The 69,762-nt window shown below is 55.8% G+C and overlaps 1 protein-coding gene across 2 annotated transcripts; it reads right to left on the reverse strand.

The window, feature by feature from the left end:
• Nucleotides 1–13,619: 13,619 nt before the first annotated feature.
• LDLRAP1 (low density lipoprotein receptor adaptor protein 1) lies at nt 13,620–37,553 on the reverse strand. 2 transcript variants are annotated; one of them, XM_036445673.2, is made up of 9 exons: nt 37,338–37,552; nt 28,018–28,160; nt 27,093–27,205; nt 25,021–25,135; nt 19,442–19,514; nt 19,053–19,139; nt 18,382–18,512; nt 17,011–17,045; nt 13,620–15,474 (listed from the first exon to the last, which is right to left on the reverse strand). In XM_036445673.2, the coding sequence occupies exons 1-9, from the start codon at nt 37,423–37,425 to the stop codon at nt 15,330–15,332; spliced, it is 930 nt and encodes a 309-aa protein (XP_036301566.1). In that variant the 5' UTR covers nt 37,426–37,552; the 3' UTR covers nt 13,620–15,329. The 2 variants fall into 2 exon arrangements, with proteins under 2 accessions (XP_036301566.1, XP_036301569.1); XM_036445676.2 differs by lacking the exon at nt 19,053–19,139 and having other exon boundaries at nt 37,338–37,553.
• Between the last annotated feature and the right edge of the window lie 32,209 nt (nt 37,554–69,762).

Genomic DNA, 69,762 nt, shown 5'->3' on the forward strand with positions numbered 1-69,762 from the left:
CAAGGATGGAGGTCAGCACTGATTTAGAGCCGGATCATGACTGAATTTCTGACCAGAGTCAAGATTTAGTAGGCGGATAGGTTTAGAGCTTCATCTATGGTAAGGACCTACCTGGAACCAGGGTCAAAGAATCATCTAGAAAAAGAGGCTCCATGTTAGAACAAGGCCAGGATTCGCCTGGAGCAGGGCGAGGACTCAGCCTGGGACTATGATCAGGCTTAGCGTGCAGCCAAGGCCAGGATCAGCCTCAGCCTGGAGCGGAGAGAAGGTTAAGACATGGGCTGGGGCTCAGGGATGTGAATCCACAAAATGAAACTGTTTTTTTTTCATTTTGGAGCATCAACTTGCTGAAGGCTGGGCTGCCGGGACTGGCTCACACTGTGCTCAGCACAAAGCCGGACGCATCATGGGTCAATGGCTGACAAAAGAAGGAAGACCTTTCTCATTAGAGAGAAAAGGAAACCGTGGTCCAGGGAAGCCATGGCCCTGCCCGGAGCCTCACAATCAGGCACGAGCTGAGGCCAGGACTAGGCTGAGATGTGCACCTCCTATGGCCAGGCCCATGCTGGGCAGGGCCAGCTTCCACAGAGCCCTTCCGCCAGCTGCGCACAGCTGTCGGCCTCACAGGATGAGGCAATCGCCCGGAAGCCTGGCCCAGGAGTCAGACACCGGGACAGACAACACGAGGCTCTTCCGAGGGCAGGTTGGCAGCGGGGTCCCTGCAGGGCCACCTCCTCCGGCTGCCTGGCTCTGGGAGCTGCATTCCTGAGGCCTCACCTCGCCCTGTCACCCCAGTTCCTCCTGGCTGGGAGGTGGGGGTCCTGGGAGAGAGTCCTGGTCAGGGATGAACTCAGCAGGTCCCTGCCCCTGTGGATCTCGATTTCCCCCTCAGTGTAATCAGGTTCTGAGAGGACAGGGTGGGGCGAGGATGAGCTCCCAACTCTGCCCCGCAGGGCGGAGTTATCCCTAGCCCTCACCCAACCAATCAGGGTTAGCCGAGGCAGTGACATCACCACCGGCCAGAGTAAAACCCCTGGACTGGGAGAAGTTCGCTCTCTCTTCCGCCATGCTGCCGGCGTGGGTGGGAGGAGCCCATGCTAGCATGGTACAGGCTCTTTTGTTTATTGCATCGGACTCGGCTCCCTGGTGGTCCTTGGGGATCACGAAGTCTGGGCGTAACAGTTCCATCAGCTCTGCTAGTCCCACGTCTCCCTGCACCCCCCTTCCCGCCCCCCCCCCCCCCCCACGGCCTGGTGCCTGCTGCACTGACTTAGGACACCCAGCCTGCCAATCGGAGGGAAGAGACACCCGTAGCAGCCCCAGGGTGAGGTGGGCAGCACAGCCTGGCCCACAGGATCTCTGGATCCATCGGGAGGGATGTCACTCTACGCAAAGGAGCCTCCATGCTAAGGAGAGGGACCCCCTCCGACTCAGGAGCTTTTAGTCTGACGGGGAGACCTGGTCCAGCAGCAGGCCCTGTGCCAATGCTCGGGCTTTGGCCCGTTTCTCTCTCCTTTTCACATACCGTCTCCTCTCTCCAGATGTGGGCAGAGGGCTCACACCTCTGTTTCTCGGAACCGGCATCTCCCGGTGTCCACAGCAGGGCCCCACGTGAGGCCCCACGTGAGCTGCAGCCAGGCTCAGGACAGACGGACGTGTGCGGAGGCCTCGCAGAAAGCTCGGTCCTGTCACACAAGCTGTTTTTGGTGATAAACTCTCTGGCTCAGCTGTGGCTGCCAGGCCCCAGGATGGTGCCCCCCGGGTCCAGGGTCCGGGACCCCTCCCAAGCAGGGTGACAGTGGCGGTGTCTAGAATTAGCAAGTGCTGATTGGGCAGGCTCTGCCGCCTCTGCGAGGCCCAAAGGCCATGATTGGCCTCAACTTAGAGGCAATTGCTCCGAAAATCTGCTCTGAGCTGTCCAGCATCCATGGTACCCAGCCTGGCCCTGCCAGTACCCCACTAATCTGGGGCTATTCCTGAGGAAGGAACTCAGGTCTTTTTTTTAAATTTTATTTTATTTTATTGATTTTTTCACAGAGAGGAAGGGAGAGGGATAGAGAGCTAGAAACATCGATGAGAGAGAAGCATCGATCAACTGCCTCCTGCACACTCCCTACTGGGGCTGTGCCCGCAACCAAGGTACATGCGCCTTGACCGGAATTGAACCTGGGATGTGAATCCACAAAATGAAACTTCAGTCCGCAGACCCATGCTCTAATCAATGAGCCAAACCGGTTTCGGCGAAACTCAGATCTTGTTTCCCCGGCGGGGAAACCGATTTGAGAAAAGATGGCTGTGAGGAGGAAATTGAGATGACGCAGGCAAACATTAGCCCGGTGCCTCACCAAGGGGGCGATGCTGTTTTTCTTTTTTTTCTTTTTTTTTTCCTGATCAGCACTCCCTCCCTTTCTTGTTTGGGGGGGCCTCATGCCAGCCAGCTCCCTTCCACATCTGCCCCTTCCCTGATCCTGTCCTCTAATCGATTCTGCAAGCTCCTTGCTGTCCTGCCGATACATTCCCGTTCAGCTTACATGAGGGAGCGTCCGCTTCCATTGTTTCCCACCAGGAAACCTGACTGGTTTGGAAGCTGAGCGGAGGGGGTGGGTTTCAGGCCAAGGCGCATGTACCTTGGTTGCGGGCACAGCCCCAGTAGGGAGTGTGCAGGAGGCAGTTGATCGATGCTTCTCTCTCATCGATGTTTCTAGCTCTCTATCCCTCTCCCTTCCTCTCTGTGACGCCCACAAAGAAATGGGGAAACCAGGGTCTGGCCTAGAGAGGACGAAAGGACGAGAGAATCCAGCTCCTGCCTGAGGATGAGGCTCCAGCAGCCTGCAGTATGTAGCGGTGACACCGCTAATTAAATTAAATTAAATTAAATTAATTACACGATGGCCCGTGGCCATCTGGAAAAAAGTGCCACCGAAGGCAAAGCGCTGAGGCCTGAGCTGCCACTGCCCCTGCCCACTCGAACGGCAGGAAGATTCCGAAGACGGGCCGGCTGCCCCTGTGACCCCGGACAATTACAGGGGAAAGAATAGCAAGCTTTCATCACTAAATTCGTGGCTCAAGGCGTAGGCTGGAGCTTAGGAACGTTCTATAGCTGGGCTACACATCCTCTTATCTTTCCCCGCAGCGGGATTAAGTTTGTGGAAAACCAAAGGCGAAGTCCGATCCGCCGCTTTGCCAGATGCCCGTGGCAGATCTCTCCCTCTGCTCGCTGTGTGAAAGCTGACAGCTGGTCAAGTCTGGGCCTGGGCCCTCTCCTGTCGCTCTGCATGCCTGCAGCACGCGGGACGCATTCGGCTGCCAGAAAGAGAAAACTCTGCAAGAGGGGAGGTCCGGGGCAGGCGGTTCCTGGCGTGGCCCAGCTCCCCGCAGTCCCACTGCGGTCAGGGGGCTGGTGCCCTTCTCCCTTCCTCACCCGGCCTCCTCCGGCCGGCCTCATCCAGCCGATGGTGTGCATCCGATCTCCATGTGCTGTGACGCGCATGTTGGCAGCTTGAAATTGGCCACAGAGGGGCTATTTGCAGCGTGGAAATCAGTAAATGCTACACACCGGTGCCAGTTTTGTTTTGTGATTGGAGAGGTGGCGTGTCACCAACACACCACGGGCTTCACGCTAAGCCTGGCTCCCTAAGGGGCGGTGAGGGGGCGCCTGCTTCGTTGTGAATGCACACCCTGGGGAGAGGGAGTCTGAATGAAGAGGGAGGTCACGGGGGCGGGGGCTCGGGGGAGAAGCTCTCCCCTGACCGAGGAGCCAGGTCGCTCTCCAGCCGCAGGGGACTCAGGGGACCCTGGCACTGGATGGGGGCGGGGATGCCCTAAGCTGACTGGCTGAATCCCACAGGGGCCGGGCTGTGCGGCCAGCAGCCCTGAAGAGCAAGGACGCTGCTGGAGGCAGATCTCCCAACAAAACAAGTCTTTCAGAGAATGGGGTGATGTGCCCCCATACTCTCTTGGGGTGCCCACCCACACTGTGGTCTCACTGACCACTGCCAGAACCAGTCCCCGCCCAGACTGGGTAACCGACCACCCACTGGACACCCCCACTCAGACGACAGAGCAATCACCCTGATCGCTGGTGCACATCGCATTTCCTGTGTCAGCTCATCTACACACACAACAGCCCCCGAGGGGGCCAAGCTGCCCCCTCACAGAGGAGGAAGGTGAGGCTCAGAGTTGGCAGGACCCACTGAGCCCACGGTGGTGGTGCCAGATAGGGAACCGGCCACTGGGCCCCGGGTCCTCACACTGAACCTCACTCCACCTGCCCCACAGGCACCTCGGCTCATGGCCTTCCCTCCGAGCCCACGGAGCTCCTTTCTCCTCATCTAACCCCGCTCCGAGCTCAGGCCTCACCCAGGCACCTCTGCCCTCCAGGCCTTGCTCACCCCAGGCCAGGTCAGCGGGGCTGTGTCTGGCACTGTGCCCTCTGCCTCCTCCGTCACAGCCTCTGGCACTGGGTGTTGCAACTATCTGGCTTCTTGTCAGTTCCCCTTGAGGGCAGGAAACAGGTCCTGTTCACCGCCACATGCCCAGGGTCCTCAGCCCAGGCCCGGCTGGCACAGAGGGGGCACCTGCTAAAGAATGGGTGGTAAGAGCCCTGCCTGGGCCCCGGCGATCCTGGCACTGCAGACCCCTTCCCCCAAACTTCCAGGCAAATGTCCTGGCAGCCCCTCCACCCCCCGCCTCTCCAGCTGGGTCTACTTCACACGCTCAGCACGGATTTCCTTACCTCCGTGCCTCAGCCGCCTCCCCGCTTTACTCTTTTATTAAGATTCTAATTAAATAATTCTAATTAAATGTAATGAGCTGAATCGACAAACTTATTGCAATAAAGCAGCATTCAAGACATTCTCTCCTGGTGTTTCTCGGGAAGTGAAAGTGAGAATGCACCGGGCCTCGGCTTCCCCCCGGAGTGACTCAGCAGGGCTGGCGCTGAATGCCCCGCTCCGAGGGCAGCACCCTGGGCCAGCGCCGCTGGCGGGCACCCGGGCCCAGCTCAGGCCTCCCCTGACTGAGCCAGCCACCCCGCAGCTCCGTGCTTTCAGCAGGAGTCCTTCTGCTCTTTGAGATCAAGCACCAGCCTGGACCACCGCACCTGCGCCTCTGGCAGCCCTCCGGCCGCTGCCTCACGGCACCACCGCTTCCTCCCCGCAGGGAGGGCTGGGAGGTCTCCAGACCTGAAGTTGGGGTTTGCTAATGTGTAGGTGTTGTCCCCTGCCCTGAGGTCTGGCCCCTGCCCTTCTGTGTGACCTTAGACAAGTCCCACCCCCTCCCTGGGCCCCACCTTGGTTTCCACCAAATGTCAGGTTTGGCACAGTGCGAGGGGGCAGCTGTGAACGAGAGGGCGCTGGCGTGTGGAGTTAGGCCGGGCCTCAACCCCTGGCCTTGCCCTCGCCTGGCTGTGTGACCTGGGGCAAGTCACTTCATCTCTCTGAGCCTCACTCAGTGTCCTCCTTTGTAAAATGGGACCAACTTCACCTACTATGCAGAGCTGTGGTGAAAATCACCTTACAACGAAACTAAGGCACAGGCTATGTACTTGATAAATTATGTTTGTGATTATTCTAATCCATCTCCCATGGTAACCCGGGGGCTGAGAAATGACCAAAGTCCAGGGAGCGAAAGAGGAAAGTTGGATCTTTTAGAATTTTCCCAAACCTGACCCACCTGCCTTCCGCTCTTGATTAGATCAGACCCATCAGCCAGGGTTGCGGACACGGTGCCCTGTTGGCCCCAGGCATCAGCCCTGCCTGGAGCAGTCCCCACTTACAGCACACATACCCCCCCCCCCCACCCTCGAGCTTCTACCCGCGCTGGACTCTCACAGCCACCCTCCGGGCATGGTCCCATTTCACAGACAAGGAAACTAAGGCTCAGAGAGAGGGATGGTGGCTCACTCACGTCACATAACCAGACCGTGATGGAATCAGAACTTGAACCCAAACCTCTGACTCTGAGCCCAGTAAGCCACCACCGCCCCCCTCCCCTACAAATGCCGTGAGGCCAGAGACACGCTGCGGGTCCCGGTGACCCCAGCCACGAGGATAACCAGAGGGTGAGCCGAGGTTTTCTCCCCCAGCAGTCGTGTCTTTCAATCTCCTCAGACGAATTTACGCAAAAGCGTGGAAAATTTATCACAAGCAGAATCAGACTCCACTTTGGGGAAGGAGCCCAATAACGGCTGCCCATGAAGGTAGTCGGTCTAGGGGTTTGCACGTGCTACAAGCCTGCTCTGCATCTACCTGTGCTGCCACCTGATTGATTTCCTCAATTGTTCGTGCCCAGCAACGGCCTGGATTTCCCTGTTTCTATGCATTAGTGCACTTGTTGCTGCAGACCCTCCTAGTTTCACGTGCCCTCGGCTCTGAGTCTAAGTATATGTTGTTATCCTGCTTGGTTGGTTCCTGTGACTTGGCTGGCTCCAACTGCCCTGTCTGCCTCTAACTGCCCTGTCTGCCTCTGTCCCACCTGCCAGTGTCTTCCGCTGGAGCCTGCTGTGTGCTCGCGTGTCAAGCTAACCCTCCCAATGAGAGCCAGCAGCCCTGGAACACGCAGGACAGGGCAAACGTCCGAGGACCCAGGAGGACAGGGAGGGGCCACGGGCCAGGAGCAAAGCCGAAGATCTGGGCCCCGGTTCCTGGCTGTTCTGGGTTCACTCCGCCTCGGGCCCTGCTCTGGGCAGAGCAGACTGACTTGGGGTCGGGGTGACCCGGGTTGAAGTCCTGGCATTACGCTCCCTGGATGTGTGATGGGGCTGCTGACTGCACCTCTCTGGGCCTCGGACTCTTCACAGGGTCAATGAGGGGGCGGGGGGTGGAGGGTTGTATCCCAAAAATACTGGTGGGCATGGTGGATGCTGTCACCGGTGCATTCCTTCCCTGGGGCTGCCCTAACAAGGCACCACTAGCTGGGTGGCATTCATTCTCTCACTGTTGGGAGGCCAGAGAGCCAAATCCACGTGTCAGCGGGCCATGCTCTCTCCGCCACCTGCAGGGGGGACTTGCCTCACCTCTTCCAGGCGCTGACTGCCCCTGCCGTTCGTCAGTGGTGGCAGCATAACTCCAACCTGTGCTGGTCGCCCTCCCTGTGTCCCTCTGTGTCTGTCTGTCCCTATGTCCAGATTTCCCTGCTATAAGGACCTCAGTCTTAGTGCATAGGGCCCACCCTAATGACCTTGACCTCCTCTGGAAAGGCCGTATTTCCCAAAAAGGTCACATTCTGAGGCACTGGGTGTTGGGACTCCAGGTACCTTTTTTGGGAGGACACAGGTCAGCACACACCAGGCAGCACACTCCTTTGTACACATTTGATCCTTGGTGGCAGGTGGGAAATGCGTGTCTTCAATTTACAGATGGGAAAACGGAGGCTGGGATGGGGCAGGGAGCAGTCTAGGTCACACGGTGAATGAGACAGAGACGAGGTCTGAACTCTGGTCTCCCAAGCCTGGTGCTTCCCTCCCACCCTCCTTAAATTTAAAAGGAGAAAAGAGAGCCCAGAGCTATCCTTCCAGGGTCAGGAGTTTGACCCTGAATAGCCATTTGGGATCAATAACAATAACCACCATTGGCCGAACGTGTGCTCTCTCCTTCCTACTCACTGCCTCATGCTGCTGCTTTTGCCGTCAGACTGTCTGGTCCAAACCCAGGCTCTGCCCATTCCCAGCTGAGTGACTGTGGGCAAGTCAGCTCCCCTCCCTGGGCCTCAGTTTCCTCCTCTGTAAAATGGGGACAGTGCGCACTTCGGAGGTTTCGTGTGCAGATTAAATGAAGTGATTCACTGTGCCCTCAGCACAGTGCCTGGTACATAGTAAGTGCTCATCTAATCTTCCTAATAACACCGTGAGGTGGGTCCCTACTTACAGAGAGGAAACTGAGCAGTCGTTTGACCAAGGTTAGGAAGTGGTAAGTGACAGAGGTGGGATTTGAGCTTAACTCTGACTCCTAACTCTGGGCTCATTCCAGTGCCGAAATCTTGGCTTTTCCTGAGACACCCAGGTTTAGAAACCTGACTCTCGCTGAGGGCTGACAGGGCCCAGACTTCCTGATTGGGTGGTGAGGACCCTGGCCCATGTGGTTGGCTGGGAGGGATGGGGTCTCTGGGTTTAAAGCATGCATTGTGGGGATGAGGGACTGGGAGTTCTCCCTACTTCAGGGGCCGGCCCTCAACCTGAGTCTCCAAGAATTTACTCATTAACCCACGGGTCCCAGGAGCCATCAGTTTTGGTTCACTATAAAAACTAGAGCTGAGCTCTGTGGAATGTCAAGTGAGCAGGGGGCCCAGCAATGATGAGGCAAACGGAAAGACATTCCCCATTGCTGCCCGCTACAGATGGGCTGATATCACACACACACACACACACACACACACACACACACACACACGCCTGCTCAGCCCGGCTCATAGGTCTGCGTGCTCACGTTCAGGTATGCATACCTGTAGACACTCAGACCTACTAGCTAACACACATTTGCTCCACACAACCAGGAAACTGACACAATATGCCAGGGCACACTCTGCACCACACCCTCACAGCGGGCCAGCTCCCCACATCACACAAGGGCGCACAAAACCCGGATGCAGACCCACAGACACCCAGACTTGGGAGCAGCCCCACACCCAGGCCTGGGCCAGCACACGTCGGCTCCCTCCTCCCTTGTATAAGTACCCTATGCCATTTCCTCTTCAAGGACCCTATGCCTTCTCTTGCCCCCTGTCAAGCCTCAGGCCCCTTTCTCTTGGGCCCCTTTCTCTGGGGCCTGACCCCGGATGACTGCTATTGTCCCCGGAGGTCTATGCACCAACCCTCCCGTGCAGCCTCTGCCATCCCAACTTCCTCTGCACAGAGCTTCCCAAGGCTCCACGTCACTCGGAAACAAGTCGCAGGCCTTGGCCACGGCCCTGCTGGCCCACGGCAGGCCCTGCTCTCTGCCCTCCTGGCCCCGGCCTCTTCCCTGCAGCCCCACTGTTCTGTGCAGGTTCCACGCTCCCGCCCTCCTCAGGGGCTCTGCACTTGCCATTTCCTCTGTCCCAGTGCTCTGCTTCATCTCCCCACTTCCTTCCGTCTCCGCTCAGGTGGCCCTGACCACACACATACAGTAGCTCTGGCCACTCCCACCTTCTCTCCTCTGCGGTACTGAGCACCATGGAGATGACGTATGCACGGTTGGGGTGCTGTGTCTCCCCCACCCAGTGGCATGGCAACTCCACGAGGGTGGGATTTTGTCATTTGGTTTGCTGCCATGTTCCAAGCACCTAAGCCCGCCTGGCATACGGTGGGCGCTCCATCAGTGGGTGCAGACGCCCTGCCTGGCTCAGAGAGGGCGTCTGCACCCACTGTGCAGACACAGCTGGGTACAGACCTGGTCCCATCACTTCTTTACGGGGTCACTTAACCTCCGCGTCTCAGCTCTCACGTGGCTGTTGTGAGGATCTCAGAGAAAATGTGTGATAGCACCTATGGCAGCGGTTTGCTCTGGACTAAGCACCGGCTTCTCACCCCCTACCCACAGGGTGTGGCCGTGTCTCAGCACCCCCTCCCTTCTCTTCTGTGTGCTCCAGTGTCTCAGGCTGGACGCCTGCAAACCACCATCCCGCCTCCACTCGCCAGCAGCTTCCCATCAGCTCCTGCCAATGAGGTGGGGGCAGCAGGCGCCGGACCGCTGGCAATTCCAATGCCAATCTCTTCTGGTCCCTGGCCCTCACAGAGCCTCCCTCATGTCTCCAGCCCTTCACCAGTGCTGTGAGCAGATCTCCAGAAGGGCTTTATTTCCTGCTTCAAACAGCAGGGAGCGGGGGTGGTATTCTTGACTGAATCCTTACTGGACAAGGAAGTTTCTAAGGTGGCTTGTGGGGGGAGGGCGGGCCAGCGTGTATACCTGGTGGCATCCGGCCGGAAGCTGGTGGGACAGCTTCCTCCCCAACTCTGCCACCTTGGGCGGGCCTTCCTCTGGCCTTCCCCACTCGCTCCCCCCACCCACCCCATCCTGCTCACCCTCAGGGCTGCCCTGGCAGCAACAATAACTACATGGTGCCACCATAGTGAGCCGTGACCTCAGCACCCCGCAGCCTTTAGCTCATTAGCTCGTTAACTCATTCACTCCTCACAACGCCCCAGTTTGGGCAGAGCTGTCATCCTCCTATTTCACCCGAGTAAACCGAGACCCAGGCTATGAAGTCATTTGCTGGTGACGCACTTCCATGGCTGGTACATGGCAGAGCCAGTCTGGTTCCAGAGGCGGCGCTCACATTCATACTCCCCGTGCTCTCCCAGGCGTCTGTGCCAGCAGCTCGGGCTGCAGAGACGGGGCCCCGGAGGAGGGAGCATGAAGAGACGGTGATGAGTGGATGCTCATTTCGTGCTTGAGAATCCACTAAGGTCCTTCCTCCAGTTCCTCTCATCATAATCACCGCCACTTCCCCATAGCCCGCCCACCTCCAGCACATGGGGAACGGCCTCTCTCCCTCTGGGGGTGATGGAGGACGGGGCCTGGGTTCTGGAGAAAAGCAGAGCTCAAATCCCAGCTCTGCGGACCTGCCCTGCGGCCTGGGGGAGTCCTGGCCTCTGAGGTCCTCGGTCCCCAACTGCACACAGAAGGTGGGCTGAGGACCGTTACCGGCTCTTCTGGCATCCACTCCCCAAATCCTGTGAAGATTTTAAAAACCAAGAGCTTTGGTCAGGGCAGAGGAGTGGACCACACATTTTACCGTGCCAGGCTGGGCTGGTGGGCCAGGCCAGAGCTGAGGGCAGAGAACTAGTCAAAGCTCAGCGATGGGGGAGTTGGCCGTAGGATGGGTTTGCCTATGGAACAGATAACTGTGAATGGTCCATCCAGCTGCAGAGGCGCCGGTCCTGCCAGCTGACTAGGACTGCCCTGTCTCTCTGAGGAAGCCAGGCTGGTTGTCCCCCTTTTGATAAGTTGACTTGAGTCACTGATGGCCATTCCATGCTGGACACTGGAGCCACAGGGTGAATCAGACACGGCCGGGGCCTCTTGGAGCTCACAGGCTAGCAAAGGCAAACATCAGCCTTTCTGCCCTCCAAGGCCCAGAGGGACATACCTCCCGGCTTCACCCCTGGCTCCCAATGTCCCCCGGGTGTGGTGCACGCCTAGCCCACGCCCAGGAACTTTCCAGGGCACCATGACCCACAACCCCTGGGCTCTGAAGAAATCAAGCCAGACCCCTGCAGCCCACCCCACGCAGGGGTTCAGCAGACATAGTCAGAATTGTTGCTTGGCAACAAGATCTTGAGACAGAGCTTACATCTGTCCAGGCTAGAAGGCAAGGCACCAACCTGACCCAGCATCTGGGTACTGGGCCCTTGGCTGAGGCTATTCTGTGCACCCTCAGCTCCTAAGCAAGACCATTGTGATGTCCAAGTGTTTCGCATGCCCTGTCGAGGCAGCGCCACCCGGGACAGAGGAGATCACAGGCACTGAATCCCAGGCCGGCGTTAGCTCCGTGGGTTTCAGTTTCTCCGCCTCTAAAATGGGCTGGGACTGCCTGCTAGCAGAGTCGCTGCAGCCGCTCAAACAACTGACATGTGCAGGTGCTGCTTGCTCCCCTCCTTCCTGGCCCCTCTGAGAAGGCATCTGCCACCGGCAAGACACTGAGTCAGCTCAGGGCCCCCCTCCCAGCCTGTACCCCATAGGCCGGGCAGCGCCTACTGGGGAAAGACCGGGCGCTGATGTGATGGGTCACACCCTGCTGAGTCCTAACTTGGGCAAGTCCAGAGCAGCAGCCCCAAAGGGGTGAGGTGGGGAGGACCTGCTCTAGCCAGTCTATGGGGACAGCCCTGCCCCCGGCTCCGGCCTGGCCTAGGCCTGACAACCTCCCATGGAGACACCCGCTGGTCAGCATCTCCTGTCCGTCCGGCGGCAGAGGCTGTCCATGGCTGGGCTGCTGGCAGAGCAGGGTACGGCACAGGGTGGTGGTGCCGTGGAAAGAAGTTCTGGGGTCAGGACTGGGGCTGGAATCCCAGGCCCACTCCTTACGGGCTGCGTCAGTCATCCCATCTCCTACCTGAGACTAGCATCATCCGCCTCGGAGCACGGTCACCAGGACGCTGATGTGAGGTACAAAGAACCTAAAATGGAGTGAGCCCTGGAGAAAGGCTCACTTCTGAATAAGCAAACAGTCCACCTGCTATGACCCCTTACCCAGCAGGCGGCCAGGGACAGACCAGACCCCAAACCAGCTCCAACCCCAAGCCAGCACCGAGGGCACAGATTTCCCCAGAGTGCCCATCCGAGTTTGTGGGCAGACCCTGGAGAGATTTAATGGGGGCGGAATCTCCTCCTGGGAGAGAAGACCCCCAACATCCACCAGCAGAGCTGGTCACATCCAGTCTCAAAGGCAACTTTGTTCTCCCAGCTTTTCCCTCACACATGAAAGAGCAGACAGCGGGTGCCCGGGATTCATAATTTGAGACATCGGGACACTAAAGACATCGGCCAAATTTAAACCGAAAGATGAACTTGTTGGGTATCTTTCCAGATTATGGGGGAAGAAGAAAGGAGAGCCTGTAAGTCCTCTAAGATCCACTCAGAATTCACAGCGAATCCTCCCCACGGCTGACATCAGAGGGCTCTGCCTCTGGGTTCGGACGTTTGGAGAATCAGTTTGAGAGGAACAAAGGCAGAAAGTCCGAGGAGACCTCCCACTGGAGCCTGGAGGGCAGCCCTCCCGTGCAGGCTCTGTGTGGCTCTGGGAGGCCAGGGCATGGGGGGTCAAGGGTCACACATTTCCGAGTCTGGGCTGTGGCTCACAAGTGCTGGCAGTGTGACTGCCTTCCTCCCGGCCGCAGGGCCCTGGTGCTTACGGACAACAGGCTACCGTGATGAGATGAAGCAGAGCCCGGGCCACAGAGTGGAGCTCAGTTAAGAGGAACTGTCAGCTATCAGTTTCGCTTTGACATCCGTAAACACTTTTGGTCCAAATCGCCTTTTGCTCTGAGATAACCTTTAGCTAAGCCTTCCAAACCCATCACCAATATGATGACGGTCACCTCTGAGTCTCACAAAACCCAGGCAGGTAGGAAGGGTAAAGCTTATTATAGCCTTTTCCCAGACGGGAAACTGAGGCTAAAGGAGTAACTGATCCAAGGTCAAACCCCTTAGTGGCAGAGCCAAAGCCAGACCTGAGGTCTCCCAAGTCACTGAAACACAGTTCCCACCAGCCCCTCCCAGTCCCATCAACCCAAGCCACACACCCCGAGTCCCCTGGGCCCTCTGGACAGCCGCCCAGCACTGAGCCCCCGGCCGGTCTGCGTTTGGCACAGTCAGTCAATGAATAAATTTTGGGTGCCCACTCGAGTATGTGATGGAAATGATGGACCACACCCTCCCCAAGGAAAATGTACATAGAAATACACAATCGTGTGCCAATTCTGGGGGTTCGCATACCCTGGTTAGAAAGCCCTGACTCTTCAGAGCTGACAAGCTGAGCGGTCCAGAGATGACCTCATCACATCCCCACCTGCTGGTGAAAACGGGTCCTTCTAAGACCAAAGACCTTATCTCCCACTTCTGAGTCCGAGGTCACCGCTGCTCCAACCCCTGGAGGGCAGGCACTGCCCATGCGGCCCTAGGCCACTCCATCACATGCTCTTTGTATTCAAAACAAGAACATTTATTACTTATCCTTTTCCTTATAAATTCCTTGACAGCAACACAAAGAAAAGCACAAGAAGACTTATCTGTGCACACACAGGGAGCACACCCACCGCTGGTGGCCATGATGGAGGCCACATCCCACCCGCAGCCAGACTCCTGGGTTTGTCAGGCCCAATCTCACGGCCTTGGTACCGGCCTGGGAAGGGCAGTGGGGGTGTGGGAGCTGGGCAGGGAAAGGCTGTTATATCCTGATAAGACCCTGCAAACCCCAACCTCCCCTCACCCAGGCACTTCTTTGTATTTTGGTTTAAGCGCTTAGATAAGTGGATTCTAAGAAATGGTGTGTTTTTCCTGGGCTGCTCCAACTACCAGCAGCGTCTGAATGGAGGTTAGCAAAGCCAGGCCGGGCAGGCACCTCGGGCGGAGAGGGTGCTGGCAGCTTGGCTGGTGTCAGGATGCGGGAGCCCTGTGGGCTTGAGGGAGGCAGGAAGGAACACCCTGAAAATATCTGGCTGCTGGTGTGTCCCGACCCGGGGGTCAGAGTGTCCAGATGCTCGGAGTTTGGTTTTGTTGAACCGTCCCAACGAACAGTCTTCAAACAATTCCGTTTTCACGGAAATCAATAGCAACAAGGCAGCAAGCAAGGAGGCTCCTGCCAGTTCCGTGCAGAAAGGCACCAGATGGTTGTTACGAAACATATTTTGGTCGGAAAATAGCTGGGCTTTTTGGTTTCTGGGGAGACAACAAAGCTAGAAAAGAGGATGTGTGAACTGTGGGAGGCACAGGTGAGAAGGCAGCTTTGGCATCAGGCCTGGGTTCTGCTTCTACCCCTTCCATGCTGGTGGCCTCGGTTTTCTCGTCTATAAAAAGACAACGATATTCTGCCTCAAGTCCAGGAAGTGTGAGGGCGAGGCTCGGGGACACTCACACAGACACAGACAAAAGGGAAGAGGGAGCACAGCTCATCCGTACGGGGGACCAGGGTGGGTGGGGTGGAGTGGGGTGCACCGATGGAGGGCAGTCACGCAATCAGACTCTGGGAGTCCGTGGGCGGCCAGTCGCCCTGCCCTGGCTGGGCGCACTGACGGGCCCTCCGATGGGACTTGGGCCCCTGCTCGCCGAAGGGCAGCAGGAAGCTCTCTGCATGGCAGCGCCAGGGGGCAGCCTGCGAGCCACCCCAGCCGTGTGTGCTTTAAAGTGCCAGCTGTGTCGTCTTTGGTCGGGGGCTGTCCCTCCGTCTCTGAGCACCCCCAGGCGGGGGGCGCACGCCCAGGCCTGCTGGGGCCCCTGCAGCAGATGGGCCGGAGGGGCAGTCCCCTGTGGAGGCTGCGGTGCTCTCCTGTGCTCAGAAGACAGAAACGAGGGCTCTGCTGCTGTCAGTGAGGGGCAGAGCCGCCGCCGGGGAGAAAAGGGACGAGAAACGCTTTGGTCGCCGTGCGGACACCACGGCAGAGCAGAGCATGCTCGGGCGGAGGCAGGAAGCTGGCTGTAACACTGTTCGTGGCTGACACATACCCAGCTTCCGAGCTGAACCAGAAGTCGCTGAATAAATACTCAAGGCCCCTTTCAGTCCTTAGAGAGCGGGGTTCGAGAACACGGCTCCTGCCCTCTGCTTGGCTGGTGGCAGCTTTGACCTGCAGGCTGACAGGGCTGCCCACCGGAAAAGGGGGGCTGGGGCCCGGGGCTGCCCTGCCCCACCAGCCCCGGCGCTCAGAAGCTGAAGAGGTCCTCCTGCTTGGGGCTGCCGCTGTCGGGCTGGTCCCAGTCGATGGGCGAGAGGCACTGGGCATAGTGGATGTCCTGGGCCGTCAGGCCGGTGTCCAGGACCTGGGGGTTCGTCCGGGACTGGGCGAGCCTGGAAGGTACAGCGGTGTGAGCCGAGGTGCAGGCAAGGGGCTGGCGGGGGCCTGAGGAGCCAGTCCAGCCCGGCCAGCACCAGGGTCTGAAGTGAGAGGGCGCAAGTGGGAAGATGCCAGGACATGGGGTCAAAGGAGAAGGTCCCAGATGTCAGGAAAGGTGGAGTCTCTGAGCAGAGAGCCTACCCTTGAGGGTAAATGACTCAGGAAGCTTCTCTCCACAGAGAGGCAGGGGCACACACACCACCCACGGCTCCAATAGGAAATGCCCAAGAAAGGGGAAGGGCCGAGCTAGAGAGGGCACCAGAGGGCACACGGGAGAGGGGAGGGTACAACCTGAGACTATTGGCTATAACTGTGTGCAACACAGTCTGTTCAAAAAGGAATTTAAAAAGGGGGCAACCCGAGGGGCGAGTTACTTAAATTACAGCCACGTCCCAAAGAACGCAGGCAAAGGATGAAATGTGTGCCCAAGGCATTGTTGACACCTGGGGAGTTGCTCCTGGTAGGTCAGTGTCAAAAGTGGATATCAGCATCCCAAATGCAAATATGACAAGCTGATCAATGCAAAAAAAAAAAAAAAAATGTATATGGATAGGATTAGGCCTAAAAGTCTGGGCTGTGGGACGATGGGATGGTATCATTTCCAATTTAATGCTTTGCTGATTTTTGAAGTGTTTAATAAAAGGAACATGGTTCTTGGGTAATCTGGAAAAAGTAAATGGAAGATTTTCTAACGACGGGGAGGGGAGGTAGTCAGCCGGGGAAGCGGGGAAGACAGTAAAAGGAGGAGCCACACAGGCTGCCCCCACCTCCAGGGCCAGGGGCTCCCACCAGGCTCTGGCAGGAAGGACCTGGGGAGGGGGCAAAGGAATGGAGGGGGCTGCTCCCAGGGAGAAAGAGAGGCCTCACTGGGACCCCAGGCAGCCATGGGTACAGGGATGGCTGGGAAGATGGGGAACAGCCACCATTCAGGCTCGACACAAACAACTCCTCGCTCTAGGTAGTGGGAGGGCTTAAGTGAGCCAATACCTTCTCCCTGCCCTTCCCTATAAACGGAAAACCTCTGGAGGGAACAAAGGCTGCAAAAAAGCCAGTTTTTGGCCTGGCCGTGGTAGCTCAGTGGTTGAGCATCGACCTATGAACCAGGAGGTCACAGTTGGGAGTCCTGGCTGGGGCACATGCTTGGGTTGCAGGTTCGATCCCCAGAGTGGGGTGTGCAGGAGGCAGCTGATCAATGACTCTCATCATTGATCGCTCTTCCTCTCCATTCCTCTCTGAAGTCAATATATACATATATGATTTAAAAGCCAACCTTTGACTGTGGTGAAGCAGCCACTAGGAACTGTTGTTTACTTACTAGCAAGAGCTTTCTAGCAGACAAGGCCAACCCCAGGTAGTGAGCTCCCCACCCCTGGAGTTATTCAAGCTGAGGATTTTGTTCTGGAGATGCTCAGAGTTGGCAAAGGTCCTCAGAGACCTGCCCACAAAAGCCAGGCCTCCCTCCCCAGCACAAGGAGCCCAGTTAACGTTACCTTGAAAATGCTTCATCCAGGTCGTCATCCAGCTCCTTGGGGAAAACAAAGCGGGAGATATGAGGCCATGCGGGGGAGCCGGGCTCTCGGCTGGGACTTGTCCCCGCCCTGGGTGAGCTACGGGGACTCAGAACAAGCATAGGAGTCTGGTGGGCGCCTGGAGGAACAGGCTGAGGCAGGCCTCCGCCGAGCTACTGCCACCAGCCTCTCTGCCCACGGACCCTCACCTGGGGAGGGACAGGAGAAGGGCACCTGGGCGCCAAGAGACCAGGGTGGGTTCAATTCCCAGCTCTGTCGTTACTCCAGTGACCCCTTAGGTAGGTCACTACTCCTCTTTGAGACTCAGCTTTTCCTTCCATCAAATTAGAGGATTAGTCTGACGGCTGCTAAGATTTTCCAATTCTGAGAGGAAGAGGGCGGGAAGGTTTTCTTGCTTTCATCCACTTCCAAAAGCCCAGCCCAAATTCCAAGCTCAGGGGATAAGTGCCGAGGTGGGAAACAATGGGTCCCCCAGAGGGTGGGTGCCAAGGGCGGCTCCAGACAAACGGGGACACAGGCTCAGTGCGCCCGCCTGGCGGACCTGGGTGGCCCCAACAGGCAGAGGCATTTGACAGTCTTTCGTGTCCTTCAAGGTGCCAGAGTTTCTTAAAGAGACATGACAAGTCGTGTGTGATTCTGCAGTGGAGTCTGGACCAGGAAAATGACATTGGAGATATTGGAGGTTATGTAACAGTGTCGGACTGATGTTAATGGTTTTGATCACTGCAATGTGGTCACGTAATATGCCAGGATTTGGAGAATCTGGATGAAGGGCGAACAGGAATTCTTTGTCCTATTTTTGTAACATTTTATAATTCTAAAACTATTTCCAAATAAGAAACTTTTTTAATTTAAAAAGTCAGATTTCTCTGGGAGATTCTGCAGGCAGGCCATCCTCCTCACTGAGAGATGAAAAAGCTGAGACACACCGAGGTCAGGGGCCTGCAGAGCATGTCAGGGGCCAGCTGCTGGCCGCCCAGGTCTCAGACTCCTCATTCAGACGGCGAGGGGGGCGGCGGGTCAGGCGCAAACTCTGCCCACCCTGAGAACAAGGGGGCCTTTGGCTCGTCCTGCGGTCTGGGATGCTCAGGCCAAGAGGCCGGGCATTGTGAGGCGACAGCTGTGCTGGGAGCCAAGCCTGTTGGGGACGTAGCCCCGGGTTCAAAGGGGACATTGTTCATCGCCCACCCTGGGCCTGGGAGCTGCTGGGCTGGGGCTGGCCTGCCCAAAGGCCTGGAAGTCATGGGCGCCAGGCCCTGGACCGCCCTGGGGCCTCCTCGGGGGTAGGGCTCACCGGTCCCCGTGGGGTCAGCAGGCTGCACGAACACTCACCCAGACGACACTGCCGCTGCTCAGGGCTGGAGGCCTCGGGGCCTCGCCGACGCTGGCGGTGTTGGCGCTGACTGCGGACAGCGGGGCCTTGGCCGTCTCTTCCAAGTCCAGCAGGTTCCCAATGGTGGCCACTGCGAAGGGTCCAGTCAGAGGCGTCAGTGGGAGAGGAGCCTCATCTCCTTGTCCCTCCTGGAGCCTCCTGGCCTGTCCTGGCCCCAACTCTCTCTTTGGACGCGGCCTTTCCCAAGGCCCGTTACCCAGAACACCCAGAGCACCCAGCATCAGAGGAGAGGCCGGCTCTAAAGCAGCCCGACAGCTGCCCTCGACGTGAGGACCTCTCCCCGGCTGGCGGCTTATGCTCACAACAGGTGTGAAGTTCAGGGAGGGGTCCCAGACTGCATGTGAAGTGCAGACGCAGAGAGGTCTGCATATGCTCCTATTTTTGCACAGGGACGCATCTGGGAGAACATGCAGTTCATAATAAGTAACTTTCCCCTTTGTCTCCATTTTCTAATCTATCTGCAACGACCATGTGTTATGTATTTAACAAGAAAAGTAAAAATTAAAAAACCGAGAGTTAGCTCCCACCCAGGAGGGAGCAGGGCCTCCAGGTGAAGGGCCGACCCCAAGACCGCAGCTGCCCCCAGCCTTGCCCCCAGCCCAAGACTCACGGTTCTTCAGCGAGGGGGTGCTGCCGCCGCGGCCACCGCCCAGGCCGTCCCCTCCCTCTTGGCTGGCTTTCTCCCTCTTCTCCTTCTCTGTGGGATCAAGCACAGCGCGTTAGTGCCTCTGCCCCCAGCACTCCATCCCCAGCAGCTGCGGGGCGGGGAGGAGGCTGTGGCCAGCCTCAGGGGGCAGGTCTGCCTCCAGCAGGAGGAAAGGAACTGCAGGTTCCAGGTCAACCCCACAGGGCACCTGTCTGAAGTCACAAACTGGGGAGGTGATGAGGGTGGGAGTCAGTCCAGGCCTTCCCGCCCCCTCCCCAGCCCACACCACCCCGCCAGCCTTCTCCAGCGCTGCCCTACCCCCGCCCACTCACAATGTCTGCGAACAGGCTCACCTTCCTTGGACACCTGCCAAAACTCAAAGGCAACTTTGAAGGCCTGGGCTACGGTGAGGGTGACAGCCTGAGCCTGAAAAACAGGAAGTGAGTTCAGGGGAGGGGGGCAGCATTAGGGGGTAACAGCAAGTCTGAACTGGAGGCCGGGGGCTCCTGGGCAGGCCCACCTGGCTCCATCCCAAGGCTCTGGAATGCCTGATGGATGGCGGCAGAGTCCTGGCCCTCCCAGGTCACACAGCAGGCGGGTTATAAAGAGGCCACACCCTCCCCAGGCAGCTGGGGCCCCTCTCCACCTGCAGCCCAACCAAGGCTCCCACCCTCATTCCAGCCGGGACCTTGGCCATGGCTGTTCACCTCCACTTTCCCCCATTCCCTTGGGGCTTTCCTAAATTCACTTAACTGTGAGGCTGACTTCTTCTGAGAAGCCCTCCCCAACTCCTCAAGGGCTTCACACATTACTTAACCCGTGGAGTTAGGGACAGAAAAGCCAGCGCTGGAAAGGGTCTGACCACTGTCTGAATGAGCCTCGGGGGCAAAGACTGGTTAGGACTGCACAGAGGCAGAGGGCCTATAACTGAACCCCACAAAGGCGGCGGGGAGCTGTTACATCTCCTGACAGAAGCCAGTTGTCCGCGAACACCGTGGCCGGGGGAAACCCCTCAGGGCCATCACCCACCTGTAAGGCGGGGCCACACCGTGGCCCTCCACCCTGGGGGCCCTCGCTCCCACTCTTCCAGCCCAACGCAAGCATCACCCCCCTCTCATGTCACCAGCTCACATGCCTGTGTCACCCCACCTGGGTGCTCCCCACAGGCAGGAATCACCCGATTCCCAGAGCCCCCCAGAGCGGCAACACGCCGGCTGAACTGCGTTTTCCCACGAGGCAGGCATTCTGAGGCCTCACACTCCTGCCAGGACCTACCCTGCCACATTCCATTCGGCCCCCTCCTCTCTGATCGGAGTCCAGCTCATCAGCTCAGCTTCGGGGAGTGCGAGCCCAGAGCCGCAGCTATGGCTGGAGGCGACAGCTGGCTTCCTCCCGAGAGCCGAGAGCCGGGCCGGGGAAGGAAGCACCAGACCCTTTCGAGTGTACAAGTTCAGGCTTACCCAGCCTCGGCCCCGCTCCCTTCCTCTCGCCAGACAACTCAATTTAATTGGGAAATGAATCCATGGCTACTGCCTTTAAAACTTTTTTTCTCTTTAATTTAAAACCCCTAAACAAGCTGACTGATCCATGCCAATTAAACTTCACGAAGTATAAAATCTCATTTGAATGTCTCCATCATTTACATTTCTGATGGAAGTACGGGGACTTTATGGCAAAACTTAAATATGGTAATTAAGTATGAAACTCTTCGCAGCTGTTTACAATTTAAGCTGTCACAACTGAATCAAATTGAATAGACTCCGTTACCATTGAGAATTGCCCATGAACTAAAAATATGGACTAATTACCAGCCCGAGTCCGTCAGTACACACCAGGCAAGGCTGGCCATCGCTGTGGCAGGGAGACGGAAACGCCGTGATTTTTGCCTTCGGGAACTCTGGGGACACAAGCCTGCGTTTGCATTAATCTGCTTGTCCATTTGCATACACTCGTGCCCTTTCTCCCTAAAGTCCTGAGCTACTAGTTAAACCAAATATAACCCGAGATTGGTAGGTGTACAGGCGGCTACAAGCCCAGGCTGGCCGACTGGGAGGGGCTGGGTGCCGCTTTCTGGGGCGGCTGCAGGAATCTGAGCAGCATCCTAAGAAAGGACCGCTCCAGCCCGCCCACAGGTATGGGGGGCAGCCAGGGGGGAAAGGGGTGGAGTCTCCCTGGATTCCACAGGACAAAAGCCTGTCTATCCCTCTGAGTGGGTCAGCCTGAGGGCCTGTCTGATTGCCCTGACCACGTTCCACCTCCATTTTTTCTTGTCGGTGACCAGGCTGTTAGTTCTCCGAGGGGCCAGGGCCAGCTTAGGGCTGCAGAGCTGGGCCAGGGCCCTGGGATCCCAGGACTCAGACCAAGGCAGCCCCTGAAGCTTAAACCTTTGCACAAAAAGGATCACTGAGAAATGCCATGGCCATGTGAGAGAGAACAGCTCTGTGTCTCCCCCCACCCCCGGCCCCGCCCGGAGCAGGATTAAGGGTATCACTTCGCTCGCTGCCGGCACACCTGCTCTGAAACCCTGGGCGCCGTCAGCAGCTCCACCTTCACCCCAGAGCCCGAGGATGAAGTGCTCACTGAGGCGTCCCAGTTGGGCTGATGGAAACGTTTCTTTGTAGAGAAATTAATCCTGGGGAGGAGGCACTGGGGAAGGGAGGCCTGGTACTGCCTGAGTTGAGCTGAACTGGTGGGCAACCCAGAAAAGAACCCCTTGCCCCCCACCCCGGATGGGTCACAGGCATCTGGCTCATTCGGGCATCAGGGCGAGGGTGCAGGGACTGTGGCCCCAGGCCAAAAGGAGTGAGGACTGTGTCAACATCCAAAGTCGACGCTCCCCTGCAGGAGGACAGGACCTTGCCACCCTCCGGGCTCCTCAGCTGCCGTTCACTCCACTGCGTTTGCACCTCTGTGTCTTTGCACCTGCTACTTTCTGTGCTCACCCTCTCGCCATCCCATCCCCTTTCTCCTGGCCTGGCAAACGCTTACCTACTACTCAACCTTCAAAGCCCAGTTCAAAACATCTCCTTCTCTGGGAAGTCTTGCGGACTTCCAGTGAGACTTACTAACCTCGACACTAGAACCGAGACCCTGCACTCCAGTTACTGAATCCGGCCCCTCCTCCCCCACCACCTTGTTCATACCCCCATGGCTGATCTCCCGGGTCCCAGAGCCCTATGCAGGGCTCAGCCCAGGACAGATAGCAGCAAACATCAGTGGGGTACCTGTCAGCAGGTGGGTTGCAAAACCTGAGGCACCATTTCACCTGCTGCCTCCTCCCCAAGAACCTTGGGATTTCCATTGTAGCCAGGCACCAGGCCGGCCAGGGCTCCGCCGAGGCCTTGGGGACCACAAGAACCCCATCCTTGTATCAGATAGTCAGTTTACACCACCTTTGGCTGGGCTAGCTCCTCAGGGGCTTCCCCAGGGCTCCCTGGAGGAAGCCAGGAGGGCGGCGGGGAGAGGAGGAGGACAAGCCGTGATCCCGTCATCCCGGACATGGATGAAAACCTGCCAAGAAGAGCGGGCATCTGCCAAAACCAGTTTGGCTCAGTGGATAGTGCGTCGGCCTACGGACTGAAAGGTCCCAGGTTCGATTCTGGTCCAGGGCATGTACCTTGGTTTCGGGCACATTCCCAGTGGGGGGAAGAGGGGATGCAGGAGGCAGCTGATCGATGTTTCTCTCTCATCAATGTTTCTAACTCTCTGTCCTTCTCCCTTCCTCTCTGTAAAAAACATCAATAAAATATAAAATTAAAATTAAATAAAAAAGAGTGGACATCTGTGCCTGTGCCCATCGGCTCTCTGCTGTCAGCGTGAGGTGGTGGCTGGGCTGTTTCCTCAGTAGCTGACCTCTGGGCCTGGACGGGCTGATTTCAGTCGGGGCCGTCTAAAGGCCCCTGGGCCTTGCGTACCAGACCAGGCCTCCCTTCGCCACTGGCCCAGCATCCGCTTTCTTTTATCCCCCACCCTCCCTTCCCAGAGGAACCCCACAGCAATGGCTGAGGCAAGCTGCCCTGCCCAGCGCCTGCTCTGGTCACTGGGGAGGAAGAGACAAACAATGGGGACGTGATGAGCCTGTGTTTTAAGTCTCTGTGGCCTCCTAGGAAACAAAGCCAGGCGGCCACTGTCACGGGAGGAGCCACCGCAGCTCAGGGCGTCACAAGGCACCGGCGAGTGGCCAGCGACGCCGAGCCTGCGGGGAAGAATCACGGTGCACAAAAGAACTGGGCCTCTCGGAACAATCCTGATCTGCTGATGGGCAAGCAGCCAGAGAGGGCAGGGTCTTGTCCACGGTCACGCAGTGAGCACATGCGCCGGGATCCGACCCACGTCTGCCTTCTCCTGCAGTGCTCCCTCCGAGGGACCTGCGGGAGGCTGACCTGTGACCCCGAAGAGCTCCACATCCTAATCCCTGGAACCTGGGAACCTCACCTCACAAGGCAAAAGGGACCTTGCAGATGTGATTACATGGAGGATTTCTGAGATGGGGGATTATCCTGGGTGCCCAGTGGGCCCGATCACAAGCGGCCATATGAGAGGGAAGCAGAGGGGAGACTGGCAGATGCCACACTGCTGACCCCGGGGCTGGAGAAGGGGGTCATGAACCCAGGCAGGCAGGAGGTCTCTGAAACTATGAATGGCAAGAAAATGTGCCTCCCCTGGGACCTTCCGAAGGAGAGCGGCACTGTCGGCCCATTTCAGACGTCTGACCTCCAGAACCAGACAAGAATAAATCTGTGCTGTTTTAAACACTGAGTTTGTGGTAATTCCCTCCAGCAACAATAGGAAATCTATATCTAGAGCATGGCTGATGGGTATAGCAGGAAGTCTGGGGGTCCGTGTAAAGACTGTGATGTCCTTGATGATGGGAAGGGCATGCCCCATAGGGCTCTGGCTCCCTGTACAGATTAACAGAGGCCAACACGAAACCAGTAGATGTCTGGAACCTCTTTCCAGGGCAGATGCTCAGGCTTTGGGGGCCTTGGAAATGAAGGGGCTTCCAGCACCGAAGGCTGACTCACCCCCTGATCCTGCCCCAAAGCTCAAGACAAGCCCAGAGCCTCGGGGTTCCCACCGGTCCCAGCCAGGTGTGGCCTGGGCTGGAAATGGCCAGGAGTCCCTGCTCCTCACAGTCATGCTGGGAGGGGCGGTACCCTGGGTTCAGACCCTCCCTCTGCCTGGCTAGTTGTGTCATCTTCAAAAAGCCAGCTGACCTAAGAGTCTGTTTTCTCATTAAAAATAAAAATAAAGCCCTGGCTGGTTTGGCTCAGTGGATGGAACATCAGCCTGCAAATGTTCCAGATTCCGGTCAAGGGCACATGCCTGGGTTGTGGGCTCGATCCCCAGAAGGGGACTTGCGGGAGGCAGCCGATCCATGATTCTCTCTCATCATGAATGTTTCTCTCTCTCTCCCCCTCTTCCTTACTCCCTGAAATCAATAAAAATAAATAAAAACAATGAAGACAGTTCAGCTCCCACCCACAGCACTGGTGTATTAAATGAGAAGACACCTTCAAGCCTGCCTCTGAAACAAGCACGTGGTTCATACCGAAAACGGCGATTCCCTCCCCGCTCTGGCCACAGGAAGCCAGTCCTCCGAGGCTCCCACTGCTCCCTTCACTCTGGGCCCCTCGATCGCCAATCTCCAAGGATGATCGCCAACCTCCAGACCATACGATTACCAGGAGACCCCGAACATCTCAAATCCAAATCGTGTTAGAGAGGCAGGTCTGGCAACCACTGGGGACACAGGCTTGTCACTGCTCACAGCCCACTCTGCCCTCAGCTCTTACCGCCCTTTGGGCTTCCCAGGATTTCCTATTTTGAGTGATGTGTCACCTTGGCTCTGCCTTCCCACCAGACAGGGCCGCCAAGGACAGGCCGCCGAGGCGAGCAGAGCCTGCCCGAGCCCGGGCCTCTCCCCACTGACCATTTTCCGCTTGGTGCAGAGGAAGGCGTGGCACTCGAGATTCTCGTTGTGCTGGCTCTGGGCGATGTAGGCAAACACTTTGCCGTGCATCTTGTCCGCTGTGCAGTAGGAGATCCTGAAAGGCAAGTGGGAAATGCCTGACAACATCCAGAACACCCGTATTGCATCTCGCCTGGGTTCCAGGCAGCCTGCTCCCCACTCCACCGGTGTATGATCCGGAGAGACGGCCTTGGCCTCTGGGCCTGGCCTCCTGGGCCAACCATGCGAAGGCCTGGGGGGAGACTGGAGAAAGGGCACTTCCCTCCTCTACGGAGCCATACCCCAAACCTGTAATAGCTGAGCCCTTACTGTGCACCAGGCAATGCTCAGCTATCACCTCATTTAACGCAGCTGCCCCCTGAGGAGGGTCGTCTTGTTCTTCCCACTTTTCAGATGAGAAGATTGAAGCTAGCAGTCTCAGACCACCACGCTAGTGGCAGAGCTAAGACCTGACCTCACCCGCTGATGCCAGAGGCCGTACCGACTGCCATGCTACCTCTCAAGGGTTTGTGTTAACAGGTGGATGGGAAACTGCCCACCCACTGAGACCCTTTAGCCGGCCTCCCCTGCCCCTAGCTGCCCTCATGCCCCTGACCAGAGGCCAGAGGGGTCCCAGGACTGGCCCTCCCAGGGCGACCGAGACTGCCAGCAGATTCTCCCGGAGCAAGGCGGAGTGGAATGGTGGGAGCAGGGTGGGGATGTGTGGAGACGGCCAGCCCAGGAGCCCCAGGGGTCCAGGACTCCCTCATCTTAGACACTCGCCTCCCTTGTCTGACCCTCCATGCTGGCTCATCGTGCTGGGAACTGCAATCAGTAGAGGAACTGGCAGCTCAGAATGGAGACGGTTCAGCAGACACCCTCCCCCAGTGTGCCCTCTTGGGAAACACTTATACCCTATCTCCTATTTCCTCCTCTCCATCCCTCCTAGACTGGAAGCTCCTTGAGGGCAGGGCTGGGTCTGATGCCTCACCTGGGTAAAGGAGGCAGACAAAACCAAGAAGGTGAAAAACAGCAGCCAGAAACTTTAAAACCACCCCAACCCCAGTACTGGCGCATGCCCCAACCGGCTAAGCCACCTGCTTAGATACAGAGCAATATGGCGGAGGGACGCCTGGCAGACCGGGGCCTGCTGGACAGGACTCTGGCCTTGGTGTCCTGGCCCAGCTTAGCACTACCTCATGTGCGGCCTTGGGGGCTCGAGGCCTCTCTGGGCCTCGGATTCTCCGTTTGTAATATGAGTCTCTGCTGACTGACCAGCTCTGACATCCTGTAACTGACCAGCTAAGACACATGTGTCAAACACAAGGCCCGCGGGCCAAATCCGTCCCGCCAGGCCTTGCAATGTGGCCCGCACCGCGCTGTCATCACTGCACTCCGCTGCGTTTCCATCACAATGACAGTTTATGACTGTTCAGTAAACCATTCGGCCCGCGATTTAGGCTGGATTTTAGATTTTGGCCCCTTCTCTGATTGAGTTCGACACCCCTAAGCTAAGAGGATGGGGACAGCCTGAGGCTCCCGGGGCTGGCTCTGCCTCTCGTGAACAGGCACCCACCCCAGCTGCCACTGTCTACATTCTGGCCTCAGGCTCTGCCTTCAGATACACCCCAGTTACTTCAGTGGCTTCCCTGGACGCCTGGCCAGATGTCCAGGCAGAGCTGCTGCATTCACAGCGCAAGGAAAGGACCATGACTCAGCAGCTGTCTGCTCCAAGCCTGACTCAGCAGGACGCTTGGGAGGAGGGGCTGGGGAGGCGGTTCGCAGGCCTGGTCCAGCCTCAGTGCCTGCTGCAACGAGGGATCACAGCAGCAGCTGCTGCCATTGTACCAAGCGCCCATCGTGAGCCTGGTGCTGTGCACTCAGTGCTTCCTAACAGCCCCCAGAGGCAGGATCTGTGTCCACCCCAATTTACAGATGAGGAAACTGAGGCTCCAAGGTCATTCGACAGAGCATGGCATAGCCTGCCTGGCTTCAGGCAGGGCACTCTGCCCACGCCCCAGTTGGCAGGGTGAAGGTGGTGGTGCTAGGCTTACCTGTAAATGGACACGTTCTCAATGAGCTGGTTGGTGATGCCGTCGGTCAGGATGATTCCCCGTGGGGACACCTTGAGAGTCACCTTCTGCAGCTTCTTCCCGCTGGCCTTGGCCTTGGGGCAGACACGGGTCAAAGGAGCCTGCCTACCTCGCTTGGGACCTACCCTCATGGCTATGTCCAGCTACTCCAGCCCCCACCCTCCAGGCCCCTGGGAGGCCTCAGCTTAGGTGACTGGAAGGCGTGATTCAGAAGGCATTTCAGCCAGCACCTTCTTCTAATAAAAATAGGGACAACTGCTTCTCACAGAGCAGCCGCTGTCTGCCGAGCACTGGTCCTCGAGTCATCACAGGCAGCAGTGCTTCTCCCCAGGAGAAGGACCAGAGAGGTTAAGGGACCAGCCCAGAAACACACAGCTAGAAAGACCTCACACTCTGAGTTCTGCGTGAGCTGCCACAACCCAGTAGGAAGACTTCTGGGGACTCTGCTCTACCTGCTGACCCCGCGAGGGCCTGAGCTGAGGGGTCTGAGATCAACAGGGGAGGTGGGTGTATAGGGCCATGCTCACTCAGAGCAGGGGAGGGGACATCTGGTCTCTGGTGTGCTGAGCTGCCCCGCAGGCCGCATAGCAAGTGGTTGGGTGACAGTAACCTCCCCCATCCCTTCCTCGCACTAAGTCTCCGGCTGTTGGGCTCGGGATCTGAGGGAGGGGAGGGGAGGCTGGGAGAGGACATGGCCACAACTGCTAGAGGGGGGGACACTGCCCCTCACCCCGCAAGTCCAATTGCCACCCTTTCCCAGAGTCCCCAAGGCAGATGCAAGGGGACTCAAGGGCGGGGACAGGCCAGACACATCCAACTGGGGTAACAAGGGGGACAGGCAGCACCCCGGGAAGAGGCTGGACAGGCTGCCCACACGGAGGCTCACCGTGGCCACGATCCTCTTGACGGCGGCCGCGGACATCTCCTCGCCCTTGGGCTGCTCCACCAGCGTCATGCCCAGGTACTTGAGGGTGAAGAGCATCCCCTCGAGCAGAGTCTCCCGGGTGTCCGTCCAGTTCTCAGGCAGCTCTGGCGGGAGGAGGACAGGCGCTCAGACCTGCCGGGCAGGCCACCACGGCAACAGCCCCTCTCCCACGGGCCCAGCAGGGGGCTGCGGGTCCTGCCATCAACCATTATTTTTTTAAATATATTTTTAGCCAAAACCGGTTTGGCTCAGTGGATAGAGCGTCGACCTGTGGACTTGAAAGGTCCCAGATTCCATTCCGGTCAAGGGCATGTACCTTGGTTGAGGGCACATCCCCAGTGGGGGGTGTGCAAGAGGCAGCTGATCGATGTCTCTCTCTCATCAATGTTTCTAACTCTCTATCCCTCTCTCTTCCTCTCTGTAAAAATCAATAAAATATAGATTTTTTTTAAAATAAAAAATATTTTTATTGGTTTCAGAGAGGAAGGGAGAGGGGGAGACTGAAACATCAATGATGAGAATCACTGATGAGCTGCCCCTGCATACCCCACATGCAACCCAGGCACATGCCCTGACAGGAAATCAAATGGTGGCCTCCTGGTTCATAGGCCGATGCTCAACCATTGAGCCACTCCAGTGGGACCATTATTTTTATAGTTAATAAAGGGCAAAACTAACATTTTCCATTATGTACTGATCCCTGTGGTAGCAAGCTTTGTGTAAAATATTCTCATTAATCCTCACGAGAACCTAGAAAGTAGAGCACTTTATCATACCATTTACAAAGACACTGAGGCAAAATCACATAACTGAGTCCAAAGAGCAAGCAGGTATAAGAGCCAAGATTCGAACCCATAATTTCAAGCCCAAAGCCCAAACTCAACTTCAACACTAACACTTGCTGAGGGCAAACCATGTCATTTCTCATTGAATCTTTAATGCAACCCTGTAAGGTGGAATTATCCCCACTTCACACACTAGGAAACTGAGGCTCAGAGAGCCAGTCCTCAGACAAAGAACCCATACAGAGTTAAAGGGGCGGAGTTAGAGTTCAAACCTGGGCGGTTTCCACAGCTCAGCCTGCTCTGCTGTCCTCCACGGAGACAGGAGGAAGGGGACCAGGAAAGAGACACCAGCCCAAGGAAGTAAGGGGAGGGTGAGGGGAAGGGTTTGGGAAGGGGGAGGTAACTGCTCAAATGACACCATGTGAAGGCCGCCTGAATCGGGCAGACTGGGTGTGAACCCAGCTCTGTTCCCAGCACCTGCTGGGCCTGGAGAATTCCTTCTCCTCTCTGAGAGGAATAATGCCTGCGCTGCAGCCCTGACCCAGAGCAGGCACAAGGGAGGGGTCCTTTGAAAACTCGGACCACGAAGGAGGTCAGAGGGTTGGAAACGAGGGACGAGCCAATTCCCTGGGAGGGGAAAAGTCCAGGAAGTGGAGTTGGAAAGAGCCCCCCCACCCCCCGTCACCCCACCCACTTGGGAGAGGACTCCGAGCAGGCAGAGAGACAGGACAGGGTGACCATCCCCAGGTTCCTCCTCAGGGGCTGAGGCCAGAGGCACCAGGTCACTTCGCTGGGGAGCGGTGAGGCCAGAAGGCAGGCCTCCGCCGATCCTTCCAAGCCCATCATGAACTGAACATCCATGCTCCTGCCTGTTAGGCCGTTGTCCATCCCTCAGCACCCTCTATCGGATGCTGTAATGCAGGAGGTATTATGATTGTACCCATTTTATAGATGAGGAAACTACTCTTCAGCCTCACACACCACCATGGCTAGAGCAGGATTCAGACAGGAATCCGTTTCTAGGGTCCACCTCCGAGATGGCCAAGGCCAGCTTCCTTAGACCATTTCCAGAAATCCATCTAAGGAGGGCAACGTACGCACTGCCATGCTTGTCTCGGTGTCCTTGGCAGACATGGCTAATCAACTGTAGCTCTATTCCCTCTGATTTATAGGCTTTGGGCTGTTCCTCAACATAAGGCTACAGGCAGGCAATACCAATTGATCAGGGATGGTCTTGTTCACCTCACTATTCATCACTGCCCTATGGCAAACACCCCCACCACCACCATTGTCATGTCTCCCACTCTCCCATTTCCTCCAGCTCGGCCTTTCCTGGTCCGTGTCCAAAGCCACTTCCGCTCCCTCCATTCCAAAGGGCCCAAGCTTGCCAAGGTCACAGACAACCTCTTTGCTGTCAAAACATTCCCCGGCCCTCCTTGAACTCTGAGATGCTTGACATTTTTCTGCATTCCTCGTTCCCTGGCCTGACCCTTCCCCTAGACTGTGGTCCCCATGGAAGAGGGCCCTAGCGGACAGGTTGCCACTCATCAGCCTCCGAGACCTGCCCAAACCTCTCCCTTGGCAGGTGATGAAACTGAGCCCGGAGAGGAATGGGACTTGTGCCGAGTCATCAAGTAAAGGGACCCCCAGCTCCCAATCCACTACAGGCAATTCCTGCAATGACTGTTGGGGGGCTACAGGTTCCCCGACTTCTCCCCCAAATCTCTCTCTCCAGCACACACACACACACACACAAACTCACACATACACACTCTCACACACACACACACACACACACACACACCATCTCCCCCCATACACACACACACACACACACACACACACCCCGTACACACACAGAGATGTTTTAACCAGGCAGAGCTTCTTCCTCATGGGGTGGCATTCACTTTCCCACTTCTGTGCCTCTGCCCAAGTGGTTCCCTCTTGGTTCCCTCTACCACAAATGCCCCTGCCCTCCCTTCCCCGAAACCCCTCACATCCAGCCTCCTCCAGGAAGCCTTCTTTGAGGCAGGATTGCCTACTGGTTCAGAGCGAGGGCCTCAGTCCTAGAATCCCAGTTCTGACACTGAGTAGACTTGAGCAAATTACCTTCCTCGGGCCTCAGTTTTCTTATCTATAAAGAGAGACAACAGCCCCAGCTTTCAGGGCCTCCTCCCTCCTGCCACTGGATTGCTCCTGCCTCTGGAGTGTGGACTTCCTTTTCTCCCTCCCACAGCCAAGCAGCTGCCCGCCATGTGTCTTCCTGTTAGAGGACTCCCATTCCTGCCTGCCTCCCCAGAAACTGGTATGCAGAAGGTGCCCTCCTGCCGGCACTGCTGCTCTGCCTGTCCTCCTCCCTCGCCCACCGCCCATTCCCCCGCCTCCCGGACAGCAGAGACCCTCCCTCCCCCGCGGGGAAGCCAGCCTCCGCTTCTCCAGTTCTGCTACGTTCTCTCATGCCCTCGCCCTCGTCAAGAAACCAGCCCTCAGGGCTCTCCATACACAGAGGGGAGGTTCCTGCCACGCTCTCCACCCAGCCACCTCAGACGGCGGGAGGAGCTCCCAGAGGGCCCCAGACAAAACACAGGCCTAGCGCACAGCCGTTCCGGCCGGGTTATTTCTGGCCCTGCGGTGGGTAATGACTAGGCTGTTTTAACGCTGCCGCTTCACAGATGACCTGCTCTCAGAGTTAGATGGGGACAGACCGTTTGCCCAGTCTAACTCGAGGCTGCAGACGTGTGCTCCGTCCTCACGAAGGCCTCCTGCCCAGGAGGCAGAGCTGGGTAGGGTGCCCTGTGCCCTTCTGCTGAGCCAGTGACCTGACCTGGCTGGTCTGTGAAATGTCAGCGTTGCAGCCAAACCCATGGCCGGGAGGGAGAGGAGGGGCCTCTGAAGACTGGAGGGGAGCCGGCCTCAGAACCCTCAGAGGGACATCTCAGGAGACTCAGGCTCTGCTGTGACCTGGAGTGTGGCTGCTTCTCTAGGCTGCGGTCTCCTTAAAATGGGTCCAGTCCCTCCGGGGCATCATCAGAGAAAAGTTCAGGATGTGCAAAGTGCTGGGCAAATCTTGGAAATTGTTCATTTCAGTTGGTTCGAGTGTTACCTTGATACACCAAAGTCGTGGGTCCGATATCCAGTCAGGACACATGTAAGAATCAACCAAGGAGTGCACAAATAAGTGGAACAAATCGATGCTTCTCTCTCTCTCATCAGTTAGTTTTTTAAAGTTGTTAATATTTTCAAGAGAAAATTTTAAAAATAGCAGCAGCTATCATTAAGTACCTATTTACACGATACAAGAAAAAGATGCCATCAAGGTTAAATGATGGGGTTTGGATAGGAGCTGAGGGGTTCCTAGTCCCTCCTCCTCCCTGGTCCTCCATTTCCTCACTTGATGGGATAGTAACACTCTCCACCCCACGGGGCTGTTGTAAGGATGGAAGGGGCTCACCCATGAGGGGGGCTCAGAACCATGCCTGGTACATACCAAGTGCCACTGAAGTGTGAGCTACTGTCATTGCCAGGGTCAAGTGCAAAGAGCTTTAATGCTCACAGCCGTTTGTAGCAGGATTCCCGTTTCCCAGGTAAAGAAGCTCAGAGGAGTCTGGCCATGGCTCACAACTGACAGTGCTGGGTCTCTTCACCCACACCTGCAGCCCATCGCACCCTCTGCCATGCGAGGCAGGAGTCAGACCCGGGCTCACCCAGGAGAGGCGGGCACACTGCCCCTCAGGACTGCCTGAAGGGCGTCTGGCTCACCCTCAGTGGGCAGGAGGTGACCTGATTCCTTCAAGCCACATACCCCTCCGCTGTCAGACCTGTGAGAAGCAGAGTCCCAGTCTCCGGTTTAATGTTCCTTGTGCTTGCTGTTCCCTCTGCTGGAATGCTGTTCCCAGACTCCTCTCCTGTATTCATCATGTATTACAGTCACCTTCTCCGAGGGGCCCGCCCTGACTTCCTGCCTGGACACTCCCAGTGCCCTATCTATCGCCTCGGTGGGTACCATCTTCCACTCAGCCTGCAGCTCTCTCTGGCTGCTGGAGATGCAGACTGGGCACTGGGGCATCAGAGCTCCCACCCCAGACGGCACAGCCCCTCCAACAGTAAACACAGAGCGCATTCTACAGCACACCTCCTCCCAGCGCTCCCCACGGGACTGCCTGCAGTCACCCCCCTCCCCCCCCCCCCCCCCCCGGGGTAAGGGGGTTAGATTACAAACAGTCCTGGGTTACATCGGACTCAACATGTGCATGCCGTTTGGTGGTGGTTACATCACCATCTCCCATTTATGTATAAAAAAAAAAAAAAGTTCCGTCATTTCGACGTATGTACCTATGTGCTTTATGTTTTTTATTATTTATTTACCACAAGTAAAGGTCAGGAATTGTTATCTTTCTCTTAATTTTTTTACTGTTTCACTTCATCACCGCTGTGTATGTGCTCCATGTGAGTGACGTGGGTGCTTGTGTGGGTGGGTTCCGAAGGAACGGATCTCCGACGTAACCCGAGGATCTACTGTATTCAGAGTTCACTTTTTGGACTCCCCTCACTTCTCCTCACACTATTTCCTGGGACCTCTTCCCAAATAAACGACTTGTACTCACATCTTTTTAAAAATGTATTGATTTGAGAGAGAGGAGAGAGGAAGAAAGAGCAAGAAAAAGTCACATCGATTTGTAATTCCACTTACTCGTGATGCATTCATTGGTTGATTCTTGTATGTGCCCTGACCAGGGATCAAACCCGTAACCTTGGGGTATCAAGATGATGCTTAACCAACCGAGCTACCTGGCCAGGGCTTACACTCAAATCTTTGTCTCAGCATTTGCTTCTAGAAGAATCCAAATGAAAACACCACCCTAGGTAAAGAAGCTGTCCCCATCATTTCTTCACCCCACTTTCTCTTTCTTCATAGCATCACCACTGCCCACAAAATATTTGACCATCTGCACCCTGGTCAACCTGCCTCCTCCTCCAGGCAGTAAGCACTATCTGAAGGGAGACCAACTCGCTCACCAGACCCCCAACGCCTCCATCAGTGACTGACACATAGTCAGTGCTCAGTAAGTATTAGTCTGAGTGTTCGTTTATACCTTTTATGGTAAATATTAAAAAACTAGATTCCCAGTGCATGGAATTCATGCACGGGGGTGGGGGAAAGGTTTGGGTCCCTTAGCCCAGCCTGCACCTTCTCACAATCCGGGACTCTTTGGTGGATGTCTGACTGCCTGCAGTTGGAAATCCCTCTTACTGACTCCTAACCACTTGCCTGCCTGCCTGACTGCCCCTAACCACTCTTCTGCCTGCCTGATCACCCCTAACCACTCTCCTGCCTGCCTGATTGCCCCTAGCCACTCACCTGCCTGCCTGATTGCCCCTAACCACTCTTCCTGCCTGCCTGATTGCCCCTAACCACTCACCTGCCTGCCTGATAGCTCCTAACCACCTCTGCCTCGGCCCCTGCTACAGCAGTTTCATGCCCAGAAGGTCGTTCAACTGTCTGGTCTAATTAGCATACAATGATTTTATTATCATAGATAAGTAGGACTAGATCCTCTGCCCCCTGTCCTCCACCATGAAATAGCTTTCTTTTCCTTTAGCTGTTCTCACAGCTCTGTGATAGGCTGGCACCACCCACAAAGGAGCCCAGGGTCAGAGGGACCCTCCTGGAAGAAAGGGGACTGAGGGACTGGGGGCGTCTCCCTCGGGAGAGCTGGAGGAAAGGAAAACCCCTGGCCAGGGGCTGAAATGAAAGTGTTATGGCTCCTGAAGAGAAGGGGGGAAGCCACATGTGGGAGAGGGACATCTCCCTTTGATGCTAGGACTAACTGGGAGACGGAACCGTGAGGTTCAGTGCAAAGAAGCTTGGGGTCCTGGCTTTGCAGTGTGATCGCAAGCAATCTTCCTTCTTTCTCTGAGCTTCAGTTTCTCCAGAAATAAAACAATAATCGTGCTAATCGCAGCTGAGGACCTTGAGGGGTGAGGAGCAGGTCACAGCTGACAGGAGGTGTCAAGTGTACCCCTAATTCCGCTGGTTTCAGTTTGGCCTCAAGGCAGCCTGGTCCTCAAGGTCTGAGACTAAGGTCTGGCTGGAACACCACCCCAGGCCAGGCTGTCCCCACATCCCACCCAAACACCCCTCAGCTTTCCTCTCTATCTTGTGGCCACCACTGTCCTCAGGGCTGCAGCGCAGCCTGGGATGGGCCTGCACCTGCTCCTCCCAGGGCCAGAGTCCATGAGGCACAATGTCGACAACTGGGCTGGGGATGTGCCAGTCCATGACTCCACTTCCCCGAGCCCCCCTGTTCCTTTATCTCTAAAATGAGTCTGGTAAGAATCCTTGCTGTCACCTCACAGGAGCAAATTAAATAAAAGTAAACAAAAATACTGTGTAAAACATTAATGACAAAGCAGCCCGGCCGGTGTGGCTCAGTGGTTGGGTGTCAACCTATGAACCAGGAGATTCTGGGTTCGATTCCCAGTCAGAGCATATGTTGGGGTTGCAGGCTAACTCCCCAGTAGGGAGAGCATGCAGGAGGCAGCCGATCAATGATTCTCTCTCATCACTGATGTTTCTATCTCTCTCCCCCTTCCTCTCTGAAATCAATAAAAACGTGCATTTTTTAAAATGACAAAAGCAGTAGTTACTATTTATCAAACTCTTTCTCTGTGCCAGGCAAAACACCATTTCATTTATTCCCCCATCCCCACCCCGCCCCCGCCGCCCAAATATGATGTAGATACTACTACCGCTATTTACAATTTACAGATGAGGAAACTGAGACTTTAGAATGAGGGGCGGGTAGGGATTCGAGCAAGATCATCCTGGGTCCACAAAGCCCCGGACTGGGGTCAACAGGAGAGAGGGGGTCTCCTCTCCTTTCTTCTGCAAGTACAGACAGGCTCTGAGGACACCACCCCCCCCCCACCCCCCCCCCACCCCCGTCCCAAAACTCGCCCCTCCACAGTAACAGTCGTGTGCAATGTACACATCACAGGCGGGTGAAGGGGAGTGGGGGAAAGAAAACCACCAACTTGGTGCCAGAAGGAAGTATGATTATCAATAACCTCCTCAACACCCCTGCCAGGTTAGAATTTTTATACCCTTTTTATAGACAAAGAAGCTGAGGATCATAAAGGGCAAGCGGCTTGTCCGAGATCCGAGCAGGCAGGAGAAACTCTTTTTTACCGACCAGGTCTCCAGATCAGAGGGGTTTCTATGTTTCCTTCTCTTGCCCAGCTGCCCCCCCCCCTCTTTTCCTCCCTCCCTCCCTCCCTTATCCCAAGAGAAAATTTGGCAGGGTTTGCCCACTAGAACAGTTCATTATCCTCAGAAGTCCTGGTCCAATCCCACAGACATTTAAAGGGGCTCTTCTGGAGTCCTAAGTGTGGGAGACGGTGCATGCCTGGCCCTAACGGGTCTGCCCCCACCCCCACCCACCCGCCCAGCTCCCAATGCCAGCCTGGGTTTGGGAGACCACAGCTGGCACCGCAGGGGAGGAGGAGCGGGGCGGCTCTCCAGGCCCAGACACGCTGGCACTCCGGGGCCGCGGGCACTTCATTCTCCGGCTGTGCCCGGGGCGGAGGGAAGGGAAGGGGGCGGGGGGCGGTGTTGTAACTGCGCTGTCACAGGTTTCCTCCCGGGAGAGGCCAGGGGGGTGGCAGGGGGTGGCGGTGTGTGGGAGCCGGCTTTGGCTCCATCCACCAGGGAGGCAAGCCACCGGTGTGTCCTGGGGACTCAGGTTGGGTTTCCCAGGCCCCAGGGGAAGGCGCCAGGTGACGGGCTCCCTTGAGTAACTCGAGCCTGGGAGGGGGGGCCGGGGCAGCGGGCAGGCCCCGCCCAGGCGCCCCGGGGAGAGGTGCTGGCGAGTCTGCCGGCCGCCTGGGTGCTCGGGGACCCTGAAGCCCGCGGAGGACGGTGCGAGGGAGAACAGCTCCTGGACTGGGCCAGCGGCGGGGGCGCAGGGGTCTCCATGGCCGGGTGGGTGGCCCCATTGAGACCCCAGGCTCACCTCGACCCAACTTCAAGTGGGTGCCTGCGAGGCGGGGCGCAGACCTGGGGCGGTTTCTGGGCGCCGCGGGGTCAGAGGATGACCTCCTGGTTGGACCGCTGGAGGGGGCGCAAGGGCCAGGGGGTGGGGGCGTATTCCCCGGCCGCAGCGCCCCCTCTCCACTGCCCCCCCCCCACCCCGGGCCCCGAGGCTGCGCCCCGCCTCCCCCAGCTGCCCGGGGCGGCGGGTGCAGAGCCTGCGGGGGACGCGCAGGTCTCTGCTCCGGACCTGCAACCCCGTCCCACTGTCGCTCCGGCCTCTTTCCCCAACTTCGGTCCCCGCGGCCCGGCTGCACGGAGCGGGCTCGGGGGGAGAGGCAAACCTGACCCCAGCGGCTCCCTCGCCCCGCAGGACGCGGGTCAGGCCCGCCTCTCCCTTGGGCGCCCGCAGGAGGCAGCCCCGCGGCCTGACCCCCGGCCGCCCCCCCGGCCGCGCACACACTCACTCCGGTGCCGGCCGCCGCCCCCCCAGCTCTGCTTGGCGAGGCTGGGGCTCCGGATCAGCGCCCTCCCGGCGGACTTGAGCGCGTCCATGGCCGCTCCGGACGCCGCCGCCGCCGCCGCAGCCACCGAAACTCCGCCGGGAAAACTTTCCTCCGGGGCCGGGCGGCGCGTGGGCCCCGCGCTCCTCCCCTCCCAGCGCCGGCCCGCGCCGACGTCTGACGGGGCGGGGCGAGGCCGGGCAGGCCCCGCCCACTGACCGCCCAGGTCCCGCCCACGGCCTCCAGGTCCCGCCCACGGCCTCCAGGCCCCGCCCCGCCCCGCTTGGTCTCTTGCCCCTGTCCCCTCAGGCAGTCCAGACAAAGGATCCTTTAAGGTAGGGAGCCCCAGAAGCCCCCTCTTTTCCTCTCTCTCCAGCCCCCTGATGACTCACCCCATAGGAGTCTGAGGCTCGCGAGCCGCCTTCCCCCGCCGCGGGAGGCGGGAGCCTAGGATGTCCAGACCCTGCAGCGTTAGGGCACTTGGAGACCTTTTTTTAGAAAAGGGGAGACTGAGGGCTGGAGAGAAGGGTCATGCTCAAGAGGAGGGAGGCGCCTGGGACAGCGGGAGCCTTAGAGTGAGAGGTGGAGGTTGTGGAACTTGGCTGGGAACAGGGCAGGAACATAACAGTTGGCCTTAGCAAGACCAGTTGCACTTCACCTGCGCAGTAGCACCCAGGCTGCTCCCTGGTATCACCTGGGCATGCTGGGAGGCCCCATGCCAATCCCACTCCTCAAGTAGCCTCCAGATGGTATGGCCTGGGTGTTGTGCTCTGAGGGAAAGCAGCCTTGGCTCTGGCTCCGACTTGCTGGGTGACCTTTCCCTATCTGGGTCTTCATCTTTACCTGGGAAGTCCTATCTCTAGTGACCCTTCTTATCTGCCAGGGCCAGTGCGACATGACACACACCCTGCCTGCTAGGAGGCACTTGGAGGGGAGTCTGGGTGCTAGAATTCCTCAAGCACAGATGTTTTAACTCCAGGATTTACAGATCTCTCTAGGGTCCTGTGCCACCCATCAGGCTTTGCCACAGGGAGTCCAAAGGAGAGCACATATATTCTGGCTGCTTCTAGCTGGGCTGCCTCAGCAAGGCAAACCAGCCTCTGGGATTGCGCCTGGCCCGAAGGCAGGAGTCCTGCTTCTGAGTCTGGGGTGGGACTGGGCTGTGCTGCCTCCAGCTGTTAGAGGCCTTGCTGAAGTTTCCTCTCTCCGTTGAATATAAATTAAGTGCTTCTCTGGCCATTCCAACCACGCTGCAGCCAGCAATAGCCCCGTTTTACAGGGAAATAGCCCAGGGGCCAGGAGAGAAGCACTCACTGCGGGCCTCTGAGTCAGAGGCTGGGGTCAAATTCAAACCCAGGCCCAGGGGCAGGAGTAGAGTGCCGGGGTTTGAACCCAAATGTTCCTTCCTTTGGTGGTGGTGAGCTCACCTTTCTGAGCCTCGTCTGTAAAGGGGAGCCGATGCTCTTCCCCGGGGCGGTCTGTAGGGTTAAATAAGAGTTGGAAAGGCTGCGTCCTGTCTTGGAGAACTCACCTGGTCAGGTTGCCTCCTCTAGGAAGCCTTCCCTGACTGTCACCCACTGGTTCGGCTTCTCCCTATGGGACCCCACAGGCCCGAGCTTTGGGCATGGCAAGTGTTGCTGCTGTCTGTTTCTTTTTTTAAAATATGTATTTTATTGATTTTTTTTTTTTATAGAGAGGAAGGGAGAGAGAGAGAGGTAGAAACATCAACGAGAGAGATGTGCCCACAACCAAGGTACATGCCCTTGACTGGAATTGAACCTGGGACCCTCGGGTCTGCAGGCCACACTCTATCCACTGAGCCAAACCAGTTAGGGCGCTGCTGTCTGTTCCTATGCTTCTCATGCTGACTAGACCTTATGTCCTTCAAGGGCAGTTAAGTTTTTCTGAATCCAGATGCCTAACAAGAGGCCCAAATGGAGTTGGAATAATCTCAATGTTCCTTTCCTTCCTCTCCTCTTCCCTCCCTCTCTCCTCAGCTTCTCACCACCCCAGAATGCCTTCTCCCACAAAGGGCTGTGGCCATGGGTAGGTCCTTAGGGCTAAGCCCCTCCCCATCTCTCTTACCCCAAGTCAGCTGGGTCCTGGGACAGTAGAGAGAACGTTCTGGAGCCTGTTGGAAAAGCAGTCACTCCGGGCTGGCCGGTGAAGGGCAGCTGGTGGCGTCCGGCTGGCAGGGGGCACCATATGGGCCCAGTGAAGCAGGCAGGCTGGGAACGCGGGGCCGGCAATAACGGCTGTTTGTAGGGCCGGCACAGGCTCCCGGAGGTGACGTGCTGCGAGCTGTCAGCCGTGCATCTCCCGCAGACGGGCGGCCTGCTTGTGCCCCTCCTGCCAGTTCCAGAAACAGAAGCAGTAACAGAAGGTCAGAGCCGCAAGGGGCCTCCTCTGAGGGCACCATGTCCAAACTCTCATTTCACAGGTGACATGTGGCCCAGAGAAGGCCAGGGGCTTGCCCAAGGTCACACAGCAAGCCAGGACAAGAAACCCAGTCTCTGGCCTCCCAGCTTGAATGTGTCAAAAAAAAAAAAAAAAAAAAAAAAAGGGAGCAAAGAAATCTCGAAAATATAGCAGTATCCAAGAAGGAATATTAAGATGATTTTTTTTTCTTCTCTCTTTTTTTAAATTTTTTATCTGATCTTTGGGAAATTTTCTACAATGCTCATCTATCCTTCGGTAATCAGAAAGGGGGGGGGGCAATTAAAGGGAAAGGGAGGCTAACGGTGGGCATAACTGGCTTTTGTCCTTAAGAAAATGGTGTCGGAATTGTAGTCTTATTGTTTTTCTCCCCCGCTGGGCCCTTAAGGGACCCCCAGGAGATAGAAGGTGCCAGGGAGCCAGGAGGGCTCTCAGCTTCTCTCCAGCTGTCACTTGGGCTTGCAGTGGGAACCAGGACAGAGCCTCGGCTGGGATCAGGAGCCCTGCTTTCTCACTCAGGTGATCTGTCCTCCCTGCTTCCCTGTGAGCCAGCCAGTCCCTTCGTCTGGATAGGCCTCAGTTTTTCCATCTGTGAAATGTGAGTTTTTACATCAGGGTATGTATTCTTTCTCCCACTAGCAAAGCACGGTGGTTAGACGCCTTGATACTGGAGCCTCGGATCACATCTCCTCCACTTCTTTATGACCTTAGGCAAGTTGCTTAAATCTATAAGCCTTAGTTTCCTCACCTGTAAAATGGGGATAATAAATAAATAAATAAGATGGGTGATAGACCCTCCCTTCCCCCAACTGATGGATGGAGTACGATGTAACCTGCACCTGTGGTCTGGGCATTCCTGAACACCTGACCAGGCACCTTATATGGACTGGACATTGAACCACCAATCAGCATCTGCCAAATACCTTAGGCCCCCAATTCCAAGTCCCTAAATGCCTAATCATGTGCCTCATATGAAACCACCAATCAGTGTGTGCCAAGTCCCCTAAGCCCCATCCCTTCCCTTTCCTCCCCTCAGAAGGCATGCTCACCCTGTACGTGTTGCTGTTCTCCCCTGCGAGACAGCCCGGCAGGCCCTTCTCCCGCAGTCCTGGTTTTCCGGCCTCTCTCTCGTTCTTTCAATGGGGATTATACCTCATGGGCGTTTGTAAGGATTACAAGAGTTAATGTTTGGGACATCTTTTGTATTATGAAGTATGCCTGGCATATAGTAAATGTTATATATGTTACATATTTTAATAAAACTGAAATCCCTTGCCATGACTGGTTTGGCTCAGTGGATAGAGAGTCGGCCTGAGGACTGAAGGGTCCCCGGTTCGATTCCGGTCAGGGGCACTCAGTCCCCAATGAGGAAGGGGAGATTGCAGGAGGCAGCCCATCAATGATTTTCTCTCATCGTTGATGTTTCTATCTCTCCCACTCCCTTCCTCCCTGAAATCAATAAACATATATTTTTTAAAATAATAATAAAATACAATCCCTTTCCTATGTGTCTCCACAGGCCTGAGCTTTGCTCGGCACGTGTTGGATAAACAGTGAAGACGGAGTGGCCATCACCATAATTCTGGGCTGGCCCTCAGGGAAGGGGCTTCTCTCGGGACTGGAACCAGCCGGCCCAGCCTGAGCTGTGGGTAATCCAGGCTGTGTCAGACCCTGAGGCCCCACCTCACTCCCTGCTGCGGTATTGGGGCCACCTCCTCCCCACTTGGACCGGGTCTGAGACGGCCTCTCCCGAGGAATCAGAGGGAACCTGGGTTACTGTGAGTCAGGAGCCCAAGGGGGTTCCTGCTTAGACTTGGCTCTGCCCTTTCACCCAATCTCCAGGGCCTCTCCGCCTGCGTGTTCCACCACCAGCAGCCCCAACCTGTTGCCTCTGAACCCTTCCCCCTCAGCCGCTTTCCACGCTGTTTCCTCTTCCGGAAACATCCCCCCGGATTGCCTGCTCAACTCTGCCAGCCTCCCTACCTGTGCCCAGAACACCTAGCTGGCCTCCACCCCCAGTACCCCCAGGCACAGCTACCCTCACACCTCACTCCCACCTCAACACACACACACACACACACACACACACACACACACACACACGTTAGCTCAATGAGCCTCAGGTTCCGTGTGTGTCCGAGGGGGGAAAGCCGCCTTAGAGGGCGGCAGAAGGCTTCGGCGGGACAACATGTGGAAATGCTTAGCCCCGTGCCTGGCCTGTGGCAAGAGCTCAGCTGGTACACCAGGTGCTGACTCTGGTGATGGCTCTTTTTTATGGTTTTTGGTGAACCTGCTTGCCTCTCCAGCAGCTGAGCGTGCCTGGAGACCATCAGGCGCCCTGGTGTCCCCTGGGGCAGCTGGCCAGGGCCTGGCGCAGAGGCCTGGAGCAAGGTCTGCCCGGGCCTCTCAGGGCGAGCCCAGCAGCTGGATGGCCCTCTGCCAGGGGAGAAGCAGCAGCACCTACAGGGGCGGGAGGCGCTCCTGAGGGCCATCCTGGCAGGACCAGCAGCTGCCTCCTCTGATGCCTGGGCAGCCACAGGGGGATCTCCCGCAATGGATTTTGCTGAGCTACTTAAGAATAACAAAACATCACCGAAACTGGTTTGGCTCAGTGGATAGAGCGGTCAGTCTGCAGACTAAAGGGTCCCGGGTTCGATTCCGGTCAAGGGTATGTACCTTGGTTGCGGGTACATCCCCAGTAGGGGATGTGCAAGAGGCAGCTGATCGATGTTTCTCTATCATCGATGTTTCTGACTCTCTATCCCTCTCTCTTCCTCTCTGTAAAAAAGCAATAAAAAATATATTTTTAAAAAAAGGAATGAACAATTATAAAAAGAAACGAATATTAACAACAACAACAAAAAAAAAGAATAACAAATCATCAGAGGGAAGAAAGGGGAGGGTGGGGAAGAGGGGAGAGATCAACCAAAGGACTTGTATGCATGCATAAGCTAAGGTGACCAGACATCCCGCTTTTGGAGGGACAGTCCCGATTTTTAACAATTTGTCACGCATCCTGTGGCATTTTTAAAAAGTCCCGATTTTTCTTTAAAAGTCGGGAGTTTTTTTAAAATGCCGCGGGATGCGGGACAAATTGTTCAAAATCGGGACGTCTGGTCACCTTAATATAAGCCTAACCAGTGGTCATGGACAACGGGGGGTGGGAGCATACATGGGGAGGGGTTTGGGATGGGAATGGGGGGATGAGGACAATTATGTGATACCATAACCAGTAAAGAAATTAAAAAAAAAAAAAGAATAACAAAGCAACTGATGAGTTCCCTGCCTCTTCTTGCCTCTCTTTCCCTTGCTCTCCTTGGCATTGTCCGGCCTGGAGGGCACCACACAGACACAGAGGCGGGCAAAATGGGGAAACGGAGCACAGACTGGCATCAGGAGGCCTGGAGACTCGCTGCCGCTGCCACTTTCTTGCAGTGGGACCCTCGGCAGGGAAGCTTCCCTCTTACATTGGCTGCATGTCCCTGTCTTCAGGGCTCTTGACCTTGTGGTAAGAGGAGGACGAGGCTACAGGCTCTGCTGGGGGACTGGGCCGCACCTGCCAGAGGGGCTGAGGGCAGTAAGGCCGGCAGCCACAGGTGTGAGTCCCAGCCCTGCCACCACCAGCTGTGTGATCTCGGGCAGGCCATTTCCCCTCTCTGAGCAACGGACTCCTCGTTTACAAGACAGGGTTTTTGTGAGAGCACTTGTCCTAACTCTGCCTGCCACAGAGATCCCTGCACGAGCCCATCTCTACCAACATGGACACAGAAATGAAGGGCTGAGAGCTCGCAGAGCAATTTGACCCAGTAATTTTATGTCTTGGCTCCTAATAAACTAGGCCTAGGTTTTGGAATTTTTCTTCTTTAGGAAGTCATTTTCCTTGTGTTTTACAAAAGTTCTTGATTTTTTTTTTCTTTTTTTCATAAATATCCATGGTCTAAATACATCTATTGTGTCTAATTTTAAGTTACCAAAAGTTTAACAACCAGCTTGCAAAGTTCCTGAATATGGAACCATCTGTTCTTGTGAACCACCCAGCTCCGGGGCCCCTCGGGGTGTGCCTGCCTTTGCAGAAGAGCAGCCAGCGCAGGCGTGGGGCCCCAGTTGGAAGATAGACTGCCCCCCGGGAAGGCCATGAGGTCAGCCCTGACCCACACAGAAGCCCACTCATCCCACCAGCCCTCCAGCCCCGTTGGCCTCTGGGACAAAAGCCGTGGAATCACTCATCCATCTCTCCCTTGTAGAGGTGTCGAACTCAATCAGAGAAGGGGCCAAAATCTAAAATCCAGCCTAAATCGCGGGCCGAATGGTTTACTGAACAGTCATAAACTGTCATTGTGATGGAAACGCAGCGGAGTGCAGTGATGACAGCGCGGTGCGGGCCACATTGCAAGGCCTGGCGGGACGGATTTGGCCCGCGGGCCTTGTGTTTGACACATGTGCTCCCTTGGAAGGAAGAAGAGAGGTTGGGCCAGTGGGCCCAGCTGATCCACCCATCTTGGGAGCTTAGGCAAGGGGAGAGGGGCTACCCGTGCAGCCAATAGGGGCCCATTTGCAATCATCCTGTCCCCCTGGTCATAGTGGGAAGCACAGAGAGTCTGTGTACAGCTCCTCTTCCCTGCTTTCCTCCTCTCCTCCAAGCACCCCCGGCCTCCAAATCTTTGCCTGTTCCCTCAGCTTGAATGGTCCCTCCTTATCTCCCAGGTCTCTACCCTGCAAACCCCACTCCACCCCCTTCAACACCCAGCAGATAGGCCACCTTCTACAGGAAGCCGTTGTCATAGGTGGCAGGCCAGCGGAAGCCACCCCAGACCCTGCTCTTGGGGCCCCCTTTCCAGCCACCACCCATGCCTTGGCCTCTGCCCCTCCGGCCACAGTTCCTTTGGTATGCTCCCCAATAACTCACATTCCTAGGCAGCGCCCTCAGAGCTTCTGGATCCACGGGTGGGGCTCAGAGATGTGGATAGGAGGACCTGAGAACCTGCCCTCGAGGAAGCCTGTCCCACGTCACCAGGTATGTAACCCGTTCACGCCGGGGCCTCGTCACGCCTCCCCAGGACCCGGTGCTCCATGTGCCTCCACGGGATTCGATCCAGTGTCTGCCCAGAAGCCGCCCCGTCGGGGGGGCCGTCCGCCTGGCTCAGCTGAGTGCTGCTCCCGCTTGTCTCATGAGGCCTGCGGAGAGCATGGCTGAGTGTCTCCCCCTCCGAACAGGCTGCTCAGGCTGCTGTCTCCTTCCTGGAAAAGTCAGCAGGGACCATGTCTGAAAGAATGAGAGAGAGGCCGGAAACCAGGACCACAGGCCTCACTGGAGGTGACGGACCTGCCCGGCTGTCTCGCAGGGGAGAACAGCCACACGTGCAGAGTGAACACGCCTTCTGAGGGGAGGAAAGGGAAGGGAAGGGGCTTAGGGTCCTCGGCAGGCGCTGACATGGATTCATATAAGGCACATGATTAGGCACTTAGGGACTTAGGAATCGGGGCCTAGGGTATTTGGCAGGTGGTTCAATGTCCAGTCCATATAAGGTGCCCGGTTAGGTGCTCGGGAACGTCCAGGCTGCAGGTGCAGGTTACGTCATACTCCGTCCATCCATTGGGGGAAGGGAGGATCCATCAATACCGACCTGGTAGGATTATTTGGTGATTAAATAAGCCCACACCCAAGGGGCCGTGAGCAACTCAGATGCAGCAGAAGCAACCTCACCCTGACACAGTCACAGGGGCCTCCCGTGTGCCCTGAACACACCAGCCACATGCCCAGCTCAGGGCCTTTGCACTCGCTGTTCCCGCTGCCGGGACACGCCTCCCTCTGAAACCCGAGCGGTTCACCCCCTTCCTTCTTCAAGTCTCCGTGCAAACATCACAGTCTCCGGATGAACACAGTCTTTTCTGAACTCCGATTAAAAGGAGCTCGCCTCCTCCCAGCCCAGCTCCCGGAGCTGCCCCTGGACAGGGCGCTGTGCTCAGGAGGCCCAGGCTCGGCGTTTGGCCTCCTCCATCGCTGTCTGGAGTCCTCAGTGATTGTATCTCTGACGGTGCATTTTGTGAGTGAGTCGGATGGGTCAAGGGAGCCTGGGCTGGGGGCTTGGCCTCAGCTCGTACGTCACCTGCCACCTGTTCCCCGGCCCATGAGTACCCCGGGCCCCACCCACTGTGGCTGTCTTTGTGCCTGGCGGGACCCTGGTCCCAGGCTCAGGATGAGGGAAGGGAGGTCACCCTGAAATGGCAGTTCGAAAACGTTTGGGGGCTGCCAGGAGTGGGTGTGTCCCGGTGGTGGGCCGGGCCCCTGGGTGTCTGAGTCTTTATCCTGAGGGTGTCCCTGTGCCCAGGAGCGCTAGCTCCCTTGTTCTGTTGGGGTGGAGGGGTTTGGGGAGCGGTTATTTTCCTGTTTGCCTCTTTGGCAGCTCGGGCACCCTGGGGGAAGAGTCATGAGATACAGATTATGTATTTTCTGTGATTCCACATGTGAGTTAAATGCTCTTGATATTTGCCTTTAAAACCAATATTGCACAATATAAAGATGAATGATAAAACTCATGTTAATCACTTAAATTTCACTTTTTCTTTACTCTGAGTGACATTAAATAGCAAATAAAAATCACAGTGCCAAGGAGAGAGGGAGAGGGAGAGGGAGAAGGAGAGGGAGAGGGAGAAGGAGAGGAGAGGGAGAGGGAGAGGGAGAGGGAGAGGGAGAGGGAGAGGGAGAGGGAGAGGGAGAGGGAGAGGGAGAGGAGAGGGAGAGGCAGAGGGAGAGGGAGAGGGAGAGGGAGAGGGAGAGGGAGAGGGAGACGGAGAGGGAGAGGGAGAGGGAGAGGGAGAGGGAGAGGGAGAGGGAGAGGGAGAGGGAGAGGGAGAGGTTACAGGAAGAAGCAGAAAGTCTCCTGTGTGCCTTCAATGACACATTTTCTCTGCTTTCTGAACAAGAGCCCAGGTTTCACTCCTGTTGCACAAGGTTCTGCAGCTTAACTTGTGGGCCTCGTCCCCATCATCCTGGTGGTTTTCAGACCTGGAGCTTCCGTCCTTCTGCCTCCGCCAGCCCCCAGCTGCCAGGGCGAGTGATTGCTGCCCTGCAAGCGGCAAGGGGTCCACAGGTGCCACAGCTCCTCTCCTTCCGGGAATTCCTCGCTCACTTCCATCCATTGTCCTCGGAGGCGGCTTCTTGACTCGATCTTTCTGCCTCCGGAAGTTCCCTCACTGGCTTCCCCTTCTGCTTCCAGTTTCAAATCCTTTTTGGCACCCGATCCTCTCCTGGGGTTCCTTCGGCCCCTTCTGCCTCTGAGGCCAGGGTGACCTCGGTCACACCAGCCACTGCGCCTGGGGAGGCCCCGGTGAGCTGAGGGGCTGCTGTTCTCCCCCGGGGAGGCCGCGGGGGCCCAGGGCCTCCGGCAGATGATGCTGGGCGAGATGGAGGTGGCCTCTACTGCGTTGGAGGCGCTGTCGACACCGCACCCCGATGACCTGTGACCCCGTTCTTCCCCCTTCCCCTTTTGTTGCACAAGAAACAGTCACCTTCACTGCAATGGCAACCGCCCCCGGCAACTCAGTCCTTCCGCAATGCGGGTGGCACAGAGCTGTCACTGGGGAGTGGGTGGCACAGAGCTGTCACTGGGGAGTGAGTGGCACAGAGCTGTCCTGTGGGAGTGGGTGGCACAGGGCTGTCACGGGGGACTGGTCCCAGGCTCCGCTCCCCCTTCTTCTCAGCCAGCATCTCTCCCTCCCCTGCTCGGAGAGTGAGGGGGGAAAGCTGACCTCTGAGGGAAAGAAACTCCACAACACAGCGGCTTAAAGAACACAGACATGCGTTTCTCGCTCACACAACGGTCCTGGGGAGAATGTGCCAGGTGTGGAGGCATTCTGCTCCACGCAGTCATTCAGAAACCCAGGTTCCCACCCCTCGAGGCTGTGGTCTTTGTGGGTGGCAGCCGCGTCTGATTTCAGCAGCACTGAGCGTAGGAGGGAGCCTGCCTGGAAGAGGCTCCGGTCCCTGGCAATCGCATTCTCATGGCCGGGACTCAGTTCTGTGGCCACGCCTGCAAGGGCGGCTGGGAAATGCCATCCAGGGGCACCACCGCGAGCCAGGGAGGAAGCGGAGGAGGGGGGCTTGGAGGACGACCAGCGGACTCGCAACACCTGCTCCTGCTCTGCCAGGTGACGCTGGGTTTTGGACAAACTGGTCTCTAGGCTTTGGGTCACAGAGGGCCTGAAGCCAGAAAGTGGGAGAAAGAGGATCAGGGACTTGGAGGGACGGGGATTTTACTTTACTTTATTTTTTAAAAAATTTTAAAAATACATTTTATTGATTTTTTACAGAGAGGAAGAGAGACGGGTAGAGAGTTAGAAACATCGATGAGAGAGAATCATCGATCAGCTGCCTCTTGCACACCCCCCACTGGGGATGTGCCCGCAACCAAAGTACATGCCCTTGACCGGAATCGAACCTGAGACCCTTGAGTCCGCAGGCCGACGCTCTATCCACTGAGCCAAACCGATTTCATCAGGGGCAGGGATTTTAAAGAGTATCCGAAAGACACAAGTCATGGTTGGGATTGCTTTTAGCTGCTCTTGGCTCACGGCCTGTGTCTTATTTACTGCTCTGTCCTCGGGTGCGGAGCCCCAGCTCCTGGTCCCAGGACACGGACATGGGTGACATGGACACGGCGCGCCGGGCTGGAGACGAGCCCGAGGCTGCAGGACACGGTCTGTGCCCGCCAGGAATTCCCAGTCCGGGGCAGACAGACGCAGGATCAGAGGCGAGTCCAAGCGGCTGACCGACATTAAGGAGGGAATTAACTCTGCCCTGCTGGGCCTGCGCCGGGCAGACGAGTAAAGTCCATAAAAGGGACGCCCCGTCCTGGATTCCCCTCTGCCTGTGGGACACGGTCCTCTGACAGCTTTTACTAGAGCGGTAAAGAGCAAAGGGAACGACCTTGGAGGGAAGGCAGGGGTGGGCGAGGGTGGGGGGGGAGAAGGGAGTGAGATATCAACCGAAGGACTTGTGTGCATGCATGTTAGCATCACCAATGGACACGGACACTGGGGTGGTGGGCTTGTCCTGGGGCATGGGAGTGGCCGAGGAAAGATCAATGGTGAAGAGGGGGAGGCGGAGGAGAGACATATGTAATACTTTAAACAACAAACAAAACCAAAGGAAGATTAAGAATCAGACGCAGGGGTGCAGCTCAGCAGCTATTGTCCTGGGGCGCGTCCCTGCGCCTCCGATCACGTGTTCTTCATGGGCCCCAGGGCCACCGCTAACACAGTGGACACCCCTGTAGGAAGTACTGGAAGCATTTATAGGTGGACAGAATACTGAGAGGTGCACCTTCCGGTGGGCGCAGCCCCCACGCTCAGACACCCCTTCCTTCAGCCACACTCCCACTGCAGACAGTGTGTTCAGGCATCAGCCCGAGATGTGGTACGATCTCCAGGGGTGAGCTGCTGTGAGAACACGTTTCTTTTCTGTCCTGCCCCAGAGCTGGAGCCTGTGCAGAGCAGGGACGTGCGGAGGGCACACAGGTTAAGGAGGCCCTTGCTGTCAGGGTAGCTATAGAGGGCCGCCCGGGAAGGCACATGGGCGTTGTTTTAAATTGTTGTCAGCTGAGTCCGAGATGACTGGCAGAGCCACATCTCGGATACACATTTCCCCAAGATGGCGGACAGTGTTGTCAGCTTGGCCTTCATATCAGCCCCCGTGTTGGCAGGGGCGGGTCTGGTTATATAAATCCAGTCAAGCACTAGGAATGCTAGGGCCTACTCAAGAATGCAAATAAGCTCCTTTGATCCTAAGTTTTGGTGTTACTTCCTGGTATTGGGGGTATAAAATAAGTGTGCTGCAAGGGCTTGTCCTCCTCCTGCCTCTCCCTCAGAGGGAGCAGCGTCCCACCCAGCTCCCAGCTTTCCGCCCTCCCCCCCATTTGTTCTTTATTTTATTTTATTTTTTTTCTCTCTCTCTCTCTCTCCAAGCTTTTTAAATCTATTTCTGCATCTTGCTTTCTTTCTATTATTTCTCAATCCCTGGCCGCCTCCACTTAGAACCGGTTTGTTCATCTCTCTTTCTGTGCTGGACTTGGAAAAGGGAGATCCCTGCCATATCTGGCCCCCGCCGAATCAGGCCCCAGCAGGTGGCCCCTGAGGACGGGGCCTCTGTAAGCCCTGTGCCCTCCGCAGCCCACCAGACTCACCCTAGTCCTGGCCCAGTCCTCCAGGGTTCTCACAGACATAGGGGCTGGTCGCGATGGAGTTTTATTTTATTTTTTAATTATTTTTTAAAAATTGATTTCAGAGAGGAAAGAAGAGAGAATGAGAGACAGAAACATCAATGATGAGAGGGAGTCATTGATCGGCTACCTCCTGCTCGCCCCATACCTGGCTGGGAATTCAACCATGACCTTGTGGATGAAAGGGGCCACATATCAACCTGACAAGCTCAAGGGAGGCCTGCAGGCGGTCTTGCAAACTCAGAGACCTAAAGTAACCACTAAGGATGGTCTGAAATTAAACTTTAACTAAAAGCAGTTATGGTGGGTAGTTATGTCCTAGGCCAATATCCTCACTGACAAGGTCAACCTTTACCTTAACTGAGCCCACCTGTCTTTTTGCATCCATAACAGACCCTTAAAATGTCTGGGTAACTTGTAACTTCCCTTTTTCCGGAGCTCCTGCGGGCACAACCAAATGTGTGGGCGCCAGGACAGATACCACAAATTCCTTCATTATCATGTTAATTGTTCCTGCACCCACCTAAGTATGTGTCCATCATTTTACTTTTTATCCAGTCCCAGGGGTCCCTTCCCCGCCTGCTTTGCTTTCTCCCGCCTCTCTAGTCTATCACCAATGGATTTCATGTAACCCACCTACGTCCCTTCCTTTGATTGCAATGTGTATAAATACCGATGAAACCCACCATTCTCCGGAGCACTATCGCAACCCATTGAGGTTCTGCTTCCCAGCAATTGTCAGCAGTTTGGCTCAAATAAACTCATAAAAATTCTTTTACAGGTTTGAATGTTTTTTTTTTTTACGTTAACAACCTCCTGGTTCATAGGTCGACGCTCAACCACTGAGCCGCACGGGCTGGGCCATGATGGTGTTTTAAAGGAAGGTGCCAGAAAACCACCACAGCCTCGCTGAGGGCTGCTCGGTCAGCAGCGCGGAGCCAGGGCCTGGGGGTGAGGGGAGGGGCTGAGCCTGGAAGAGGAGGCGCAGGCGGGAGGAACCTCAGCCTCACCTGGAACGGTGACCCGAGCGGGTGGGCGGGGAGCGGGGAAGGTCGGGTAACCAGACGCCCTGTGATCGGAAGGGTTTGTAGGAGACGCGAGGGGGAAGTCGTGGGAAGAGAGGAGGCCGATGGTTCCCAGGTCCTGAGCCACAAACCACTCAGTGGCCCCAGGCCAGGCTGCTGAGCTCACCCCGGGCGGCCTCCGCCCAGGAGCCAGCCTTCGGGCCACCACAAGGCTCCCAGATTGCTCTGCAGACAGCAGCCTGGCACCGGGACGTTTGGAGACAAGGCCTCGGGGCCTCGGGGTCAGCGCTGCGGCCTCCAGGCCAGGGTCCTCTCACCTCTCAGGTGAGGAAACCCGGGTCCCATCCACCTCCCAGCCTGGAAACCTCGGCCTGCGTTTCTCAGACTTCGCCCGCATTCAAAACCACTTTCACTTTTGCCTGCGCTGATGGCTCTTGGGTGGTTGTGTTTTTGTAAACCGACTCATTGTTTCTTATGTAATTTATTTTCCGAGGGTGCTGTGTGAACGGAACCTGCAGGGTTAGCCATACGCGGAGCTGAGCCATCGCATGAGGACGATGCTGATCCAGCAGTTTCTTCCGTTTCGGGCTCTGAATCTGAGGGCCAGTTTCCCTTTTCTTTTTTCTTTTTTTAAAAATATATTTTATTGATTTTTTACAGAGAGGAAGAGAGAGGGATAGAGAGTTAGAAACATCGATGAGAGAGAATTGTCGACCAGCTGCCTCCTGCACCACCCGCACTGGGGATGTGCCCGCAACCAAGGTACACGTGCCCTTGACTGGAATCGAACCTGGGGCCTCTCAGTCCGCAGGCCGACGCTCCATCCACTGAGCCAAACTGGTCTCGGCCAGTTTCCCTTTTCAAAGGGAGGTTAGCAGAGGTCCCAAAGGTGTTCACGATGGGTGGCACCCACCGGAGAGAGAGATCAGGCAAGAGCTACCTTTGTCGATGAGGCGGGAGGAGCTCTGGGCCGGGGATGGACCCTGAGCTGCACCCCAGCCTCGGCCTGGGGGCTCCCTGTAACCTCGGCGGCAGGGGAGCTGGCGCCGTCAGTGGGTGTGACCTCAGTGAGCCTGCGGGCTTGGCTACAGCGATGGCTCCCAGAGGGGCTGGTCCGTCTCAGGCCGCAGCCTCATCCCTGACCTGAGGGAACCCCGCTCTGTGGGCGGAGGGAGAGGGAGGGGCCTGGTCCCAGCGAGACGCCACTGGCGGGAGGAGAGGGGGGTGGGCGCATGTGGAGGGAAGCGAGTGGGTTTGGTGCTGCAGTTTGTGGTGACAGCTGGGTCCCAAGAACAAACACAGGAAGTATCAGGCGGCTGGGACCTCCCCCCTGTGACTTCAGCCTCCCCCACACCAGCCCTCCGTCCCTCCACACCCTCACACACCAGGCTCCTCACCTGTCTGGCAGGAGGGGATCGGAGAAAACTTAAAAGCCTTCTCATTCTTTTTCATTTTTTTTTAAATCCTCACCAGAGGGTTTTTTCCCATTGATTTTAGAGAAAGTGAAAGGGAGGGAGGGAAGGAGAAAGGGGGCGGGGGGGGCGGAGAGAAAGGGAAGGAGGGAGGGAGGGAGAGAAAGAGAAACATCAATGTGAGACAGACACATCAATTGGTTGCCTCCCACATATGCCCCGACCTAGGCCAGGGAGAACCTGCAGCCCAGATAGGTGCCCTTGACCAGGAATCAAACCCATGACCCTTCAGAATGCAGGCGGGTGCTCTAACCATTGAGCAACGGTGGCCAGGGCTAGAAAGTGTTCTGATACCCTTTATGCAAACAGGGAGGGAGATGGGCCCAAGGATTTGCCTCAGTGAGGTGGTGTCTGCATTTGGTCTCAAGCAAAGGTGTTAATCCCTGCCGGGCAGAGTCCTTCATTGCCGGAGTGAGACCTCCAGAGCCCTGGTTCCCTCTCCCTCCTTCACGGGGCACAGCAACAACTGAGCGGGCAGCAACTCCTCCGCCCTGTGGCCCGGGGGCCGACCACAGCAGCGCCCCAGCGGAGCCACGGAGGACACGCAGCGCGACTGAGAGAGACCTTTGTGGTTCTGAGCTCCTGGGACGCAGGGCTGATGGTTACCGCAGCAGAGCCCAGCCTCCGCTGGCCGAGGCTCCCTGCCGGGGGCGGGAACCCCGCCGCCCCTGTGCACGGAGCAGAGCCCAGCCTCCCCTGACCAATGCTCTCCGCCGGGGGCGGGGACCCCCCCCCCCCCCCCGCCCCTGTGCACGGAGCAGAGCCCAGCCTCCCCTGACCAATGCTCTCCGCCGGGGGCGGGAACCCCCCCCCCCCCCCCCCCGCCCCTGTGCACGGAGCAGAGCCCAGCCTCCCCTGACCAATGCTCTCCGCCGGGGGCGGGACCCCCGCCGCCCCTGTGCACGGGAGCAGAGCCCAGGCTTGTATGTGCGCACACACAGCTTCGGGATATTTTTGAAACAATTAGTTAAGCACCAAATTGGATAGCAACCAAGATCAAGCTGTATGACTGGAGTTTCCAAGGTCTTGGCATGCACCCTTTGAGAGCTGATTGTCATTAAAAAAAATCTGGCTGCTCGGTGGCTGAAACGTGGCCCAGAGGAGCCTGTCTCCTGGAAGAGCCTCATCCTGGAGGCTCTGTCCACAGGCCTCCAAGCTCCTGGAGAGCAATCGCTCACCGCGGCAGGAAGTCGGAGCCGTCCGCAAGTATTTATCAAGGATTTCCCACCCGGGCTGCTCACTTCATTCTCTGCACGCCAGCCGCACTGGACCACCGACCCGCAGTTCCTTCTTCCTCTTTAAATCCCATTTAAGGCCCTGCGCTCTCTGTACAGTCTTTTCCTTCCCTGTCTATTCCTCTAGGACTCAGTGTTTCCCAAACTTTTGACATACGTGTACCCCTTCTATAATTTCCATAACGCTGAGTACCCCTCGTACTCATGAGAACGTAGAATTAGGCGCAGCTAAGCACGGTGCAGTGCATATCCCCACCAAACTCCGGTGCAACGCGTACCCCCACCAAACTCTTCCCGTACCCCTGGGGGTACGCATACCACACTTTGGGAAACACTGCGGTAGTTGTCAATCACCCCTCCGAGTTTGTAGCCTTTATGTGTGTGTACAATAGGGCATGTGTGTAGAGAAGAGGACACCCCCCCCCCCACACACACACACACACTTCCCAGATACTGCCCTGAGCACTTTTCTTACCTTTTATCCTTCGAACCACGCTATGGGATAGGTCCGTGGTCGGCAAATGGCAGCTCACCAGCCACCTGCGGCTCTTTGGCCCCTTGAGTGTGGCTCTTTTACAAAAATACCAGAGCCTGGGCAAGTCTATTTTGAAGAAGTGGCGTTAGAAGAAGTTTAAGTTTTAAAACATTTGGCTCTCAAAAGAAATTTCAATCATTGTACTTGTTGATATTTGGCTCTGTGGACTAATGAGTTTGCCGACCACTGGGATAGGTATTATTATCATCATCCCCATGTTCCAGATGAGGAAACTGAGGCTCAGAGAGGTAAAGAGACTTGCCTAAGATCCCAAGTAGTTGGAAGAGACAGATTCAACATCTCCCAGTGTCTTGTGCTGGAGTTGACAGTCAGGTCTTTAAGGGCAGCTATACCATAGCGTGTAAACAGAGCCCGGGGTTAAAATTCAGGAGCCCTGGGTTCAAATCTCAGGTCAAGTTTTAACTTGGACCATGGCTTAGGGTGAATTCCTCCGCCTCTCCAGGCCTCAGGCTCCACACCCATGAAATGGGACATTTGGACCGGATGGGTGGTTCTCTGAAAGCCAGTCAGATAAGAGCAGAGCAAGGACGATGGCTCAGGCACAGAAGGTCACCATGGTGGAAAGCCCCAGATGCCTAGCAACACGACTGCGGGGCCAGCCCAGGGTGACCTTTCCTCCCCTGTCATGTGGCTGATCATGTGGTTTGGACCACCCCCCTGACCTCTCATTCCTAGAGATAACATTTAGGCCTCAGGTATATTTCATCTCCAGGGCGAGAAAAGCAGCAAAACCAGACAAGTAACACCAAGGCCAAGGCTGACCTCAGGACCAGCTGTGTTTGGTGCCGACCAATCAGTCCGTGGAGACCTTGACCCTGAAAGGACACAGCTGGAAATCTGCTGAATATTCTACTGAGATCTTCCCCCATGTTAGAAATAAGGCGAGCCCCCCAAGTCAGGGGTTTCGGTAGAACACAAAACACTCGGGAGCCAGGCAGCAAGGCAAACATCTATACCTCTACGTAAAAGGGTGCGCACACATGGTCTAGAAGCGTGTGCACACCGAGCAGTCGGTCTGCTTGGCTTTATAATCCCTGACGCACGTGACCTGTCCTTCGCTCTTGATTGGAGCTCAGGGGCACAGTCTTTCGCAATAGGCCAATTCAAAGGGAGGGGTTGGCCCTTGCTGTTTCAAGATGGCGGCCTCCAGGGGAGGGGGCTGCCAACATGGCAGCTGCCAAGTCACGTGGTCCAAAATGGCGGCCGTCTAAACTGTTCTTTGACAGAAAAGATGACTTGTTTATTCTCACACCTGGGACCTCCCTTAAAATCTCCACCCTTAAAACCCTTAGAACAGAGGACCCGGCATGCTCCCCCCAACACCCCACCTTTCCCTCCCCCCTCACCCCAAGCACGGTCACCTTGAACTGTTTCCTAAGCCCATTTCTTCTACAAATATCTTCTTCCACCTCTGTGATTTTCCAAACAGCGTCCTCTGAGAGTCTGAGTCTTGGCTCTGTAATGCTCGCCTAGCCAGAACTCAGGCGCTGAGGTTGCTGAACCCAGGCCCAATCTGATCCCACAACCCGCCACCTGGGGTGCCGACTCCGCCGCGGCCGGCAGTTCCAGTGTGAGCTGTACATCCGCCCTACCTCATAGCTAATTAAAAACTCTGGCTGCGGGCCCTTCCTACCCCTGCATTATCACGCCCGGGAACCCCAAAACCACAGGCGCCTCACACCTGAAGCAGGCATTGGGAGCCCAGTCTCTAGAGACCTTTCAAAGCTCCATCTCGATGAGTTTATGAAGGCAGATAAGACCAACTCAGTAACCACGCTGGGCAGTCTGAGTCCAAACCCAAAGAAAACAGTTTCTGGACGGCATGTTCTGGAAGAATCTAGAAAAGAAAGAAGTTGGTCAGGCTGTGGGAGTTGTGGGAGTAGAAGCAGAAGCTGGCTTTGATTTGTTGTCATGGTTTCACTTTCTCCTTGGAGGAAAACCTCGTTTCCAGGTAAACCTCCCTGCCTGGTCCCTTGCCGTGAGGAGGGGCGGCTCTGGCCCACACCGCTGGAAGAAGAGATGGACACCGGCTCCAGGCCCGGCCAGAAAACCTGTGGGTCCTCCGTGACCTTTCCCCCTTGGAGGTGAACTTGGACATGAGGTGTGAAAAGAATATGGGTTTGGGTGGCTGCAGAGACAAGAGCCCCTCCCCTGACACACACACACACACCGCCACCACCACCTGCAGAGGAAGCAGGTCTAGGGGCAACAGACTTAGTTTGGGCTACATTCCTGAGAGGATGGGGTTGTTACAGCAGCTAGCGGTACTGATCCTGACTAAGGCAGCCTGGAGGATGTAGGACCAGAGCAGGCTCTGAAAAGGTAAGACGGGCTCAGGAGAGGAGGAAAAGGGCATTCCAGGGTGAAGACTGACAGCAGCAAAGGGACAGGTGGGATATGTTTGCCCCTTAGAGAGATGTTCAGGCTGAGTGGTGCTGGGGGCCAGGCTGGGTAGGAGATGAGACCAAAAACGGTCCAACCAGTGGCTGCAGGAGCCAGCTCATACCAGCTCCAAGAGCCCATTGTCAGCATCCTTTCCCAACTCTGAGCCCAGTGACAGATGTCGCTCTGGTAGCATGACATGGGCCGTGGTGGGAGTATGTACACCATGGCAACCGGCAAACACTGTAAGCCGAGTTGGTGGGGTTTTTCCCTCCCATTGTCAAACATTTACCAGCTGCTGGCTGCGGCCCACAGGCCCCTGGGACCTGCTGATCTGGGGGCAGTGAAAAGACCAAAGACCCTGCAGCCCCACCCTTTGTGTGGCCTGGGGCAAGGGGACCTCACCTCTGAGTTCCAGGTTCCTCCTTTGCAAAACGGGGCTAATCCTATTACCTCCGTCTTAAGGTTGATGTGAGGGCGGCAAAGAGTGAGGTCACGTGTGTGGAGCCCTGCCTGCAGCCCTTCAGCATCCCCATTCCTGCTCACATCTCCTATGTAACCACCCACAGCCCCAGGGCGTCCTCTCCCGGGGGCTTGCTCTGCCCCCTCATGGGGCTGGCCGGAAGTGCTGGAGCACGCAGTCTGCAGGAGCAGTCCTCAGCCACAGGTGGCTGGGAGCTGGTGGACAAACAGCTCAGCCTACCCACCTCTTTTTTTTTTTTTAATATATATTTTATTGACTTTTTTACAGAGAGGAAGAGAGAGGGATAGAGAGTTAGAAACATCAATGAGAGAGAATCATCGATCAGCTGCCTCTTGCACACACCCTACCAGGGATGTGCCCACAACCAAGGTACATGTCCTTGACCGGAATCGAACCTGGGACCTTTCAGTCTGCAGACCAACGCTCTATCCACTGAGCCAAATCGGTCTCGGCAGCCTAACCACCTCTTGGCGAGGACAAATCCAAGCCCACTCTACCCGTCTCCTGAGCCCCACCCCCTACCCCCTTGCCCGGCTGCGGCCTGCCCATCAGCACACCCTGAATCGCTGTCTTCCTTCCCTGGCTCCCTTCCCCACTTCCCACCAGTGCTTCTTGGGGTCCCCACCCAAGGGAACTCTCATCCCCGTCTTAGTCCGCTCCTGGGGGAACCCAACTTAGGTAAGATTGCCAACTCCCAGAACCACCTCTTCTGTGAGCTCGGAGATCTATACAGCGAGACCACATCGGCTCCTGGCTCGGTTCCCACGGCAGCCCCAGGAGACAGCAGTGGGAATTAGCCGCTCCATGCTGCAGATGGAGAAACTGAGGCTCGGAGAAGAGCAGCGGCTTGCTTAAGGACATGCCACCATCCAGGAGAGGGGCTAAAGCTGGGGGTCCACGTCCCAAGATTTCAACTTTGAGCTGCTGTGGGCTCCGGAGGACCCTGAGCGGGCTAGGAGGGTGCTCTCTGCCCCTCTTCACTGTGCTCCCCTGACTGATGAGGCTCATGCTGGCCCCTACAGGAGCCTGGGTCAGAGCAGGGCTAATGGGCTGGTGGGAGGAATGGCTGTTATGAATCCATCCATCACCCGGAGGCCTGACCTCATTCTGTCCTTGGAAAGCCTGGGGAGGCTGGCGGGCAAGTGGGATGCTGACCCAGCATAAGGGGTGGGTGGGGGGCATCCGAGGCCAGAGTAACCAGGGTGGGATGAGGTCAGAGGCAGCTCCTGGCCAACTGTGTCCAAGCCGTGTGGGGTCAGCCAGGGCCCAAGGGGCAGGTGAGAATATTAGTCAAGGCCCTTAGGACACAGATAGATACAGCAACACCTTGGGCAGTGGCTGAAGAGGGGTCCTGCTCAGGGTCTCTATCTCTAACTCCTTCATCACTGCCCGAGCCATGGACGTTTCAAACCCACCAGTTCAGGGTCACCAAACCCCAGAAGATGGGGGGTCGGGGGCAATACAGTGGCCATGACATGAAAACTGGATGTGCCTATGGCTGCTCAGCTATTTAATGAGCACCTACTATGTGCCACACACAGTGCTGGGCACTCAACATGTCTCGTGTCCTCCTGAGGCCAAGCAGGGAAGAGATAGAGGCTTGAGTTCTGGAGGCAGACAGACTTGGGTTGGAATCCAGGCCTCACCTTGGTCCACCTCGCTGACTTAGTTTCTACATCTGTTCAGTCTATTATATAATTAAAATTAAAAAAAAAGCATAATGTGCTAATTAGACCGGACGGACGAAGCCCCTTGCACAAATTTCATGCCTAGGGCCTCTAGTAGGGTTAATAATAGCGCTGTCTCAGGGGAGGGATGTGGTGCCGTCCTGGGTACCTTGCTCAACTCAGAGCCTGGCACGCTGGACACTTACTAAGTGGCAGGAACAATGACAGCAGTGCCTACTGTGTGCAGGCACTGTGCCTTCCATGGATCTTATTTAAACTTCACCAACACCCCCGTCTTTAGCGAGCCAACTCTCGGAGGGGTGGAGTCACGGGCCCAGTCACACAGCTGCTGGGGGGCGAAGGTAGGATTTGAATCCAGGTCTCTCTGTCTTGGAAGCCTGATTAGCAAACCCTGTGGTCCCCCCACTCCTTAACCCCCACTCCCCAATACCAGTGTGTGGTCCTTTGGTCCTTGAAGAAACACTACGTGGAAGCTGTCCTGGAGGCCCGAGAAGGCAGAGCCCAGCCCCGGGCTGGCGATAAGATGGCGCTGACGTTGAGCCTAGAATCCAGTCTCTGGCTCTCCGGCCAGAGCCTTCGTTGTCATTTCCTCTCCCCACAGCCCCCCGCCTCGCCTGCTCTTACAGGAAGGTTCCGGGCTCCGGGGGGCTCCCGGCTTTCCTTCCAGAGGCGCCGAGGAGAGGGAGTGAGGCTCCATTCTTTTCCTCTGCGGAGAGGTGGTTTGCTGGGAACATGGTGAGCACTTTAAATGTGGTCCCACGTCTGGGTTTCCATGGTGACCTCACTTTGAATCTGCCTCCCGGAGGGAGCTGGTAATAATTAATATGGCACTTAGCTCCGGATGCCCACAGCGCGTGTGGGGGAGCATCGGAGCCCCCCGGGACCGCCTCCCAAGGGAAGGGGCGCTCCTGCAGCAGGGTCCTGGGGCTCCCAGGAGGCAGGGGCGGGAGGACACGCCCACCCCCTCACCCCTTCAGCAGCCCCACGGCATGTGGTTGGAGCTGGACCAGATCGGAGGGCTCCCCTTTACAAATGGGGTTCGAGGGTCAAGGGAGCATCGATGACTCGGCCAAGGCTGCACAACAGGATCCAGGAAGTCAGCATCGGCGGGAAGGCTGGCTTCCTGAGCCCAAGGACGGGCCCTGGTGGCTGCCAAAGCTGGGGCAGTCCGGCTCGGAAAGTTCTCCGCTTCCCAAGTGCCCGGATGCCGCCTCTGTGAGCCCGTCGAGAGCTCTTGGGTCCAGAGGAAGGGCGAGGACCTATGTGGATTATAAAACGGTATGAGGCGCTGGGGACCAGAGTCTGGAAGAGGGAACTGGCTAGACCAGTGGTCGGCAAACTGCGGCTCGCGAGCCACATGCAGTTCTTTGGCCCCTTGAGTGCGGCTAGTCCATAAAATACCACGTGTGGGTGTGTACTGCAGTGCGATTAAAACTTTGCAGCCCATGCGCAGAAGTCGGTCTTCGGCTCTCAAAAGAAATTTCAATCATTGTCCTATTGATATTTGCCTCTGTGGACTAATGAGTTCACCGACCGCTGGGCTAGACTATGATGGGGACCAGGGGCTGCGAGGGAGCTCCCGACGGGGGTGGGCCTTCGCCATTTCTGCAGAGGGGCCCCAAGAAGGAAGCGCAATGGATGGCATCTGGCCTCCATGCCCTCTCCATCCCCCTCCTCCCCATCACTTCCTGTCTCTACCCACTCCCACTCCTGTGGAAAGGCACGCAGAAAGAAGAACAAGAAATCTCTCGCTGAATCCAGTCTCCATCCCATGTTTCAAACGGAAAACTAAAGTCTGCGAGGCCGTGGAGAAGGCCAGATGCCCACACCCAGTAATGGCCAACCAGGATGGAACCCACATCAGCCCAAGGGCAGCATTTGCACTCCACAGTTCTCACAAACGAAGGAGGCTGGGCTGAGCGCCCGGGGAGGCACTAGCCCGAGGGAGAGCTGGAGGCGGACGGACCGCTCTCCAGGCTGGGAAAGGGCCTGAGATGAGGAGCCGCAGGTAACCTATCTGCTGGGAAACTGGAGCCCGTGGGGCTCAGACAAAAAGCTGGGACCTGGGAACCTTCAACTGTGGAAGCTGAGGTGGTGTTAGCAGGGGTGGCGGAGGTGGGAGTGGGGAGGGGAGAGAGGAGGAGGAAAGGGAACGGCTTTTGTATCTCTGGTCATGTCTAAAGATTGATCTTGCAGCCTTTTGTTGATCTCAAACAAAATAAAGCAAACCTGTGACTTTAGTATGCTGCCACCTGGTGGTGGTGTCGTTTGACTGCTCTAACAGATATCAATCTCCACTAAAATAAAAATTTAATTTTTCGAAAAAGATAAAATTCAAAACGCGTGAGGCCCTTAGACTGAACTGTCGATGGAACTGGGACCCCCCACTTCCGCGACATGTTTCTCCATGTTGCCTCAGTGAACAGGGAGGCCGGGTCTGTATCCTGAACAAGTTCCCTCCCGTGGGACAGCAGACCTGTCCTGCCCTCCTGCTCGCTTCTCCCAGACGACAAATACTCTCGACACCGAATCACCATCAAGAAACATTTCAATGCCCTGGCCGGTTTGGCTCAGTGGATAGAGCGTCGGCCTGCAGGCTGAGGGGGTCCCAGGTTCCATTCCGATCAAGGGGCACTTGCCAGGGTTACGGGCTCAGTCCCCAGTGTGGGGTGTTGCAGGAGGCAGCCAATCAATGATTCTTTCTCATTATTGATGTCTCTATCGTTCCCTCACCCTTCCTCTCTGAAATCAATAAAAATTTGTGGAAAAAAAAGACTGAATAATATGTATATACAACATTTAAAAAGAAAAGAAACATCTCAAGGTGCTGATGACTCAGCAACCACACCCTGTACTCTGAGGGTCCCTAAAATTTCCTATCACTCCTGCCCCCTGCGACCCCACCGGGACTTTCCAAAACCAAGCTTTTCGGTCTGTGAGCCTTGAGCCTCCTGCCCACCCTTGCTCCTTGGAATCCAGTGTCGTCATTACCTTCATTCATGCTCGCTTGAAGCTATCCTGATAGCATCCCGCTTAACGGGACCAAGTTTGAATCTTCTCTTCATAGCATGACTCCCTGCCGGTTAGGAAAGTGATTTGAAAGAGCTCTTAAAAAAAAAAAAAAAAAAAAAAAAAGATAATATTCTAAAGAATTACATTTCTATGTTATTTTACATAATTTTTAAAAATTAAGATAGTATTTTAGGGAAAAAATGTCTGAGATACAAGTTGTTCCATTCTTCCCTGACCCTTAATTTTTTTTCCCCCTGACCCTTAACTTTTATCTGTCTGTTTACCCAAAACCTTGGGCTCTCTGGCGGCCTTTCCTCCCTCTTCCGCCTGGCTCGGATCAACAACAACCGGAGCCTGTTCCAAATGTCCCCGTGCCAACTCGGCGTACTGGAAACAGCCGGGACATGGTGCTAGCTCCTGCTTCTCGTCTCCATCGGCCCAGCTCTGGCAGTAGCTGCTCACCACCCCGTCATCCCCATCTGTACAGTAGACTTTCCATATACACGGTTCTCCTCCATTGGGTTTTAAAAATATATATTTTATTGATTTTTACAGAGAGGAAGGGAGAGGGACAGAGAGCAAGAACATCAATGAGAGAGAAACATTGACCAGCTGCCTCCTGCACACCCCTTACTGGGAATGTGTCCGTAACTGAGGTACATGCCCTTGACTAGAATCAAACCCGGGACACTTCAGTCCGCAGACCGACGCTCTATCCACTGAGCCAAACCAGTTAGGGCCTCCATTGGGTTTTAACTGTGGACTGCCTGCCACACAGAAGGTTAGTTCCAGGCAGAGCCCAGGGCCCATTCATCTGTCAGCTGCCCCAGATCTCAGCCACAGTGCCTGGCAGGTGCAGATTTGCTGATCCTCACAGCAGCACCGTGTGCTGGGGACTATTTTCATCATTCCCATTTGACAGATGAAGAAAGGGAGGCACAGAGCTTGGGTGACTTGACTCAACTGCTGTACAACAGAGAGCACCCTGGGGGCGGGGGGGGTGGTGTCACATCAAACCCCTCTGCTCTCACAGGGAAGCCTGTTCTCTAAAGTTGGGGCCCATGGGTCCCCAGAGCAGCCTCCCCCCTGGGCCTCCCCCACAGAAGGCCCCAGACTGCCTGCCACGATGCCTGCCATGCCCTGCGGGACCTTTCCTTTGGGGCTTGAGGACACGCTGGGCTCCAGCGGTGACCTCAGTTTCCACTGGTGGGGCAGGGGCAGGTAGAGAGAGGCGGGGGAAGTGGTGCCACGAATCCCCAGAGCTATTTTGACATCTCAAAGAGGCTGCACAGGTGACTTGAAAGGTGGAATTCTCTGGCTTTCCACCAATCAGAAGTCACGCCCTGGACTAATGTTAATAGTCACAAATTATACCTGTAGCTACTCTTGTTTGTAGGTAAAATTCTTAAAGCGGAGCTCATGGGGGAGGGAGATAATGAAAGGGGACAGGAAGGGTGGACCTCATTGCCTCGGGCTTTGGCCCCTGAACTACTGGTGTGTGGCCCTGTGGTGGCTTCCTGGCTCTCAGCCTGGGAGTCTGGGTTCCTTTTCTGTCACAGCCTCCCTGTTTATGCACCCAGCCGAGGTGGGCACCAGCCGGAGGTGGGCACCCAGCTGGAGGTGGGAACCCAGCTGGAGGTGGGCACCCAGCTAGAGGTGGGCAGGTGCCTGCAAGCTAAGCCTCCCACCTTGAAGCTGAAGGGCCCAGTCTCTCAGTACCTTCAAAAGACTGGCCCAGCAGGCCTTTGATACGTATTAGAGACAGACTAGGAGAATCCACGTCATTTTTTAAATCCCTATTTCTTCTTCCTAATACATAGGAACAACAATTACAGTGAAGGAGAAAGAAATCTTAAGGAAGAACCTCAGCCGGCTGTTGGAGGTGAAGAAAGACCTTCCCTCAGGTTGCATGTGCCCTCTGGTGGCAGCTGCAGGGATTGGCTTAGGTGGGGTGGGCCCCAGGGTCAGCCCTTCCTCTTCAAGTCAGTGGTTCTCAAAGTGGGGTCCCAGGCCTAAGCTCCACTTGGGAACTTGTTAGAGGCAGCTTTCAGGCCTTGCCCCAGACCTCCTAAGTCAGAACCCGGAGGTGGAGCCAGGCATCTGGGCTTTCACAAGCCATTCGGGCAGGCAGCCCTGGTGAACGCTGAAGTTCGACAACGATTTTCCTAGATCAGAATGGACCTGGTGCCCGGTCATGTGTCAGCACAGCTCCGAGGCTGAGAGAAGGGAATGGTGAATCAGCCTGGGATTCGTAGGAGAGAGATCAGAGGTGTAATAACAGTAATGTGACCAGACGTCCCGCTTTTGGCGGGACAGTCCCAATTTTTAACAATTTGTCCCACGTCCCGCGGCGTTTTAAAAAAGTCCCGATTTTTCGAAAGATTCAAAATCTGGACTTTTTGGGAAAGAATCTTTCCAAAAATCGGGACTTTTTTAGAACGCCGCGGGACGTGGGACAAATTGTTAAAAATCGGGACTGTCCCGCCAAAAGCGGGACGTCTGGTCACTGTAAATAACAGGGTGAGCTGAAAACAGTTTGGCTCAGTGGATAGAGCGTTGGTCTGTGGACTGAAAGGTCCCAGGTTCAATTCCGGTCAAGGGCATGTACATTGGTTGCGGGCACATCCCCGATAAGGGGAGTGCAGGAAGCAGCTGATCAATGTTTCTCTCTCATTGATGTTTCTGACTCTCTATCCCTCTCCCTTCCTCTCTGTGAAAAACCAATAAAAAAATAAAATAACAGGGTGATTCCAGAATCCTAGCAAATCCATCCAGAGGGGACGTAAGACTTGAACCTCAGGCAAAGGCAAAGGAATGTAAAACAACCACTGATACAGGAATAAAGCAGGAACCATGTAAGCCCAACGAAGGAGGGAGGCCAGGAGGAAGTTTGGCCCCTCGGGCAGATGGAAGGAGATCCTGGAGACATCCACTGCGCCAGATGCCCTCCTGGAGGAAATGCTCTCTAATTCAATTACTACCCCATGAAAACGCCCCACGGGGACTCCAGATGCAGCCGGGCCAGCACGTGGGCCAATCTGGTCTGAGGCTCCAACTCGGAGAAGAATGGATAGGCCCCCAGCAGGTCGCTTGACAGAGAAGTAATTACTCTCGGTAAATCTACGCAGCTGTCGGGGAATCTCTGCACCTGGCTACGTGGAGCAGGCGTTGGTGGAGAACATGTGATAAGGAAAACAGGGTTTCAGCAGAAACCGGAGATAGGCAGGTGAAAGACGTCCCGATAAATATGCCCCCCTCTCCTTCTATTTTTCACTGGAACGATGACAGAGATGCTCTGATTCAGTGAAGACACGTTATTTCCGATGACACGTCTAACCTAGTAATTAGCCTTATTCGTTCCATAATATTTATTGGATCCCTCCTGTGTGGCTGTCATTGTTCTAGCTTCTGGGGTTACAACAGTAAAAAGGCAGGAAGTCTCTGCCCTCCTGGAGCCTGCATTCTCATGGGGAGGAAAGAGAAACAAACGTGTGTAAACCCTAAGGAGGTCTCCATCTCCAGGTGCCCCTCCTCAATGAAGCTCTAAATTCTGAATTTTCAGAGCCCAAGGGGTGGCTTTCTCTGAACCGGAAGAGAGTGACAGTATGGAGCCTTCGAGAGTGACAGTGTGGAGCCTTCGAGCTAGCGTGAGAAATGCTCACCTGCCCGAATTCAAAGAACGAACTTGGGGACAGAAGTATGGCGAAAACAAGACTTTTAGTAAGCTCTCGAGAACGGGCGTCCGTCCACAGGCACACCAGGGGTAGCGAACGCAGCCTTTTTATTCAGCCCCTCCTCCAGGTACTCATTGGCTGAGCACTATAAGGTCATCTGCTTCCTCATCTGCCTCCCATTGGGCCATTGAAAAAAGGTGGACTGGGACGTTTTAGGTGAGGCAGGCAGCTGAGGGGTTTCCACCGTGATGCTGGCCCTCATCCAGTTCTTTGTTCTTATATCCTCTTCCCTCCTCCCTACGTTCAGTTTGCCCTGGGGGACTCAGCACCTGTTGCCATTAAAAGTTGACTATGCCGGAGATGGAGCCCAGAGGCCTATTTCCCAGAGTCAGGAAAGCAGCTCGCACTAGGGCTTCCAAACATTTAATAGGCAACCACGTCACCAGGAGATCTTGTTGAAATACAGATTCAGATTGGGCTGGGTGTCTGGGAAAGGGGTCCCAGAGGTGCTGATGCCCAGAGTGAAGCTGCAGATCACACTTTTGAGGAGCTCCACCGAGGAGTCAGGCGGTGGGGGTGGAGCTGACCAGGAGCAGGAGTTCACCAGGTCCCTGCCTCACCTTGACTCTGAGGCCACAGTTCTGGGCTTCCACCGGGAGGCCCTGGGTAATTTGCAGAGCACTTTTGCATTTCACTCCGTTCCCACAGTAACTCCTTCCAGCAGGAATACTACTTGTTGAAGGTAAGGGAACAGCACCTGCCTAGAGAGGTTAAGAGAGGTCACAGAGCAGGCGATGGCAGAGCTGGAAGCAGACGCTCATCTCTGTGTAGAGGGCTTGCTGGCCTGCAACAGACTAGACCCATGATTGGCAAACTCATTAGTCAACAGAGCCAAATATCAACAGTACAATGATTGAAATTTCTTTTGAGAGCCAAATTTTTTAAACCTAAACTTCTTGCCCTAGTTGGCTTGGTTCAGTGGATAGAGCGTTAACCTGCGAACTGAGGGGTCCCAGGTTCGATTCCAGCAAAAGGCACATGCCTAGATTGTGTGCTCGATCCCCAGCAGGGGTGTGCAGGAGGCAGCCGATCAATGATTCTCTCTCATCATTGATGTCTATCTCTCTCTCCTTCTCCCTTCCTCTCTGAAATTAATTAAAATATATATATATATTTTTTAAATATATTTTATTGATTTTTTACAGAGAGGAAGGGAGAAGGATAAAGATAGAAACATCGATGAGAGAGAAACATCAATCAGCTGCCTCTTACACACCTCCCACTGGGTATGTGCCCGCAACCAAGGTATATGCCCTTGACCAGAATCGAACCTGGAAACCCTTCAGTCCGCAGGCCAATGCTCTATCCACTGAGGCAAACTAGTTAGGGCAAGAAATATATTTTTTAAATAAATAAACTTCTTCTAACGCCACTTCTTCAAAATAGACTTGCCCAGGTTGTGATATTTTGTGGAAGAGCCACACTCAAGGGGCCAAAGAGCCACATGTGGCTCAAGAGCCGCAGATTGCCAACCACGGGACTAGACCTTCAGAGTGGGGCCTGCCCTTGGGCAAGTGCTGCTGGCCTGAGAAGAAGCCAGCTCGGCAGGAAACATCGCTGAGAGTCACAGGAAACAGACATTTGTGGGTCTCAGGGGCCCTTTAACCTCAGCCGTCGAGCTGCTGTGGCTCAAGTGAAAACCGTTTACTACTTGAACTTCACTTCATCGGCTTTGGGGTAGGTTTCCAGTTTATCATTTCAGCCCCTCTGGTACTGTGTGAATTCTGTCAGAAGCAATCTAATCCCAGCTCTTAGAAAGGCTCAGCCCTCCCAGGTACCTTGCCCTAGCCCAGTACACACAGGGGGGTGAGCATGGGAGACCGGGGCGGGCAGAGAAAGGCTGTTCTTTTCCTCCTGGCCAGGAGCCAAGAGCAACTATTCATTCTCATTTTCTAGGGCACATGTGTCAAACACAAGGCCCGTGGTCCAAATCCGTCCCGCCAGGCCTTGCAATGTGGCCCGCACCGCGCTGTCATCACTGCACTCCGCTGCGTTTCCATCACAATGACAGTTTATGACTGTTCAGTAAACCATTCGGCCCACGATTTAGGCTGGATTTTAGATTTTGGCCCCTTCTCTGATTGAGTTTGACGCCCCTATTCTAGGGCCTCCTGGATAGATGGCCACAGGAAGAATGGACACACAGGATAGCTTCTTCCTTATGCCAAGTTGGGAGATGTCAATACGAGGTCATCTGGCCAGTTAAAACACACCCTGCTGCTCTTTAGGTGAATATTTAACCGTCCAGAATGGCCAACACTGCTTTATGGCATGTAATAAATTGTAAAGTACTAAGACATGGGACTATTTTATGACGAGCCTAAAGAAACGACGACGGTCCTAGCCAGTTTGTCTCAGTGGATAGAGCATCGGCCTACAGACCAAAGTATCCCGGGTTCGAGTCCAGCCAAGGGCATGTACCTTGGTTGCAGGTTCCTCTCCAGCCCTGGCCCTGGTCGGGGCTCATGCAGAAGGCAACCAATAGATGTGTTTCTCTCACATCAATGTTTCTGTCTCTCCCTCTCTCTTCCACTCTCTCTAAAATCAATGGAAAAACATCCTCAGGTGAGGATTTAAAAAAAAAAAAAGACAGACAACTGGAAATTCCCTTGGTGGGAAAGAACGTGCTGTTGAGAACACTATGGGCAGACATATCTGCAGGGACGGCAAAGGTAACAGAGCCAAGGTACAGTGCTTCCGCTGGGAACTCTGCTTGCCGTGCTGTGTGTCTGCGAGACCCTAAACAGCCGAGACGTAGGGGGCTATCCAGCAACAGGGACATGGGTGAGATCCAAGAGCAGAATTTTAAAAAACTGGAGCCAAGATCAATGGTAACAATGGCCAAGAGAGGAAAACAGGGTTGAGAGAGGCACTGGCTTCTCAGAAGACGAAAACAAAGCCTCCAGGAACACGGGAGGACTGGGTGTGGTTCCTCTGGAGGTCCATGTGGATCACAGCAGGAGGAAACCCCATAGGGTATTGGTCACAAAGTGGGACAAGATTCTGGAAAACAGGAAGGAAATTTGCTCTCAAGATTTTCTCACCAACAACCTTCCAGGCCCACTAACTTGATTTTTTGATTTTTTTTTTTTTTTTTTTTTTTTTTTTTTAGGACAGGAAGACAAGTCAGCCTTGGTTCTAATCAGTTACCAGAGAGAAAGAAAGAGGAAGGGAGCAATTTACAATAGCTAAGATCTGGAAACAGCCCAAGTGCCCATCAGTAGGTAAGTGGATAAAAAAGCTGTGGTACATTTACACCATGGAATACTATGTAGCAGTAAAGAAGGCTCTTTTCTCCTTTGAGACAGTGTGGAGGGGCCTGAAGAGTATCATGCTAAGTGAAATAAGTTAGTCAAAGTAAACAAGTATCACATGAGCTCACTCGTATGTGGAATCTAATTAACAAAATAAACTGAAGAACAGAGTGGATCCAGAGACATGGAAGCACGGAACAGAGTGTGGAATCTTGAAGGGAAGGAGGGGGAAGGTGAGTGGATGGGAAGTAATTATCTCAAGACTTGTATGCATATATGCATAACCCATGGACACACAAGGCCTGGGCTGGGGGGTGGGGCGGATCAATGGGGGGGGGGGGAAAGGGAACATATGTAATACTTTGAACAATAAAGATCCTATATAATAAAAGCCTCATATGCTAAGTGTCCAGCTGTCTGTTCAACCAATCAAAGCATAATATGATAATAATATGCTAAGGCTCTCAAATGTTTGCTATGACATGCACTGACCACCAGGGGGCAGACACTCCAACCGTAAGTTAGCTTGCTGCTGGGTCTGGCAGATCAGGACTGAGAGACACGCCAGACACCCTGGAGCCCTCCCGCAGTCCCTCTCCGGCTGGCCAACCTCCCGTGTCCTCCCTGGCCCCGATCATGCACCAGTGGGATCTCAGCCTGGCCTGCATCCTCTCACAATCCAGAACTCCTCAGGGGATGTCCAAGAGCCAGTTTCAGCCAATCCCACAGGCCAGGCAGAGGCACCCCACTGTTGCATGAATTTGTGCACCGGGCCTCTGGTTTAAAAAGAAAACAGAGAGGAGGAGGAGAGAGAGGAGGAGAGAGAGAGGGAGGAAGGGCTGGGGAGGAAGAGGGAGAGAGAGAGAATGAGAAAGGAGATGTCTTAAGACGTGA

This window comes from Pipistrellus kuhlii, unplaced genomic scaffold (assembly GCF_014108245.1).
Source record: "Pipistrellus kuhlii isolate mPipKuh1 unplaced genomic scaffold, mPipKuh1.p scaffold_m20_p_2, whole genome shotgun sequence".
In the NCBI taxonomy this organism is placed as follows: Eukaryota; Metazoa; Chordata; class Mammalia; order Chiroptera; family Vespertilionidae; genus Pipistrellus; species Pipistrellus kuhlii.

Excerpts from the sequence above, each read along its gene's own strand:
- LDLRAP1 (XM_036445673.2), bottom strand. The coding sequence starts at position 37,425 with ATGGACGCGCTCAAGTCCGCCGGGAGGGCGCTGATCCGGAGCCCCAGC. Across the intron at positions 19,515-25,020 it reads TCTGCACCAAGCGGAAAATG|GCTCAGGCTGTCACCCTCAC; the intron begins GTCAGTGGGGAG and ends CCTGTTTTTCAG. Across the intron at positions 17,046-18,381 it reads GCAGCGGCAGTGTCGTCTGG|GAGCTGGATGACGACCTGGA; the intron begins GTGAGTGTTCGT and ends GTTTTCCCCAAG.